The 57348-nt window shown below is 44.8% G+C and overlaps 2 long non-coding RNA genes across 2 annotated transcripts; one reads left to right on the top strand and one right to left on the bottom strand.

The window, feature by feature from the left end:
• Positions 1–17935: 17935 nt before the first annotated feature.
• Positions 17936–24478, bottom strand: LOC146172065 (uncharacterized). Its single transcript, XR_014702620.1, has 3 exons — positions 24328–24478; positions 22842–22967; positions 17936–18269 (listed from the first exon to the last, which is right to left on the bottom strand). It is a non-coding gene; the product is annotated as an uncharacterized LOC146172065 (long non-coding RNA).
• Positions 24479–27248: 2770 nt separating this feature from the next.
• Positions 27249–34227, top strand: LOC146172066 (uncharacterized). The gene is made up of 3 exons (XR_014702630.1): positions 27249–27454; positions 28788–28913; positions 33500–34227. It is a non-coding gene; the product is annotated as an uncharacterized LOC146172066 (long non-coding RNA).
• Positions 34228–57348: the final 23121 nt, after the last annotated feature.

Raw genomic sequence — 57348 nt, forward strand, 5'->3', positions numbered from 1 at the left:
TCATTGCAAATAAGCATTCCTTGTGTGTCGTGCTCTTTGGTCTCATTATTTTGAACTGTAGTAGCCATGACAATCGGAAAACATTTGGGTGAACAGCATTGCATCATGTCTACATTATATTCCTGTAGAAAAAGAGAACGGGCATTGCAGTTGATGTCGATGAGACTGAAATCGACATTTGTTTCAGCTAAACTGTTTCCTCGATTTCGAATCTGGTTTGGGCTACTGCATGTCTAAGGCCCCAGCCAAATATTGCCCACTGCCTCAATAACAGCACATGCTCAAGGACCTAAAGAAACTACAAGATGAAAGTTTATTTTTCAACCCTTTGTGATGAGAGCAACTTTACAACAGGTAGAGGTATTGACATAGCACACAGGGATCGGGAATGCCAAAACCTAATGCGGTCTATGAAAGACGGCAAGCATGGGAAAGAGTTAATTAATTTTGACTGCTTGGTGTCCTTTTTATATGCACTGACATTGTGTAGCCCACAGGTGTCTTTACATCTTGCCTCTGCCAAAATGTAGCCATGTATTTAATCTTGAAACCTTAGGATTAGCAGTCGAATGCATAGCCACAAAGTCACTGCTGCACATAGGTAGGAAGGTTTCGGACGTAGGAAGGGAGTAATGTTTTTAAGCCAGGTTGAATCTGAACCATGAGAAACATTTCCCCAAGAGCAAAAAGAGGTGAATGTAAATTGGGAAGGTGCTGTATATATAATGTAATAAAAGGCAGCTTGCTATCATGTGATCATTTGAAAGGCTGAAAAGTGGATATTAAAGCATTAGTTTAAAATACCTAAGCAAAGGACAGTGCAGCAGGTTATAGAAAGTAAAATAATTTGGAAAACTTTCCCAAACACAGATGTGGATTAAAGTACAGTTTCAAGGTAATCATAACAAGGAAGTAGTAATCAGCTATTATTGAAATGAGCAGGCCCTATTTGCCCTGGGCAGGTGGCGTCCTTGGTCCAAAAAGGTGAGGGCATAAGCAGGTCCTCATCTGATGGTTTGTGTGGGTGGTACTTCTATGCTGCCGCAACACCATACCATATGACACAGAGTGCTGGGCATCTTGCAGTAGAGTACCTGCAGTTGAGATTGCAGCACATGGTGCACATCTTTTAGTATGAAGATGCAGAAAACTGAAAAGAAGCATTAGAGAGGGACATGTGATCCAGGAAATAGGGCTTTTCAGCTAATCGATTAGGTTTCGAGGGAGTGAAACAAGTAAGAGATACCAGGCACTGGGATGAAGAGATAATGTCGGCAAATGAGCCAAGGTTAGCGGCTGCAGCTAACGCATGAAGCAGCGATGATTGCAGACCACTAATTCCCTTCAGCATACCTATTGCAGGCAGTGATGATGAATCAAAACTGTGTTGCCAATTTATGAAATAACTATAGATATGTAACTGCACTGTGGGAAGCCCACTTAGCCTCTTGATTTTTCTTCCAAGTTTTTGTTATGAATGGACAGAGTGAAAATGCGCAAAGGAAATAAATGCCAGACTAGGAATAAGTGTAGTCCTTCATTGAATGGCTCTAGTGTCGCATTGCTGAACTGTGGTTTAAAAGTTACTTGTGGCGAGATAAATGAGTCATACAGCCTCTGGGAGGCTTGCAGAGAGAGCTGAACTGAGAAGAGAGAACTCGAGAGAACAGCAGAGACTTGTGCGAGCACCGTACAACCAGCCGGTTCAAATGGCGCGCCGTTGCAACGGTTGAGTGACAGCGCTGCAGGTGGCGAAAACGTCCAATACCAACAAAAATTAATTCAGTAAAAGGAAACCTTTAGATAATTAAAATTGGCACTTGTAGTTTATGCGTCACTACCTCCTTTGTTTAACTGAAACTGTATAGTTTCATTTGCAACAATTTTAGATACGATGGTGCGTGCGCCATTATCATCATCATCGCCCCCTCCGCTAAATTATTTTGAGTTGCGGCGCGTTACATGAAACGTTTTAAAAAAATGTTTGACGCGTTATTGACTCTAGTTATTCTCCTTCCAGTGCTTTGCGGACCCTGTGTTGCGCTTTATCTATTTGTTGTTAATGCTAACGAACCATAAAATGGCTGTGTTCTGTGTTTATACAGCACAGGCGACGCACTTCGCACGGTGAGCATCACTTTGGTAAGTCGAATAGAAAGCCAGCTGATTGCTCTTTGGAAGGAAATGAGTTACATAATATATTGATTTGTGGAACATTAACGTACTCGAGTGCCATGTTGGTAAGCATGGTGCCTGCGCTAGAACCGCGATTCTTCCGCGAATCGCTGTGTGAAATTAGCTGGGAACGATTTGTTTCGGGACGTTTAACTGTGAACATTGCAGCAAGGTTACTTTCTTGCTGCACTTGAGGTTGTCTGAGAGAAGTGCTGAGCTTGCCTGCGCAGAACTAAATAAAGCGCTCCGCTGAAAGTGTTTAGGCATTGTGACTACAGAGACATCGAAGGCTTACGTTCGTGTCAGAAGTGCTTTGAATTAATTTTTAGTGTCAATGTGAGGCATGTAGCTTTCTCCTAGCAGTCGTAAGATGACCGAGGCCAACGTCAGTTTTGCACTTGCATCGGACGCGCCTTTTCAGCACATGCTGCATGTATGCGCCTGTTGTTGCTTTTATGTATGATGACTGTGGTAATAGTTTGCAGACTAGCTGAATATAGAACTGTGTCTCAAGTGTGTTGACCGCTTCTTAATAGTGTGTAATGTTGATTTACTAGAAATTAAGCTTCGCTTTTTTTTTTTTTTTTTGGCAAATAATAAGGGCCTAACACGCTGTCCGTCAGTCCCGAGACGAGTGGTACGCTGTACAGCAAAGTAAATGTACTGCATTACCGAACGGGGTCACGTACTCGTTAGCTATGATTTTTATTTTTATAACTGTAGTGCACAACGTAGATGTAATGTGCGATCGCTTGGTTCTTTCCTAGTGTATTCTTGTAAAACAAATAAACTGGTCAGAACAGCATAGAGATGTGGCTTTAGGGAATGCATCGAAACAGGCTTACCAAATGGCTTGCCTCTGTTCTCATTCTTGCTCAGATCCAAAGGCAGTACATTTCATTTATCAACTTAATTTTTTTGTAATTTCAGTGTTTGACTTTACAGTAGTTGTCTGCATGTTAGGTAATCTTCCCAAGTATAGATGACTTGCAGCACTGTCACATTCTTGGTGGACCAGAGCCATGAACGAACCCTGTTTGCCTGCCTAGCCTGCTACTAGCTACCTGCCCCATGGAAGATACATATACCTGATTTACTATCATGGAGTATGTGCGACAGCCACCTGATAGCTCGCAGCTGCAGCCATGTTTTTATGTTCTACACCTGTGCACTGCAGTGTAACGCTCTATCACGCATTTTAAAAAGGACAGTATTTAATGGCTACATTTTCATCTACAATAATCTGTCACGGTTCCATCCACCAAGGCTGCACGACATTCATAGGTGCCCTAGTGAGGCTCAGAGGAGTTTTGAAAATTCTTGTGCAGTATTGTTGAATTATTACTTACAAAATATTGTCCAGTGAACCAGTTTTAACTGTGAATGTATTTATTTTTTCTAAATTACTACCCACGCAATGTTGTTATTACGGCATTGTGAATGCACAAGATTGTTAGTCTGCTAGAGTTTCCAGTTTGTACAACCCATAGCCATTTAAACAAGAATTGCAATGGTGGCGCTGAAGGGCAGCACTTATCTGCGAGATGGCTGATGCATTGTGAGGGCACCAGACATTCCCCTCATCATCTGCGGCGACTGTCATCGATACTACGAAATCACAGTGGCTGCCAGTGTTCACGTGCGAACTGCTCGGGGTCGCAGTCAACAATTTCAAGCCACTACAAAAAGTGTTAATTGCATTGATTACATCTTTGCATGACAGCCGATGTATCCAGCATGAACTATGTCTTACTACAGGTACCATATGCCATTACTTGCTGTACTGTACGACAGCACAGAGCACATGTGTGATTAGTGGGGTAAATAAAATAAATAAATACTGTCTACACTGGGAATCAAACCTCCATCCCTTGTATTCCTCACATACTGTACTTTGTTTATGGCAATAGAGCATGAGTCAGCACAGATGCATTCTTGCAGTGGAATTATCTAGGCATAGCACTGCTAATTTTTGTTCTAATGTGGCACCTTTTATGGAGTTCACCGATTTTTTTTTTTTTTTGCATCGTTCATATAATAAACACATAAAAACCCTGCAGCACTATGAAAATTTGCCCGGAGCATTCAACTCGTGCTACAGTATGTGCAGTAAAGCTACCTTTGTCTTTGTGTGCAAAATGAAATTTTTTACGAAAGATTTACATTTTGCATGTTGATTTGATCAGAATATATTGGTTTTGAACATGATTGGAAGAGGCTTTTCAATACCCGAGCTGTTTCATGTGCATGGTTGTTAACTACCATGCTGAACTTTGTAGTCAAGTACAATATGTGCATAGTGCCTATATGCATACAATATATGCATAGAGGCAGGTAGAGTGATTGTTTAAGTGTACTGTAATTATCAGGCTGTGCTAGTATCGTTACAGCTATGATATAAAAATTCGCATCAGGTTTGTAGAACTTGTATTGTGAACAGTGGTTATATGGTGTCTGTGTATTTTATTTTAGCATAGCAGTGATATTGGTGCAAGTTCTGTCAAGTTTGGTTTTGTTTTGATTTTAACTTTGCTTATTGCCACTTATGGACAGCCTTATCACACAGCGCTATTCAGGTTCTACTAGTGTCGAAGATCATTGATTTCACTTTCTTTAATAGACACTGAGGGTTCACTGACACATACGCCACCAAATTTTTTTGTTTCGACTGCTTCAATTGTTTTCCTTCCCAGTGGTGTTGTACATTTTCACAAAAATTTGCTTTCAAAGTGAAGTTGTCGACTTTCTTCCAAGTTGTGTGATATGCTGTGAAAAATGGCGTGCGTGTCATGAAACTTGTTCCAGATTTTTTGATCGCATTCTGCATGTACGAGTTTTTTCAACCTTCTATGAATGCTTTGTCTCAAAAATATTAAGTATGCAGGCTAACATAGGATTAGGTTGCATTCTGGGTTCTGTTGTGCCGGGTAGCAGCTCAGCAGTCAGATTCTTTTACTGGACTTGCCTGAGAGTACGAGTTGTGTGAAGCCTGCACACAGACCCATATCATGCCATTTGACGCAATTTTTACGCTCGACCGCCGTCAGTTTAGAAAAGGACTGTATTGGGTTACTACGACAAACATTACCCCAGCTTGTTTTAGGCGAAAAAAAAAAATGTTTGTGCCATGGTCGCCATCTTGCATGTTCTCATACACTTTAATTTCAAATTTGTAAAATTTGCTGTTCTCATCGTAGTTGTTCCAACAATACCCCAAGTTTTCCAGAAGTAAAGGAACCCAAGAAAACTGTTTTGGAGATTAGAGAATATAAGCCATGCCAGAATAAAATTCTCATGTTTAGAAAATTTGCCTTTTGCAGCATTTACAGCTGTAAAATACAGGGTAAGGTGGTTCTAGTAAATATATGACGTGTATTAAGAAAAAAGTACCACTCGGTGGCATTTATTTTGGGAAGTTAAATCACAGCACTCAGTTCCTTGCTCGCATACAGCCGCCCAAATCTTCAACTAGACTGCACAACGCCCACTTTCAACAGTGATGCTGTTTAAGCTGGAGGTTGTTTCATCTATTGTGCGCAGCTTAATGTGTTCGCAGTAATGTCACCATGACCAGATGTGACATCATCATGATGTCACATCCAGTCATGTCTAATAACCAGAACTGAGGTCACCACATGACATCATGTCCGGTCATGACCGATGACTTCACCGTGCGATTCACGCATATATGAAGCTAACGTTGCCAGGCATCCAATCCAGGCATCCGTGCTGCGCCTTTCATTTGTCGCTTCCTCAAACGCCGTACCACACAGGAATCAGCGGTGTTTTAAATTGGTTTACAGGAAAGAAAAGGCATAATATCTGTTGCACTTGTCCGCTGACAACAGATAGCCACGATGAGTCTCGAAGTATAATCACGGATAACTTGAGGCAAACAGAAACAGCATCATTGTGTCATCAGTCTTGTACATGACTGCAATCTGCCTTAATTTTTTTCTGTACCCCTGTGCCTTGCAGGGATCGAACTTGCAGAGAGGTAAAAATAAGGCAAGGCCTTATTTTAGCTTGTATCCTAAGGTCAACATGAATTCCTAGAGGATCACAACTTGTTGAGAAGTGAGGACTGCAGCTTGCCTTTACTACTTTGCACAGATTTACAGTTTCAGAAGTGGTACGAATTATCTGCTACTTTGCTGAAAAGCGGAGCACGCAGCCTGGTTATTTTTGGCAATGGTGGTACTTCCATTATCTTATACATACTCTTTAGCATAGAGTCATGAACTACCACATTATGTGAAAGACTGCCTGACACAAATATAAAGCCTCCCTTAACCTAGCCGTATGAAGTGCCTTTGTGGTCTACGGGTAGCATGTCTGACTTGAAATGCAAGAGTCCTGGAGGGTTCGATTCATTTCACCTACCCATCTGATTCGAGAAGCTTGAGTTGGCAGCTCCTGCCAAATCTGCCATATCATATGATCAAGTGACTTTGCACAACCCTGCCACCAATCAATTCCCGGCTATCACCCACAATTTTTCTTTCACAACCCTGATACCAAATTTTATGGTGAATGGCAGCCTTTAACGCTGTCATATCAACATGTAACCAAAATTTGGTTTCCTTCAAGTGGTGGCTTTAGACAGCTTGTGTTGTTCGTCCCTTTGAGACCTTGATTGGCAGGTGGCAAAGTAGAGACAAGAGGGATGATGAAGAGAAGGTAGGAGGCAGAGGGTGGAGAACGGGTACAATGTGTCGCACTGTGATTTGTAGATTAGGTGGCACAACCCGCTTGCATGGTCGTAACCCATCAGCTGCATTGAGAACAGCAATGCTAACTCCTAGCTCTTACTCCCCTGCACAGATCGTATTCATTGTCTATACTTTTTCTTGGACAAGTTTTTCTGAATATCTCTTAGGAGGTATGGCCCCTGAAGGCTAGGTATTGCTGCAAAGCACCTTCTCCAGAAAACTGAAACATAGAATGACCAGCTTGTTCAGCTTGTTTCTGCAATGGGCACAAAACTGGACTTCATTCCACTCGTGAAATATGGAGGAGCCTCTATGACCGGTTATCATTGTACAGTAGAACCCTGCTATAGTAATGTGAAACTGAAGTCCCATCATAGTAGTGCTTTTGGTAAAACTAGGTTATACTAAACAACGTCTGGCCGTGGCGTCGACTTCTCACGAAATGGCATTGCTGCACACGCATTACATGGAATCGCGAGGAAATTTTTTCTTAAAAAAAAAATAAGTAGTGCTTTTTTTTTATGGTTTTACCGCTAGGCTCATCAGCACTGAGAAGAAGCCAACTTTAAGGCCTTGGAGCCGTGAGGGAAAACATGCAGCGCGTAGCGGGAAAAATGTAAAGCTGACCAAACACAAAAAGAAGACGGCCGGTCACTTAAAAATAGAGTAAAAGTGCAGCAAGAAAAAGGGAAGCGAAGAAACGGCCGAACATTCACACAACACTGTTCAGCACGAAGGAGTAGTGGCAAGAATTGGAGGCGTGGCTTGTGAGGTTTTGCAGTGCTGGACTGTCGCGCATTTTTCATCTATTGCCTCTTAAAAGATGGAAACAGCGGAAGATGATGCTGCGCTCACGCAATGCTTTGGTTCTCAGCTGGAATCAAGCTCGGCTGTATTCGTATCCATGTTGCATTCATGCTAAACAGGTACTTCTACAAGCTGTAAAATAAAAAAAAAATGAAAAAGGAAATGGCACAGAGATGATAAGAGAGAGATGGAAGGCATTTTAGAGCGTTCTTTTCATAAAGCAACAAGATGTGCTTAGTAAGCAGACTTTAATTACGAGATAGTATCTTCAGGACCGTGTCATCACTAACAACTGATATAGTAAGATTTTGGCCGGTCCCGGTGACTTTACTGTAATGGGGTTCTACTGTACTTATCAGTTCGCAAAGAGCACTTCCTGGCAGAAGGGCAGCTCAACACTGTTAATGTGGAAAAGCACTCACCACTCTGCTTGTGCTCAAACTGAAACCCACATCTGAATTTGATTATGCTTCCTGCAGGAACGACCTTTAGTCTGCATCTCAAGTGAGCATGCGGGGTATCTTGATGCTTATTTTTATTTTTTGTAACCGCAACCTCGAGCAGACTAATTCGCCAAAGCTGGCAGCGCTGGTTATGTATACGTTTGCCGCTGGCTCAAGCCTGCACTGCAGTGAAGTGCAGGCACAGAGCAACGCTAGAGAAGAGCACGGGCGTTCAAATTGCGAAACTTTTCTGCCCCAGTCAAAAAGAATTCCATTTAAGCTTCCGGGAAAAAAAAAAATGCTAGAGTGGCCCTGCGCAATATAATACCAGCTAGTACCACATCACTACTCTCTACAGCGACTTTCTGTTAGCTAGTGCCAAGTTACTGTATATCTGGCAGAACCACATGGAATGGTTGGTGGGGTTTAATGTCCCAAAGTGACTCGGGCTATGAGAGACGGTGTAGTGGAGGACTCCGGAAATTTCGACCACCTGGGGTTCTTTAACGTACACTGACATTCCACAGCACACGGTCGCCTTGCCTTTCGCCTCCATTCGAAAAGCAGTCGCCGAGGCCAGGATTCGATCCCGCATCCTTAGGAAGCGCCCTAACCACTGCGCCATCCCGGCGGGGTAACATAAAAGGAACAGCCAAGGTCGCAATGAGCGACTGCAGGTGACAAATGCATCGGTCCCTGGTACTCGTGCTTTTTTAACATCACACTATGCAGCACTGAACTGAATGCTCATACGAGCAAAAAGTAAAAACTCTAAGGGCACTTTGGACCACTAAAGAGCAATGAGGTGAAAGCCTTTATTGCATGGTGGTCTGATGCCCTCCACTATGGCACCTCCTTCCTCGTTTTCCTTATGGCTCGATTCAGGTGTTCGCGGAGAAGTGTGAGATACGCCTTTTCTTTCCTGTAAACCAATTTGAAATGCTGCTGATGCTTGCTGTACTGCGTCTGCTTTTGTATGCTGTGTCATGTGGCGTTAGAGCAAATGGCAAATGAAAGGCGCTGCACTGACGACTGGATCAGGTTAACCTTCACATGTGCTTGAGTCGCCTGGTAACGTCATGACATCATAGTAATCTCTGTCATTATCATTATCAATCAGTATCTATCACTAAGTTCTTCACTGACAGATTTAAAGGTAAACAGCACAACCATGCAACTGCTCGCAAGATTCCAATGACAGCTCTCACATGTTGGAATGGGGACGCAGGAAAGCAGTGGCAATGTGAGTGGCAAGTATGTATTTCCTGGGGCGGCTGTGCTGGGCAGATATCGTGCTAGAAAAACTGGCTACCCTGTATACGCAGTGCCTGGTGTCATCGACAGTACCGGAACTATGGAAGAACGCAAACATTATCCTCATTCATAAGAAAGGGGATGCTAAGAACCTTAAAAATTAGACCAATCAGCTTACTGTCTGTTACGTATAAGGTGTTTACTAAGGTAATCGCTAATAAAATCAGGGCAACCTTAGACTGCAATCAAGCAAAGGATCAAGCAGGGCTTCAGAAACGGTACTCTACTATTGATCATATCCATACCATCAATCAGGTGATAGAAAAATGCTCGGAATATAACCAGCCCTAATACATAGCATTCATTGATTACGAAAAAGCATTTGACTCAGTTGAAACCTCGGCGGTGATGCAGGCATTGCGAAATCAGGGGGTAGACGAGCCGTACGTTGAAGTGCTGGAAGATATATATAGTGGCTGCACAGCAACCATAGTTCTGCATAAAGAAAGTAACAAAATTCCGATAAAGAAAGGTGTTAGGCAAGGAGACACAATCTCCCCAGTACTATTCACAGCTTGCTTAGAGGAAGTATTCAGAGACTTGGAATGGGAGCAGTGAGGGATAAGGGTAGATGGAGAATACCTCAGTAATCTGCGATTTGCTGATGACATTGCCTTGCTAAGCAACTCGGGGGATGAACTGCAAATAATGATTGATGACCGAGACAGGAAAAGTAGAAAGGTAGGCTTGAAAATCAATATGGAGAAGACTAAGGTAATGTTCAACAGCCTCAGAAAGGAACAGCAGTCTACATTAGGTAGCGAAGTACTGGAAGTAGTAGGCGAATATGTCTACTTTGGACAGGCAGTACCCGCAGATCCGGACCATGAAAAGGAAATAACAAGAAGAACAGGATTGGGATGGAGCGCATTTCGCAAGCACTCGCAGATTATGACTAGCAGCTTATCGTTATCGCTCAAGAGGAAAGTATACAACAGTTGCATCTTACCTGTACTCACCTATGGGGCTGAAACGTGGAGGCTAACCAAGAGAGTTCTACTTAGGTTGAGAACAACCCAGAGGGCTATGGAACGAAAAATGGTAGAGGTAACATTGAGAGAGGAAGCGTGCACAGTGGGTCAGAGAAATAACTCAAGTTACCGACATTCTAGTGGAAATTAAGAAGAAATGGACATGGGCTGGACATGTGCGAAGAGAGGATAACCGATGGTCGCTGAGGGTAACAAACTGGATTCCAAGGGAAGGAAAGCGTAGCAGGGGGCGGCAGAAAGTTAGATGGGCGGATTAAGAAGTTTGCAGGGGTGAAGCGGATGCAACTAGCACAGAACCGGGTTAAGTGGAGAAATATGGGAGAGTGCAATGGGTATAGTCAGGCTGATGATGATGAATCCCAGACTTTCGGTAGAAGCAATGTTAGGTAACCCAAGGGCCGCCTTATACGCCAGCCTAATCATAGCGTCCACCTTGTTTTCCTCCGTCACGTCCATATTCATACAAGGCGTCGCATAAACTGTTCTACTGATCACGAATGCCTGTACCAAATGACTTGACTCCTTTTCCTGCAATCCTCTCTTTAGATTGGCGATTCTTTCAGTGAGCCTCATAGCGGCGTTTACCGTATTCTTTAGCTTTCCTAAGGCCTCCTTATTTTTCCTGTTAGTCTGCAAGTACATGTCCTGTTGTAGCGTATCATCCTCCTCCAATTGTCTGTCTCTACCCCTGGTGACACAGAGTAACATCGCACCAAGTGGTGACACTCAAGCGATCTGTATCTGAAGAATGGTGGCAGCTTAGATGAAGAAATGTTCATGTCAGGCCGCACAACAAAAAACACTGAAATTGTGTGATTCAGCAACTTCAGCTACAGATTTTTTTTTATCGCACTAGCAGCAAAGAAGCCAGAAGAGTCTGTCAGAAGAAGCTCTGATTTCAGCTTTTAGCGATTCAGGTACTACAACCACCTGTAATGCCAACTAGTGGCCAAAGGTGCACATAGTTTCCGTACCCACTTGCTTTTGAGTATGTACACATGATCGCTGCATGTCCTCAGTTTTATCTCTGTTTAGGAGGGTTTCCACAATTGTTAGCAACGATCTGCTGACACTGGCACACAAGCGTGTAGTTTTCACGTAGATAGGAACCTAGTGTATACTTGAGTGAAGGCTCTCCAGCTTATGATACAAACTATTTGTAAAAATAGAAATAAATATGATTGTACAGGGATTTTGGGGAAACCAACAGGTTGCTTGTTTTGACGGATGTTTGGAAGAAATGACTAAGTGAAATGCTCAAGTTCATAGGCCTCTTGTTCGTCCAACACAGGCATTGTGAAACTTCACTGGCTGAAGCTGCACTGGAATGAGGACATCTACAGTGGTTTGCCTCCACCAGGAACAATGCTGTGAATCTGCTTCATAGCAGTGCTGGTGCTCCTCAAAGTGGCAGTCCTGTACAATGTAGACCAGCTGCCACAAGTAAAGCGCCGGTACATCAATCAAGTGCGAAGCCCTCACAGCCACATTAGGCAGGATTTTGCATGTAGCTTTCCGAGAAGAGTTCAATAAACAGATATTTAACCTTCGAGGCACACCAGCTCAAATTTTGTCACCCTCTGCAAAATGTGCCAACCATAAACCACAAAAAGTTGACAAATGCACGAAATGAGTTGTGCTATGAGCAAAAGAAGACCGGGCTTAAAAATAATGTTTCTAGCAATTTGGCAAAGTTACGAGAATGGCAAGCCTTCACAATGAACCACATAACACATTGGTTCCTGGTATTTGGCTTCACTGCATTTTATTGGTGTAGTCTGGAGAATAGGAATTTCCAACTCGCAACAACCACCCCATCTTGATACATCAAGGCAACTGCTGCAGACAGATCCGAAGGCATGTCGCCTAGCACACATTACAATAGATGCTGTCAAGAGAATGCAAGAAGTGGCCATTCCATGCCAAGTTACTTAAGACAATGCCGTGTTTCGGACACCATCACATACAGAGAACTTTTGCTCAGATAACCACAGCTGTGTTACCCCCGCAAGGGTCAAGTGTTGTTGTATATGACAAACTCTTTAATCCATGCCAGGCCTGTTCACATATCAATCTGTTGCTTTAATTCTAAAGGCTGAAAACTAGAGAGGCAAAAAATTGCAGTCACACATTTGTGTTTCTCGACCTCCCGCCACTGCAAATCATGCGTCCAAAATCACTCTGAATGCTTTCCAAATAATAACATATCAGCAAATGCAAGGGTGACAATATACCACAACAAGATTAAATACATTGCAAGCAAGATATTTTAAACTTAACTAGGAGCACGCTCTAAACCAGTAGAAGGAGTGAGTGTCCATTTGGTCACACCAGTCACAGCTCACTGCACTACTGAGGTAGCAGAGGAATCCAACTGGTGGAGGAAACTCGTACGTCGGCCCCGAGTATTCCTTGCCTCTGTAAATGTAAATAAATGAGAGTAATACAGCAATTACATTTAGTTTGCATAAATTCAGCAAACTCACTCACAGTAGAATTTGATTTGAGTAAAGCAAGTGAGAGTGCCTGCCGCAGAAGTAAAAAGGCAGTAACGAGACTAGCAGTCAATGCTAGCACAAATACAAATATTTAGCACACTTGCAAAACACTGAAATAGCAACAAAGAGACTAAGGTAAATCATGTGTGCAGTAAGTGCGGAATATGCTGCGGCTTGCATGGAATTGTAATGAAGAGTGCTTATAGCAGCAACTGCCAAGCTCTTTGACAGGATTACGAGGTACAGTCTTTGTCAAAAGTGTAGAGCCCAGGGGGTCTGCTTCTGGGCCAGTTCCTGCGGCTTGTAATGAATTTCCGGTATTCCAACTTTGTTGATGGCAAGAAGATTTTTTGTCCTACCCCCTTCAGTGGCCTCAACTAATTCTACATCAGTGCCACTATTCGGCTCAGAAGCGGACCCCCCGGGCTCTACACTTTTGACAAAGGCTGTACACGCAACGGTGCCTCACTCCCCTCAACAAAACGTACCACCTCAGGTTAATTATTGCTTTCTTTTCAAATAAGCTGTCCATGGCCTTGACAGCAGCTTGAAGCCAAGCACTGCCCACTATTTATGGAGGCATTGTTTCTGCTATCATTCCCAGTTTTCTCAAAGTGATGACGCTGTTGGAGCAGGCAAAAGATATATATTAGGGAACTCTGCGGTAGCGACATGCATCTGAAGTGTTAAATCTATATAAATAAGCTCAGCGAGTTCTACCAATGCAGTTATTTTCGTAGTAAAAGGGCAGATACTCTCATGGGCAAGAACCTATGATAGCCGAAGAGTCACCCTCATTGCTGCATGCACCGATGTGAGTACTCGACAGTGGAACGTGTGAGCATACAAGCACAATAAATTCGTGCGGGTATACGCCCGTATCTTGTAGCAATTTTATGCTGAGCAGTAGGCTCGTTTCACTCCGGGGCTCATTTCGCACTGGGCCAGTTTACATTTATACTATCTCTCAGCTAGCCAGCAACTCCCCTTCTTTAGCACTTCGTCGACACTGTAAAGAAGCTGACCTCTTGCACTGCAGCACCACGTATGGGCCGCATAGATAAATACCTTACGACAGTTTTTTGACAGAAGCACGACCGTTTCTATGGGCCCAGCCACTCTGCTGTAGCTGCGAGGAAGGCAATAAAACCTCCTGATCATAAACCAGCGCGTTCACGCTGGCGCACCACACCAAAATGCCTGCTACTGCCCAAACAAACTAGACCACAAACGAAGAATCTTATAAAAAAAAAAAAAAAAAAAAAAAAAGCAAATTACAAACTTCCGTGACTCCCGACATCATCTGTAAGTCGCCGCGTACGTCCCAATACCCCAGTGCACCCCGAAGACAACAGCAACCGGCGACTGATCGGTGCACAGCAGCAGGTATGCAACGGTTGTTTCAAGCGCGAAGAAACGGGATCGACGCCACTATGCAGTCTCCACATGCCTTCGCCCGGAGACTGTCGCGTGATTACGCCGCGTCAGTAATTGTGACTACCGCATAGCTGCACTGCCGTGTAAAAACTCGTTAAAAAAGCTGCAAGACGGTAGCAGAACGCCGACAAATGCTTTACCTAGAGCTCGCGGGCATGTACGAAACACCATCATTCGCGTACGACTCACCGTAGTCGGAGGCTGCAGACAGGCCAGGGACAGGACCGAAGGCTACGCTGTTGAATTTAGGGCGACAATCCACAAACTGAATCAGATTTTCATCGAATTTGCATCTATCGGGATGATGCCCCGCAAACTAAAACAAGCCGACGCATGAAAAGCGACCTAGGGCTCGCAAGGCGCGAGCACCCGTTGCCCGAAAAGCGCGCCAGCTTTTGCTCGGGTGCGGTGCAGTGTTGCCAAATGTCGGTGAGCAAAAGTAGCTAAATGGCAGCGTGAAAGTAGCTAAAAGTAGCTAAAAAATCTAGCAAGGAGCTAAAAGTAGCTAAATTTTTTTTCCAAGAATTTTTAAATTATATTTTGGATATATAACGCATTTATTGGCAGCAGTATTATTGTAAAAATGAAACGCAGCTATCAAGACATGGTCGACATGGTTTCCTGCACGCGACTACGCATGACAAGCTTGTGACAAGTGCTAAATAACGAATAACGAATGATAAATGTGCTCAGGTTTCGATTCCGATAATTTAGGCAGACATAGTTTTCGCAAAGCGTTAAGACTTGCGCGCTAAGAAAAGACGAGCTGCGAATGCATCACTGCTCTGTAAACATGTAAAAAATGAACTTTTATCTACTTTTTGCGCGTACACAGTGGCCTATGAACGGAGAGTTATGAAAGGTTTAATGACTGTCCAGACTATATCTTCAGTCCACTACTCGGCGTAACTCGGACCGGTGGGCCTCTTGACCTTTTCATCTGCTCGGCGATGACCGCGCATGATCCGCAAAGAGAGTCGAATCTGACAGTTGATTCCAGCCTTAATAGTTTAAGTAATAGGAATGCGTACACACATGCACAATAGTGTACTGCGAGCACGACGTCAATGCTTATCGGAACCCCAGCGCTGCTCGATAGGCGACACCCGTCAGAAGCTGTGCCGCCGCATCATCAGTCGCATGGCCGCATCGCTTCGCCTCTCTGCTTTGTGAGCTATTTTTTTCTTTTTCCAGCTCCATAGAGGCAGAGGCGAGGCATACGGCATACCAACACCCTTAAGGTGCCGCATTGTATTGCATCCTCCTCTCTCTTTTCAAGTGTTTCCTTCTTTCTCGCAAGTACTCGCAAGTTTGTCTGGTTTGCGTCTTCTTTAAAAACTACAAGATGGCGCTATGTGCCTGACGTCAGTTTCATGTGTAGCGTTTGTGGAAAAGTTTTTCGCGCCAGAATCGTAATTTTCCAAAATGTAGCCAAATTTAGGCTAGATTTCACCAAAATAGCTAGATTTGTAGCTAGATTTTGAAGAAAGGAGCTAAAACAGCTACTCGTAGCTTAACTACCTTTCTTGGTAGCTGGTTGAGTCCAAAAGTAGCTAAATCTAGCTACAAAGTAGCTAAATTGGCAACACTGGTGCGGTGGTTCGAAACGGGGTAATTGGCATCTGGGTTTGAGGCTTATTTCCAGAAAAAAGCAAATACTAAAAGTTGTTTGACGTCACATCCGTCGAGAGAATCAACGCGTCCTCCTTTCCACTTTGGTTTTGTGCGCGCATGCGCAGTTCACGGAGCCGGCTCTGCAAGTTCAGGTCTTTTCTCCTTGAGTCACGCTCTCCGCCGCCGCAAGGGGCGCGACCTGCTCACTGTTCGCTCCGCATCTGCTTCAGTGGCGGCGGGTGGCTTTTGCCTGGTTTCGCGCTGTCGCCCGCGGGTTTCGTGGTGAGTGCAGCCCCTAAATGAAAAATTACAGAAGGTAGATGCTGCAGCGGCATCTTGTCAGCGTGCTACGCACGTGAATGGAGTCTTTATATTAAAAAACACTGTCGCTCAGCAAACGCTCGACAAGCATATGACATGTATTGCGGCATGGTATCTACTTTTGTTCATTTTAATCTAAATTGTTTCCCAAGCTTGTACAAGAAGATGAATAAAAAAAGTGAATGAGCAGTGATCACATCGAAGCTTCTTCAAGGCAAACATAACAGCAACAATGGCAAAACCGTCTTTCAGCGCTAGATGAGAAACCATCGAGGTAACACCGAAGATGAAAATAATTTTATAAAAATGTAATGTAAGTTGCACAATGCTTACATGACATAAAGTATTAGTATAACGTCAGAGTAAACGCTTTTAAGTTTTGTTTTCAATTTTGCTACAATTTATAGACCAGCAAATGTTTTATGTTGTATTATAAACATTTTAATTTTGCAAATAAACGTTGGTTTAATGAAATGTTTACACGATATGATTATTTCATGAAAACAACAGGAAATCTATTTCAAGCACTAATTCCTAGCAATATTTTCATTCTTTTTCTAGTATGTTTTTGAACTAATAGTTCCTTGTAACTATCTGTGCAGTAATGCCTGCCTTAGAGAGCAATCGCTGCCCCATTATTTTGGTAGAATGCTTTGCTTATTACACATGCGCCACTGTTACTCAAGGGACACTCCTCAATAATGGATATAAAAGCTTTTCTCTGTGCTATTTATTCAGATGTGACTATAGGAGTTGTATGTCGCGCTGTATTGCGCGCACCTAGTGTCGACACCGACGAAATCATTTCAGCTCTGCCGCAATCAGTAACCGAGGAACTGAAAGAAGTGATGATATCTCCTGTCATCCCATTACCCACTGTCACGTATTCTGGTTTAGCTTACGTCGCTGGATACATTGTGAAGTTAATCAGTGACTTCGGGTGTGACGCTTGTGCTATCCTTCTTGAAACCAGCGAAAGAAGCAGCCCCATGTACACTATTCAGCGAGGACAAGATTCTAGCAGACCGCATTATCCAAAACCAGTTTGTAGCCCTCTTGGACAAGGTTGTGTCTTTTTTTTGAAAAAGCTGTCGTGCACCTACCCCAGACGGCCATAGACGTCCGACGGTCGACCGACGGACGTCCGTTTTCGGACATCCGACGGAAGTCCGGTTATGTTCGATATACGTACAGCGGACGTCCGTCGGACTATCGTTCGTGGATCCGGATCGCGTCCCACGGACGTCCGACGGGCAGCCGGAGGCGGACATTCGGACGTTTCCCGGAACATGCTTGCAGGGCCCGCTATTGGTGTAAAAACTTGCCAATAACATTCGTGTAAAGCTCAGCAAGCATGTGCCATGCAAATTTCAGTCACATACTAGTGCTCAATGCCTTTGTCGTGAGAGTAAAGCAGACAATAGAATATGCAACAGGTTCAAGTTTCCTGCTGTCTGCTTTACTTTCACACACAAAGCACTGAACAGTAGTGTGCAATTAAAACTTCCATCAAAGAGGCACATATGCTAGCTGAGCTTTACACAAATGCACCATTCCTGAAAACATGCTAAGTGCATAGGCATACCAGCATGCGAGGTTGTAAAAAAACAATTTTTTTGGCTTTATTGCAAAAACTGCATGCATAAATAGTCTACACTAAAAAAATATCGATGTTAAGGAATGGCATGGTAAAATGCAGGCCAACTGGAGTATTAAGAATCTACTTGAATAATTTTAATTATCCTTGACCGTGACAGCTCCTCCCTTGGGGAGGTGGTGGAGGAGGAGGTATTTATTGAAACCTAACATTTCGGAATTAGCGAGGAGATGAGCGAGTTCTCTGTGGGTGGCCTCTGCAGGCCGGGATTCCAGGAGCAGTTACTATCCTGTGCATTTGCTCGATCAGCTGTTGCTGGTCTTTCAGGCCTAAGATGAAAACAGCAGGCTGGGCTCCTCCTGCAATAGAAGGGAAAATGAAATTCAAGTTATCTGTGCTGAACTTTGATTACACATCTCCAAGGGCAACTGCCAGTTTCTCTCAATTGCTTTTTCCAGATGGCACTGTACGCATGCATCTCCATTCAGAACTGTCACATACTATATAGAAAGGTCATATAACTGCAGCAAAACCCATGCAGAACAACAAAAGATACAAACGTAGTTTGACCAGAACCTCGCGTTCAGTATTTTAATGTTTTTATGTCATCTTTTTGAACATGCCACTCTGACCAAACATGGCATGTTATGCTTGCTGCTATGCGCCCTCAGCAATGCCCAAGACATGGAGTGCACATGCAGAGAAACTAAGCATAAAGGATGCTGTATATGAACATAAAGCACAGCCAGAGCATTGCAGTATTACACAGGTACGCATTGGCGGCATAAACCTGCATTTTGAGCGGTTTAACAGGCAGATTTCTAAAGTCATTGTTCCTGCTCTGAAAAGAAGTGATCAATAATAACATCATTTAAAATTGTTACCTTTTTATTCTGTAAACTGCACATTTCGCTGGTTTCCATGTACCCTCTACCGAAGACATTCATTGGGCGTGTTGGGGGTATATCGACATCAACATCTAGGCTACAAGCGTCTAGAAAGTGTCTCCTTAGAGCAACTGCGACGAAGTAATTTATCTGATAACATGCAAGCTGCTGCAGCAGAATAAAGATAGACATTTGACATGTGGCTAAAGCCCAATGTGGAAGCATAGCCCGCCGCAGTGATTGCGCAGTATTCATGCTTCTACAAGAGTTAAAAGTAAAGTTGTTTACCCACAGCGCTATATGTGACATTACAATAGCAAGGCTTATAGTTACACAAAACACAAAAAGCTGACAACCACAAGCTCTTGATGTATTACCGGCAGCATGCAGCATGGATGTTAGTTACTGAAATATGGTTGCATAATTCTGGCAACCAGCTGTGCATGTATGTCATGGATTTCTCAACTACGCACAACAAATTACAAAAAGAATAATGGTATTTATAAATGCAGCCAGCTGTTCACAAGAAACATTGTAGCTTTTTTATGGGGAAGGTAGTGGGCGCCAAAGAAACTGCCCCTGTAAAGGCGCCTAATTTGCCCCTATGTAATATCGGGGACAAGTGTGTGGACTACACAAACTGAAATCAAAGCACATAACTTTCACATCGACCAGGAAACTCTGACCATACTTGTCGATGTGAAAGTTGAACGTTAGTTCTTTCATGTGTGCAAAAGAAATAAGGTCACAATTCGTTTACATCGCGATTCTAGTCCAAAATCTAGACATACTGTCCAGAGACTTTCGCCCCCACAGTATAAGCCACCATTTGGGTAAGAGATTAGTAAAAGAAGTGTATAAAAGACATTAGTGCTGTTGGACAGCCATAGCCATAAAAATGGTATTGACATTGGAGTACTGCCTTAAGGCGGGGCCTAGGGCATTACAAAAGCAAGAGTTAGTGTCCGCTGGTCCTCATTCGAAAGAACAAAAAGAGGGGGGGGGGGGGGGGAAAGAAATCTACCTCAACTACATGTTTTGAGTGACACCAAGCCGCAGTTAGTATTAAAGATATCACACACTTTTGTGGAAGATTTGGGAGCGCTTTGCTGCTTTTTTACAGGATTGGACAAAAGAGCTCACCATCTTCAGAAAGGCACGTTATATAGAAATGAAAATAGTGAATTTACTGCATCTGGCCACAACAACTTGCACACGGAGAGGAAGATGAACTGAAAATTTTATACATGAATGTACGTATTTACAACAGGTGAAACAATGACCATGATCTATGCCGAAGAGGAAAGAGATCAAAATCTAGCCAAGAACGAGTTCTCCAGGCCGCGGGGCCATTTCATTAACTTCGGGACTCCGCCCACATTTCTCATCCCCAATGACAACGAACTCACACATGACTGGCTAACAAACATTTTGGCATGTCTTTCCACTTTCATAAGGTTCTTCACCCTCTCCCTAATACAAACAATGCAAAAGGGACAACAAATTCGTTTCACAACAAACAGAATTTAGAGAATGGACCTCGAAATGATTGGCTCACTAGGTCACATGCCAAACTCTCTCCCATAGGAAAAAAAAAGAAAGAAAAAATTAAAACCCATCAAAACAGAGTCCCACGTGCGCAACCATTGTTGCCCAGAGCTTGCATCCTTGGCGGCTCCTTTTACAGGGCAATTATTGCAATTTTTGGCGTCCGAGTCAGCACCATTGCGGACCACATCAGAAGAGCCAACCCACATCCTCCCGCTCCGCATCATACCGTCACTGTTACACACTTGCCCTTTTTCAACGCCGCCATCTCCCACCATTGTTGACATCCAGGGTTGGAATCCTCAACGAGACCCCACTCAGCGCGCCTGCACCGAATAATTGTCAATTTTATGGGCTCCCCAACAAGGAAGAGGGCCTTACACACTTCAAGCTGACAGTGTTTTTTCTTTGAACGATAAGCAGTTCTTCCAAAAGAGGTGCTCGTTTCAAAGCTGTGCTGCCTCCGGGTGATGGGTCCAGTCAGCGTACTAAGGACCCCTTAGTTGTATACTGTTCGTAAAGCTCCTTAAATAAAAATGAGCCCCCTACATGACACAGCAACGAGAACAAACTGCCTGTCCCCGCGTCTTCGAGTGCGACAGCAAAGTCCTCGGAAGAAGGGACTTCTTTCCCTCTCTGCCTATGTTTCCGTTAAGCACTGTAGCTGCTGTAGCTGCCTCTCTGTGCGAGTCTCTCCGCCTCCTGTCCGAGGGCAAGTGGGAGACGGCCGCAGCTAGGCATTGAACAGGTGACCCAAAAAGAGCAGACTAATAATGGTGCCTAGCATACCCACCGATCCCTTACAGAAATCATTAAAGAAATGAAAGCAACACATCAGATAACGCTACAATGTTTCTAAGTGCAAAGTCGACAACTCCAAGTCATATAAATATATGTACATCTCCGCACATTAACTACACAGAAACAGTGCAGAGTGAACTAATAATTCAGTGTCTAGCAACACTATTAAAAGGGGATAAAGGCCACGGGGGGCTGCGATTATTAGTACCATTTTGCCTTTAAACTACAATAACATACTTGTTGCAAGCTTAAAATCAAAGATTCACACCTGTCCCACCCACAACAATGGAACACACATCTGACTCAAGTCTGCAGAGAAAGAACAAGCTAGACTATTGCAGATGCACCCTTGGTTATTTTTCTGGCATTTCTGAGGGTGAAGAATCTGACTTGTCAGTAGCATGCATATGAATAAGAATCCTATGACAGTAAATACATCAGATTTTCTGGAGTGGCTTTTCTTTGCTGACCACATATGAGGTGAGCTATAATTTATCCAACTTGGCCTAGGTTTATTCTATGAATAACAAAGCTATAGCAGGTACACAGTCGTCCACTCAGGCTGAACATGCGAGTGCGTGGCATGCACTTTTTGAGATGCCACTGCATCCATCACAGCTGCACACCGTAGCGAAGAGGCAGACAGCGTGAAGTACCAGCCTCTAGTCCCTCTACCACCACTGGGGTCCCAAACTAGGGACCCCTTGTTTTTGTCAGGACAGGCCCCCTCAGGGTCAGCTAGTGAGTAACCTCCTGTATTTGTATCTGATGGCAATGTTTTCCACCACCACCCACAATACGCAGCTGCGCATCATAGCAGATGTGCAGCAACAGCTCCTGGTCCTTCTATGCATAAGCCACTTTGCCTTGATGCATGCCTGCGCACCATAGTAAAGAGGCAGACGACATGACGCAGCAGCTCATGGTACCTTTACACATGAGCCCCCCCATTGTACTTCGATATGCACCATAGCAAATATACAGACTACGCCACACAGCAGCTCCTGGTCCCTCTATGCGTAAGCCATTTTGCCTCAATACGCACCTGCGTACCTGAGCGAAGAGGAAGACGTGAAGCTGCAGCTCCTAGGCCCTCCATGCACAAGCCACTTAGCATCAATGCACAGCTGTGCACTGTAGTAAAGAGTAGAAGGACGTTAAGCAGCAGCTCCTGGTCCCTCTACACATCAGCCATTCTGCCTCGATGCGCATCTGCACACCGTAACAAACAGCCAGATGTGACAAAGAAGCTCCTGGTTTCTCTACACATAAACCACTTTGCCTCAATGCACGTCTGCACACCGGAGCAAAGAGGCAGATGACGTGAAGCTGGAGCGGCTGGTCCCTCTACGCGCAAGCCACTTAGCCTTGATGCATGGCTGTGACGGATGCATTGCTATTTTGCAAACTGCATGCCACACATTCCCATTCAAGCTAAGAGTGGACGACTGTGTAAACGTAAAATACCGGTTATTTACTTCAATGGACAATGACAAAAAGTAACATGGTGGACAATGTAAAAAGAATTTGATGCATAAAGTTTGTTGAAACAAGCTCTACATCCTACATGTAACCAAGCTAAAACCTTAATGTCAAAGGGATGTCCTGTGTGTTTAAAATCATCACGCTCAAACAACTTCAACACTGACAATCATGATTCAATATTAATAATATAGATAATGATACAATACTCACTTTTAGCCATACCAAAGAAATGAGAATGCAAAGGGATGTTGCTGTTTTTCCCCCGTGGATGACAGTTTTCCATGTTCAAAGTGCTGCTTCCTGTTGGCCTACGAAATCGGCTACAGCAAATGGCATCTGAAAAATTTTTGGAAGCCTCATGCTAGTCTTCAACGAGAAAAGCATTGCCATACAGAATCGGAACACAAATACTTTTACAACACACTAAAAGCACTAACTGCGGTGCTGTTTTTAGGATGACTAGGTAGAGGTTTTGCTGTAGCAAGCCAAATGTTAGCCTTCAATAAGGAAAGCATTCCCATACAGAAACAGAACACAAAAACTTTTACAACACATTAAAAGCATCAATTGCACAAATGCTTGTAAGATGACCAGGTACAGGTTTCTGCTATAGCTCACATCATGTGACCAGCGGTTATCAGAAGCCTTGTATGTGAGCATGATGCCCTAGATTCAATTTATGGCTATCACTGTATTAACAAGCATGGGTTTAAAGCTACTTTAACATGATAATCTAAGAACATGGTAAGAGCTTTCAGTGCGAGACATAAGCTCAGTATCATGCACTATAAGGTGCAGCATGGCTCTAGTGTAGCTTTGGCATTATCTCGCTGTCAATAATGCAGTGAAGTTCTGAGGAGCCTTTGAATATCTGTAAGGACAAAGCAACAACAATTTTGTTTTCATCTCACTTTTGCCCAACTCGTGCTCTTTTTTTTTTTTTTTGAGCCCGCGGCTTGCATGGCCTCCCAGTATGCCTGTTTTGCATAAAAGAAGGCGTTGCAGGCACTAGAGCTCACAGCCCAACTGTATCGCGGCGGCGGTATGTCAAATTCGTGCCAGAACAGCGCAGAACAACGGGTCAAGAAAGACAAGTGCTGACTTTTTTTTTCTCTTATCTCCTTGTCCGGATGTTCTGCGCGGTTCGGTCCCACATGCATAACCAACATGCGCAAGGTGCTGTCCTGGTTTGTCAAAGCTGAAGGAGAGTACTAAACCTTTAGTTATTTAGTAGCTACTGCCGTTCCTTCTAGAAACTGTAGTTGCCGTAAAGCTCGAGAGAGAAAGATCAGCGGCTGTCCATTAAAAAAAAAAAAAAAATCTCGCGCCGTTTGCACAAGTGTAGGCATGTCGCACGATAGGCTCGAGTGCTAAAGTTTTCTCGTGTAGTTTTTACAACTCAGTACGTTGCGCATGGTTAACAAATTAACTCCTTTAAAGCTCGGGCAGGCACTCCTTTATCAGAGACAGAGAAGTTGCGCGGCTTACTGGCGCAGCGTCCAGTAATGCCGAGAAAGATGGCCCTCAGACTTGAGGCTGCACTTTAGTTAGTCGGCGCGGAGCCATCCTGTCAGTCTCGCCTAAAACACTCGACCGTTCGGCTGCTGTACAGAGCTGTTTCCTTACCCAAAAGCTCACCACTATCGGTGCATCGAAAAGTTCCACTAAAGAAACAAAAGTTCGGTGAAATACTTACTTTGGAATCGGCGGGTGAACAAAGTATGCCAGCCGCACCAAGCCACAGCAAAAACAATGCTAGCAGTGCATTACAGCCGTAGGTATTTGTAACTGCGCAGAAAATGCAGAACACGGAAACGTGAAGCCATCTTCCATGACTAAACTTCAACTTGTCAGGTGGATTGGATTGGCTCATTTCAGATTTTTTTGAGAATAGGTTCGGTTTCGTTCTTTTTGAGCTTGCTGCTTGCTGCGTCTATTCAGCTATTGATTAAAATTTCACCGAAGCATCATGATAGAAAAATGTTTAATGGTCATTTAACTTTTAATAAAAAATGTCTGATGGAAGAATTCAACGATGAAACATGCGGAAAATAAAAAAAAAAACTGTTTAATGGAAAAGCTTTCTAACGCATCGATTCGCTCTGGCATCATATAATGCAGACTTGACGGTATTACTGATTTATACGCAGTTCAGACGAGCACGACGACTACAAACTATATCATAGCTGTGTAAAAGCAAATCCAGTGGCGGACGTACGGCGGCTGTCCGCTGGGCGAACGGATTCGACCATCCGCTTTCGTACGTACGCCGGAATTCCGGCGGACGTCCGAAATCGGCCGCCGAGTTGCGGCCGAGTTCGGTTGTCCGTCGGACGTCAGTGGCCGTCTGGGACCATACACAAATGTCCTTGAAGTCCTACAAATCTTAATCCAGCCAGCACTTGAGGACTCACCTTGGCTGAGTTGTCCGGAAGGCATTGACAATAGCCATGCTATAAGGTCCGCTTCTTTAATATGTGAGAAATTTCTCAGAATAAAGCTTCTTGTCAATTATGCTAAGAAGGTGACAGACAGGAACGAAAGGCCAGCTCCTTATGTTCACAAACCGTCCAGAAAGATTTTGAGACTTTAATTTTCTAGCCGCATGTACCGTTTTGATGAATGAGTGCAATGTGTTAACTTTGAAGGACATTTTTTTTTATTGCTTGCTGCTCTTTTCAATTATGCATATCTGCTTACGCCCATTTCCTTGATTAAATGTCGTTTTTTTTTTTCATCACTGTGTTAAACTATGACTGTTTACGTGTGCGTCATTCGCGAGACTACGTATACATCTGCTGTCTTTCAACCTCCTGATTTGTTTTAAACGAAGCTAGAACAGCCCACTTCACTAGACAACTGAAATTTTAACTGTATGCGTAAATGTTTGATCCTTACTCTGAATCTGAGACGTGCTATGAATTTTCGTCAGTGCCTCTTTTGCTCTAAACGAAAACGGCAGCGGTTGACAGAATTTCCACCGAACAGTTTGCCATGCACTAGCGTCAGGTCGCGTTATACCAGCTTACCAGCTTTCAAAGGCACACTGCATAAAATGGTACATATAGTTTTGTGAAAAATTTAGGGGCAAAAAGTGTTGATGTAAGTGCACCCGAAACTTCATTCGACCGTGCGCGACAGCACTGACGAAGGCGCGCGCGCTCTCGCGCGCACGCGCATTATTGACTATTTTGTTGCTCATACACGAAAAATCAGACGCTGATTACGGCTTCTTCCTATAAGCCTTTAAGGCTGGTTCACATGCAAGCGATTGAGCGAACTGAGCGGCGAGCGGCAGCGACAAGAGCGAAAAATTTCCAACGAGTTGGAACTACGTCGCTCTCGCCGCTCGAGCCGCCGCGACAGCTCAGAACAGGTTTTTGCGTCGCCGCGGCAGAAATCGCTAGCGTTTTCGCTTGCATGTGAACCAGGGGTGAAATATCAGAACCTGCCGGTTGCAACCGATGCGGGCGGAGCGAAGAGCGAGCGCCCGTTTCCCTTGCGCGTGAACGGCTGTAGCGGAGGAGCAGCAGTGGGGCGGTGGCGACCCCACCGAGGCGCGGCGGGCGGTGGAAACAGACCCCATTGGAGAGGCCGTAAGAGAAGAGAGAAACGCGCTCTCCCTCGAGACCGGCCATGGTTTGACAATGCTTCCAAGGAGCTGGCAGCAGAAGAGCCGAGCGAGAACTCATGCCCGCAGCAGCAGACGTGCAGCTTTGAGCCTCGGGATCCGTTTGACTCAATTTACATACCTGCAACTTGGACCAAATTAACTGAAGCACCTGCGCTGGATCTATAGCCTACGCGCGTTATCGAGCCTAAAAAAAAAAAAAAAAAAAAAAAAAAAAAAAAAAAAAAAAAAAAACAAAAAACCTTTGTCACTTTGTACATAGAAAAAGTGATAACTTTTGGAAGCCTGAATGCAGTTCTGTGGACACTACAGTGTATATTCTCGGAAAAGAAAAAAACAAGCGCGTACAATACAACAATATCTATAAAGCTCGAATGTGGCCTGCAACCAGCTGATTCAGGAAGCACATATCATTCATGGGAATATATTTTGCAGAAAAAGTGTCGCTTGACCGTCAACTCTGAAGGGGTTAGCTGCGCTTAATGCAAATACCAGCGGAGGCTTACACAAGATGCGCAGAAAGAAGGAAAAAGCATGCACCCAGACGGCCACTGACGTCCGACGGACAACCGAACTCGGCCGCAACTCGGCGGCCGATTTCGGACGTCCGCCGGAATTCCGGCGTACGTACGAAAGCGGATGGTCGAATCCGTTCGCCCAGCGGACAGCCGCCATACGTCCGCCACTGGATTTGCTTTTACACAGCTATGATATAGTTTGTAGTCGTTGTGCTCGTCTGAACTGCGTATAAATCAGTAATGCCGTCAAGTCTGCACTATATGATGCCAGAGCGAATCGATGCGATAGAAAGCGTTTCCATTAAACAGTTTTTTTTATTTTCCGCATGTTTCATCGTTGAATTCTTCCATCAAAAATTTTTGATAAAAAGTTAAATGACCATTAAACATTTTTCTATCATGATGCTTCGGTGAAATTTTAATCAGTGGCTAAATAGACGCAGCAAGCAGCAAGCTCAAAAAGAACGAAACCGAACCTATCCTCAAAAAAATCTGAAATGAGCCAATCCAATCCACCTGACAAGTTGAAGTTTAGTCATGGAAGATGGCTTCACGTTTCCGTGTTCTGCATTTTCTGCGCAGTTACAAATACCTACGGCTGTAATGCACTGCTAGCATTGTTTTTGCTGTGGCTTGGTGCGGCTGGCACACTTTGTTCACCCGCCGATTCCAAAGTAAGTATTTCACCGAACTTTTGTTTCTTTCGATGCACCGATAGTGGTGAGCTTCTGGGTAAGGACAGCAGCCGAACGGTGGAGTGTTTTAGGCGAGACTGACAGGATAGCTCCGCGCCGACTAACTAAAGTGCAGCCTCAATTCTGAGGGCCATCTTTCTCGGCATTACTGGACGCTGCGCCAGTAAGCCGCGCAACTTCTCTGTCTCTGATAAAGGAGTGCCTGCCCGAGCTTTAAATGAGTTAATTTGTTAACCATGCGCAACGTGCTGAGTTGTAAAGACTATACGAGAAAACTTTTGCACTCCTCGAGCCTATCGTGCGACATGCCTGCACTTGTGAAAACGTCGCGAGTTTTTTAATGGACAGCCGCTGATCTTTCTCTCTCGAGCTTTACGGCAACTACAGTTTCTAGAAGGAACGGCTGTAGCTACTAAATAACTAAAGGTTTAGTACTCTCCTTCAGCTTTGACAAACCAGGACAGCACCTTGCGCATGTTGGTTATGCATGTCGGACCGAACCGCGCAGAACAACCGGACAAGGAGATGAGAGAAAAAAAAAAGTCAGCACTTGTCTTTTTCTTGACCCGTTGTTCTGCGCTGTTCTGGCACGAATTTGACATACTGCCGCCGCGATACAGTTGGGCTGTGAGCTCTGGTGCCTGCAACGCCTGCTTTTATGCAAAACAGGCATACTGGGAAGCCATGCAAGCCGCGGGCTCAAAAAAAAAAACAAAAAAAAAAAGAAAAAAAAAAAAACGAGCTGAGCAAAAGTGAGATAAAAACAAAATTGTTGTTGCTTTGTCCTTACAGATATTTAAAGGCTCCTCAGAACTTCACTGCATAATGCCAAAGCTACACTAGAGCCATGCAGCACCTTATAGTGCATGATACTGAGCTTATGTCTCACACTGAAAGCTCTTACCTTGTTCTTAGATTATCATATTAAAGTAGCTTTAAACCCATGCTTGTTAATACAGTGATAGCCATAAATTGAATCTAGGGCATCATGGTCACATACAAGGCTTCTGATAACCGCTGGTCACATGATGTGGGCTATAGCAGAAACCTGTACCTGGTCATCTTACAAGCATTTGTGCAATTGATGCTTTTAATGTGTTGTAAAAGTTCTTGTGTTCTGTTTCTGTATGGGAATGCTTTCCTTATTGAAGGCTAACATTTGGCTTGCTACAGCAAAACCTCTACCTAGTCATCCTAAAAACAGCACCGCAGTTGGTGCTTTTAGTGTGTTGTAAAAGTATTTGTGTTCTGCTTCTGTATGGCAATGCTTTTCTCGTTGAAGACTAGCATGAGGCTTCCAAAAATTTTTCAGATGCCAATTGCTGTAGCCGATTTCGTAGGCCAACAGGAAGCAGCACTTTGAACATGGAAAACTGTCATCCACGGGGGAAAAACAGCAACATCCCTTTGCATTCTCATTTCTTTGGTATGGCTAAAAGTGAGTATTGTATCATTATCTATATCATTAATATTGAATCATGATTGTCAGTGTTGAGGTTGTTTGAGCGTGATGATTTTAAACACACAGGACATCCCTTCGACATTAAGGTTTTAGCTTGTTTACATGTAGGATGTAGAACTGGTTTCAACAAACTTTATGCAGCAAATTCTTTTTACATTGTTCACCATGTTACTTTTTGTCATTGTCCATTGAAGTAAATAACCAGTATTTTACGTTTACACAGTCGTCCACTCTTAGCTTGAATGGGAATGTGTGGCATGCAGTTTGCAAAATAGCAATGCATCCGTCACAGCCATGCATCACGGCTAAGTGGCTTGTGCGTAGAGGGACCAGCCGCTCCAGCTTCACGTCATCTGCCTCTTTGCTTCGGTGTGCAGACGTGCATTGAGGCAAAGGGGATTATGTGTAGAGAAACCAGGAGCTTCTTTGTCACATCTGGCTGTTTGTTACGGTGTGCAGATGCGCATCGAGGCAAAATGGCTGATGTGTAGAGGGACCAGGAGCTGCTGCTTAACGTCCTTCGCCTCTTTACAGTGCACAGCCATGCATTGATGCTAAGTGGCTTGTGCATGGAGGGCCCAGGAGCTGCAGCTTCACTTCTGCCTCTCCGCTCAGGTACGCAGGTGCGTATTGAGGCAAAATGGCTTATGCATAGAGGGACCAGGAGCTGCTGTGTGGCGTAATCTGTATATTTGCTATGGTGCGTATCGAAGTACAATGGGGGGCTCATGTGTAAAGGTACCATGAGCTGCTGTGTCATGTCGTCTGCCTCTTTACTATGGTGCGCAAGCATGCATCAAGGCAAAGTGGCTTATGCATAGAAGGACCAGGAGCTGTTGCTTCACATCTGCTATGATGCGCAGCTGCGTATTGTGGGTGGTGGTGGAAAACATTTCCATCAGATACAAATACAGGAGGTTACTCACTAGCTGACCCTGAGGGGGCCTGTCCTGACAAAAACAAGGGGTCCCTAGTCTGGGACCCCAGTGGTGGTAGAGGGACTATAGGCTGGTACTTCACGCTGTCTGCCTCTTCGCTACGGTGTGCAGCTGCGATGGATGCAGTGGCATCTCAAAAAGTGCATGCCGCGCACTCGCATGTTCAGCCTGAGTGGACGACTGTGTACCTGCTATAGCTTTGTTATTCATAGAATAAACCTAGGCCAAGTTGGATAAATTATAGCTCACCTCATATGTGGTCAGCAAAGAAAAGCCACTCCAGAAAATCTGATGCATTTACTGTCATAGGATTCTTATTCATATACATGCTACTGACAAGTCAGATTCTTCACCCTCAGAAATGCCAGAAAAATAACCAAGGGTGCGTCTGTAATAGTCTAGCTTGCTCTTTCTCTGCAGACTTGAGTCAGATGTGTGTTCCATTGCTGTGGGTGGGACAGGTGTGAATCTTTGATTTTAAGCTTGCAACAAGTATGTTATTGTAGTTTAAAGGCAAAACGGTACTAATAATCGTAGCCCCCCGTGGCCTTTATCCCCTTTTAATAGTGTTGCTAGACACTGAATTATTAGTTTACTCTGCACTGTTTCTGTCTAGTTAATGTGCGGAGATGTACATATATTTATATGACTTGGAGTTGTCGACTTTGCACTTAGAAACATTGTAGCGTTATCTGATGTGTTGCTTTCATTTCTTTAATGATTTCTGTAAGGGATCGGTGGGTATGCTAAGCACCATTATTAGTCTGCTCTTTTTGGGTCACCTGTTCAATGCCCAGCTGCGGCCGTCTCCCACTTGCCCTCGGACAGGAGGCGGAGAGACGCGCACAGAGAGGCAGCTACAGCAGCTACAGTGCTTAACGGAAACGTAGCCGGAGAGGGAAAGAAGTCCCCTCTTCCAAGGACTTTGCTGTCGCACTCGAAGACGCGGGGACAGGCAGTTTGTTCTCATTGCTGTGTCATGTAGGGGGCTCATTTTTATTTAAGGAGCTTTACGAACAGTATACAACTAAGGGGCCCTTAGTACTAAGCGTACTAAGGGGCCCTTTGTACGCTGACTGGACCCATCACCCGGAGGCAGCACAGCTTTGAAACGAGCACCTCTTTTGGAAGAACTGCTTATCGTTCTAAGAAAAAACACTGTCAGGTTGAAGGGTGTAAGGCCCTCTTCTTTGTTGGGGAGCCCATAAAAGTGACAATTATTCAGTGCAGGCACGCTGAGTGGGGTCTCGTTGAGGATTCCAACCCTGGATGTCAACAATGGTGGGAGATGGCGGTGTTGAAAAAGGGCAAGTGTGTAACAGTGACGGTATGATGCGGAGCGGGAGGATGTGGGTTGGCTCTTCTGATGTGGTCCGCAATGGTGCTGACTCGAATGCCAATAATTGCAATAATTGCCCTGTAAAAGGAGCCACCAAGGGTGCAAGCTTTGGGCAATGGTTGCACACGTGGGACACCGTTTTGATGGGTTCTAATTTTTTTTTCTTTTTTTATTTCTTAGGGGAGAGAGTTCGGCATGTGACCTAATGAGCCAATCATTTCGAGGTCCATTCTCTAAATTCCGTTTGTTGTGAAACGAATTTGTTGTCCCTTTTGCATTGCTTGTATTAGGGAGAGGGTGAAGAACCTTATGAAAGTGGAAAGACATGCCAAAATGTTTGTTAGCCAGTCATGCGTGAGTTCGTTGTCATTGGGGATGAGAAATGTGGGCGGAGTCCCGAAGTTAATGAAACGGCCCCGCGGCCTGGAGAACTCATTCTGAGCTAGATTTTGGTCTCTTTCCTCTTCGGCATAGATCATGGTCATTGTTTCACCTGTTGTAAATACATACATTCATGTATAAAGTTTTCAGTTCATCTTCCTCTCTGTGTGCAAGTTGTTGTGGCCAGATGCAGTAAATTCACTAGTTTCATTTCTATATAACATGCCTTTCTGAAGATGGTGAGCTCTTTTGTCCAATCCTGTAAGAAAGCAGCAAAGCGCTCCCAAATCTTCCACAAAACTGTGTGATATCTTTAATGCTAACTGCGGCTTGGTGTCACTCAAAACATATAGTTGAGGTAGATTTCTTCCCCCTCCCCTCTTTTTGTTCGTTCAAATGAGGACCAGCGGACACTAACTCTTGCTTTTGTAATGCCCTAGGCCCCGCCTTAAGGCAGTACTCTAATGTCAATACCATTTTTATGGCTATGGCTGTCCAACAGCACTAATGTCTTTTATACACTTCTTTTACTAATCTCTTACCCAAGTGGTGGCTTATACGGCGGGGGCGAAAGTCTCTGGACAGTATGTCTGGATATTTTGGACTAGAATCTCGATGTAAACGAATTGTGACCTTATTTCTCTTGCACACATGAAAGAACTAACGTTCAACTTTCACATCGACAGTATGGTCCAAGTTTCCTGGTCGATGTGAAAGTTATGTGCTTTGACTGCAGTTTGTGTAGTCCACACACTTTTGTCCCCGATATTACATAGGGGCAAATTAGGCGCCTTTACAGGGGCAGTTTCTTTGGCGCCCACTACCTTCCCCATAAAAAAGCTACAGTGTTTCTTGTGAACAGCTGGCTGCGTTTATAAAGACTATTATTTTTTTGTAATTTGTTGTGCGTAGTTGAGAAATCCATGACATACATGCACAGCTGGTTGCCAGAATTATGCAACCATATTTCAGTAACTAACATCCATGCTGCATGCTGCCGGTAATACATCAGGAGCTTGTGGTTGTCAGCTTTTTGTGTTTTGTGTAACTATAAGCCTTGCTATTGTAATGTCACATATAGCGCTGTGGGTAAACAAATTACTTTTAACTCTTGTAGAAGCATGAACACTGCGCAATCACTGCGGCGGGCTATGCTTACACATTGGGCTTTAGCCACATGTCAAATGTCTATCTTTATTCTGCTGCAGCAGCTTGCATGTTATCAGATAAGTTACTTCGTCGCAGCTGCTCTAAGGAGACGCTTTCTAGACGCTTGTAGCCTAGATGTTTATGTCGATATACCCCTGACACGCCCAGGGAATGTCTTCGGTAGGGGATACATGGGAACCAACGAAATGTGCAGTTTACAGAACAGAAAGGTAACAATTTTAAATGATGTTATTATTGATCACTTCTTTTCAGAGCAGGAACAATTACTTTAGAAATCTGCCTGGTAAACCGCTCAAAATGCAGGTTTCTGCCGCCAATGCGTACCTGTGTAATACTGCAATGCTCTGGCTGTGCTTTATGTTCATATACAGCATCCTTTATGCTTAGTTTCTCTGCATGTGCACTCCATGTCTTGGGCATTGCTGAGGGTGCATAGCAGCAAGCATAACATGCCATGTTTGGTCTGAGTGGCATGATCAAAGAGACGACATAAAAACGTTAAAATACTGAATGCCAGGTTCTGGTCAAATTACGTTTGTATCTTTTGTTATTCTGCATGGGTTTTGCTGCAGTTATATGACCTTTCTATATAGTATGTGACAGTTCTCAATGGAGATGCATGCGTACAGTGCCATCTGGAAAAAGCAATTGAGAGAAACTGGCAGTTGCCCTTGGAGATGTGTAATCAAAGTTCAGCACAGATAACTTGAATTTCATTTTCCCTTCTATTGCAGGAGGAGCCCAACCTGCTCTTTCCATCTAAGGCCTGAAAGACCAGCAACAGCTGATCGAGCAAATGCACAGGATAGTAACTGCTCCTGGAATCCCGGCCTGCGGAGGCCGCCCACAGAGAACTCGATCATCTCCTCGCTAATTCCGAATGTTAGGTTTCAATAAACACCCTTTCCTCCGCCACCTCCCCAAGGGAAGAGCTGTCACGGCCAAGGATAATTAAAAAAAATTATTCAAGTAGATTCTTAATACTCCAGTTGGCCTGCATTTTACCATGCCATTCCTTAACATAGATATTTTTTTAGTGTAGACTATTTATGCATGCAGTTTTTGCAATAAAGCAAAAAAATGCCTTTTTTACAACCTCGCATGCTGGTATGCCTATGTTCTTAGCATGTTTTCAGGAATGGTGCATTTGTGTAAAGCTCAGCTAGCATATGTGCCTCTTTGATGGAAGTTTTAATTGCACACTACTGTTCGGTGCTTTGTGTGTGAAAGTAAAGCAGACAACAGGAAACTTGAACCTGTTGCATATTCTATTGTCTGCTTTACTCTCACGACAAAGGCATTGAGCACTAGTATGTGACTGAAATTTCCATAGCACATGCTTGCTGAGCTTTACACGAATGTTATTGGCAAGTTTTTACACCAATAGCGGGCCCTGCAAGCATGTTCCGGGAAACGTCCGAATGTCCGCCTCCGGCTGCCCGTCGGACGTCCGTGGGACGCGATCCGGATCCACGAACGATAGTCCGACGGACGTCCGCTGTACCTATATCGAACGTAACCGGACTTCCGTCGGATGTCCGAAGGTCCGAAAACGGACGTCCGTCGGTCGACCGTCGGACGTCTATGGCCGTCTGGGCAACTAGCCAAATATAAATGCTGCAACATTTCTCGCGCTCTGAGAAGAGCTAAGAGAAAACTGGCATGGAGCGCAGAACAAGTGGCCCTATTGAAAGCGCAAAATGAGGAGCTAATTAAGTGAGTCTGTGGTTAAAGCTTTTTTTTTTTTTTTAAATCCCGCGCGTGACCTAGACAATTGTGACCGTACAACAACCGCTCGGCTGCTGAAACCGCGAAGCCGAAACTGGTGAAGAAAGTAAAATTAATTATAAATTACTTAGCGGTGGTAAGCGAGAAACCACGTGGATAATTATACAGGAATATCTAGCGCATCATTAGCAAGTGAAAAAAAAAAAAAAATACCACCGAAAATTGGTATCAGACTACTTTAAAATTATTGCGGTGTCATATGTGCGGCCTTTCTCCAAAACCTTTAGCGGTGCATTTCTATATTTTTACTTGTTTATTGTTGCTGCGCTTTTTTGCTCAAATTTTACTATATTGTAGACTGTAAAAAAAAAAAAAAAGAATCAGTGATACAATCACCACTTTTGTTTCTTGCCTTTCCTTCTGTTACAAAAGAAAGCACACCGCATAATAATCATTTATGTATGAAGCAACAATTAAGTGACTTCCTAATAAAACAAATGAATAAAGAGTAAGAACAAAAACTGAAGTCAGATTCAGACTGCTTGTGTTTATTGTCGCATGCGATCTTTGAATTAACATGCGCGCGTGCAATATATGTTACGAAAAAAGCAAGATCGCCCTTCTTTTCTGTAGCATATATGTGACGCTATAAAACATCACTAACCTGATATATATCACCTTAGCAATAAGCATGACTGAATTGCAGAAGCGTCGACGTAACCTATCCGAAAGCATGAGGCCCGTATACGTATTGACGTTCGTAGCACTTGACTGCGGCATCGCGATATACCATGGACCATAAGAAAAGACCGAAGAGTAAATAAAATTCAAAGTTAGATTAATGAACAGTGTAAAATATTGAGGGTATTTTCGGATACCTGTGTCACACGGACAATAACAGTCGTCGTCGACCCGTTCCGGGTTAGATCGCGATTGAGAATTATAGTTCCCATAATTCGGGACAACCACCTGGGCTGACTGAGCGCTCACTCAGAAGGAAGATGCATACGATACCTTACATCCGCAATCGCGATGCGTGGATCGCAATCGAGTGGCTCTAGATCAAATAAAATCGTCATCGGAATATTTCATAGCAATATATTGAATCCGGCCCGGACTCGATCGTTTAATCAAAGATTAACAAACTATTGCAACCAACGTGTCTACTTTAGGTGGTTTTCTCAAATTTCTTCTCTCGCTGGATATCAGGAAGTCAATATGTGTTCTGCTTCAGACCTTATCCGGTTCAGCTGAATAAATAAAACAGATATATAGCATGACATGGACCAGACAGTATTTGTTAAACGCTTCCTCGAGCGCTATTTGAGCGTATGATTTTCTCCGCACAGTACTAGGACGGTATGAATGTCTTCCACCAAGACTGTTTTTAGACACAAGGTGCGCTTAAACCGTCAAGAGACAGGTTTCGCAGTGAAAAGCGCAGCGCGCTATCCGGACCTATATGCCGCCTATGCTGCCGAGGCCGCGAACGCGGAGCGATAGCACCTTAGCTATTGGTAGCGCCGCCCCGCGGTGGCGGCGGGAAGGCATCACCGCGGCGGACACGCAAGCGCGCGCCATCGGCACACTAGCAAGTATGTTTACAGCGAGGAGTTCAACTCTTCCCTAACAGGTGGCGCCACTAGGACGGCCGTCATTGCTGGCCTTCGGAACGCATCGGCGCGCAGTGCTAACTGCTGCTGTGTATCTTGTGTAAGAATACCAGCTGACTTTTAAACAGCGCTGCTTTGATGCAGGTGTCATCTGTATTATCGAAGTATTCTGCGAGGAAGTAGAGCTAATGACCCTGTTGTTTATTGGCGGAAGAACAGAAGACGATAAGGTGCACATTATGGCCTAGGCAACCGTTATTCTGGGAGATGTATCACGAGTTCATGTTCCTTTCTGGGACAAGAAAGCGCCTGTGAATTGAAGAGAATGGCTATACCTCACGCCCCAGCTCGTTTTAGCACCGGCAGTAGCCATGACAATGCGAGAACGACCCTGACGTTTTCTCAGGAATTGGATATTGAGTCTTTGCACTGCTGCCGAGTTTTTTTCGCAGGGCGTTAAGAGGTACCTTGACGTTGCTATTAATGTCTATGCAATTATACGAATTGATTGCGCAAAGAAGGAAAGTTAGTGTGGGCATGTAAGTTAATCTGTTTACTTTAATTAGGTACTATTCCCTAGGATATGCGGAATCGAATCTCGGCCTCGGCGGCTGCTTTTCGCTGGAGCCAAAAACACAGGCGCCCGTGTTTTGTGCGATATCAGTGCACATTAAAGAACCCCAAGGGGATGGGAATTTTCGCAGTCCTCCACTCATAGCCTGAGTCGCTTTGGGACGTAACACCGCACAAACAAAACCAAACTTTAATTAGACAGGTATACTGCTGAAATACATGTAATAACTGCTGCTTTTATGAAACTAATGCACGGGCCAATGATGAAATTTACCATGATAAGATTTTTTTATATCCCCGCTTGCTTGGGCTGCGTACTGTGCGTTCTGAATTCCGGTGCAGTTTCTAGTCACCTTCGCCCGAGCGCAGGTGAACGCCGCTGAGCGCCTGATGCGGCCTTCAAGCAGCGTAATAGTTTTTTGAAGCCAGGACGTTTACAGGAGATAAAATTATATCTTATCAATTGTCGGGGATTACACGCGCGTCCATATTGAGCAGTAAGTATTGTGCACAATGTTAAATGAACATTCATAATGCGTCTCAGCCAGCATAGTCTGAGCATGCGTTCGCCCTTTGCGCAAGAAAATTAAAAAAAAAAAAATAAGTTTGAGGGAATAATAAGTTTGTAATCTATTCAGTTTTACAGTAAGTCACGTTTTCCACAAAGAGCACTAGAGAGGGAATTGATAAAAAAAGCAAAAAAAAAAAAAAAAGAGTCGACGGCTGACGGGTTTGTCGAAACGTTCTAGCCAATGCAGACATTTAGGAGGACGCAATAAATGAACTACGTGGTTAAATTAAACATTTTTTAGCACCTACACATACTATAGGCATTCACATGAAGTTTATTGCCTGTCTACAAGCTCGTTGCCCCCAGCGATAGCGGGTACGCCGCACCGTGCAGCCGAATACTAGCGCGCCGAAAGCCGTCAAACCAGAAGGCTCGAAGGCCAGCGATGGCGGAAGAGTCACATGATCAAATATGGCAGCGCCCATGCGCTCGCGCTGTAAAGGGTCTATAGACATCCTTCACTCCGACTACGTCACGAAGATGCGGTGGCGCTGTCGTCGTCAGTGACTTTCGCGTGGTAGGCAAAACAACATTTCAGTCGCTTTCGCCTACCGTGAATGCGGAATGGGTTGCTGCTGCCGGAAATAAAATAACCCCATGCCGACTAGTTGCGTCACCGTGGCATGTGCCGAAAGGCACAGAAAGAGAAGTTTAATGAGCTTGCACAGATTTCTTGGCGACGAAGGTAGCCGTAAACAGTGGGTCGCCGCGGTGAAGCGCCAAGGCTGGATACCGACGCCAGCTTATCGGATATGCGGCAAACACTTTGCCATGGTTAAGCTAGAGCTTATTCACTTTTACGCCAGAGCTGTACAGCTGCTTAAAGGCCAGTATATTGTAATGCGTAGGCCTGTTTCTTTGTTAGAGCATGCATAGTTGTGCTTACCTATATGTAAACAATTCCTCAATTACGTTTTTTTTTTTTTTTTCACATTGGTAATTGTACGTATGCGATAGTGAGCTGCTGCGCGAGTGATCAGTGTTGAACTCCTTCTTGGTTATGCTGCATGGCTAGCCTTCGCCGTGTTCACCTCAGATTATTTTAGTCTCATCAGTGATGAAGATAGCCACCGCGCGTTGACAGCCGCTAATTTTCTCGATTGGAGCTGCATTTGTTTTTTTTTTGCACCCAGCGGTTTTAGTTGTATTCAATGCGGTTGATTCTGATTGCGAGTTGGGGGGTTCAGCATGGCCGAGTGATATATGGGCTCGTGATTCAAACTCTCTGAGGATTTTTATACGTACTGCATCGTGGTGCATGGCACGTTGTGGCATTCTGAGCTTATCATGCATGTTCACGCGGCCATGGTAGCCGGGACTGAACTGAGTCGCCCTAGCTACGGAACCACCACGACTGCTGCAGCTGGTAATTGTAATGCAAGCTAAAAACCTGAATACCCGGGATGAAATTGCGAAAGTTAACGCTGACAGTCACCTACGAAAAGAACAGATACAACAGACGTGCGGCGTGGCGATTTCAACGAATAACGCACGGATAAGAAAATCCGTGCGGTGCCAAGGCGCAATACCTTTTTGCTACTGTTGCCATGCTTAACTAAAGCTGCTCGAAGCTAGCGAGGGGCTTCGTGCTTAGCAACAACGTCGTTTGCCGCTCGATGGGAAGGTTCATCCGAGAGTGCAATAATATTGTAACGCGCCTTCGTAGAACGTCGACGGAAGATGAAGAAGAGCGGTCGGGTAGATCGGTGAAGAAAAAGAAAGAGCAAGGGCAGAGGAACGTTTGTACGCTTCGCCGCAGTCCTGTTTGTACCGATCCCTGTAAATAAACCCCCCGTGCGTACAAAGCACGTAACATCTTGGTGAGAGGTGCTTGGGTAGCGACCACGGAGCGTTTCATCTACCGAAGAAGCCGTAGACTTGCTGGCCTACCACCAATGCCATCAGACATGGCTGAAGACAGCAGTACCGAGCAGCCAGGAACATCCACGGCGAACAACTGGCCCCATTATCGAGAGCCACGTACCTTTTCCGGAAAACCTGAGGAGGACGTTGATGAGTGGCTGAAGCACTACGAAAGAGTGAGTAAATACAACCACTGGACCGCCGCTACTAAGCTGGCTAATGTGGTGTTCTTTCTTGCCGCCACTGCCTTTGATTGGTTCGATAATCACGAGGATTCATTAAGTACATGGGCTATCTTTACAAGCGAAATCAAGAAAAATTTTGGAGATGAACCTGCAAAGAAGAAACGCGCCGAACAAACTTTGTTTCACCGGGCGCAAGTACCCGGAGAAACTTGTACTGCATATATCGAAGCCATCTTAAAGCTATGCAGACTCGTCAACCCCACTATGCTTGAAGAAGACAAAGTCGGTCACCTCTTGAAAGGAATAGCGGAAGACGTTTATAATTTTCTTATTAGCAAAGAGAACCTGAGCACCACCGCTGATGTTATAAAGCATTGCAGAACATTTGAGGCTCTGAAGCTGCGACGAATTACACCTAAATTCGGAAGACTGGCCAATGTCACCTCTGTAGCCAGTGTTGAAGCCTGTCCTTCAGTTTCCATGGCCGATATGATACGAGAGATTGTACGCGAGGAATTGTCAAGATCTAGGGACGCCATCTGTAGTGAAGAATATGTGCGGCAGAGTTGTGCACCACCGCAGGCAAATATTGCCGCCCTGTCCACTCCGTGGGTTCAACCTAGCGGCGCTTCGCATATGGACGATCAACGCAGCTGTACTCAACGTTATGACCCCCAGCCGATGGAAAAGAGGCCCGCCTACTCTGAAAATGTGGTTCGTCAGCAGCGAGAGCCTCGCTACAACCAACGTCGCGACTTTGTTAGTGAGGACTCTTATGCTGATCGCTGGCGCCCTCAACCTGTGTGCTACAGGTGTGGCATTGCGGGGCATATCGCTAGATACTGCCGCCGTCGTTTTCCAACTGTCCAAGATTACCGACCCCACGCGAACATTCACGGACGGCTGCACACCGAGCAACAGCGATCCCCGACTATGCCTACTGGGGACTCACACCATTCGACATATTTGCGGAATTCATCTCCTGCATCTGATCGTAGTGTGACGCCGCCACCCCAGCGCCCGCGAAGGTCACCTTCCCCTCGACGTCGTTCTACCCCTCCGCCTCCGGGAAACTAGGGGGCGCGGCCGATGGAGGTGAGGCCGCCGGCGAGTCGATGACGTCCATACCTCTGCCCGTGTTTATGTTAAAGAACAAATTGGAAATGTTGGTTGATGGTGTGAAAACAATGGCTCTTGTGGACACTGGTGCTACAGTATCTGTTATGAGTTTGAGTTTTAAGAACCGTTTAGGCAGAAAAGTAATGTTCAGTGGTGACCGTGCAGTGTTATTCCGTGGTGTCGGTGGTGAACCTCTAGTTCCTCTTGGTGTGTGTGCTTCGGATGTTGTTATTGGCGGCCTCAAGTTTAGAGTAGAATTTGCAGTACTGCCTCGGTCTACGCATGATGTGATTCTTGGGATTGATTTTCTGCAAGAGTGTGGTGCAACTTTAGACTGTGGTACGGGAGAGATTGCTTTGAATCCTTCACTACTTTCGGTTCCTGTGGATGACTCGACACCTGAATTTGGAGTATTTGCTGTGGAAGAAGACACAATTGTGCCAGCGTTATCTGCAGCATTCGTGCGGGTTTTCTCTATTCGGAACCAATGCGAATCTTTTGAGGCTGTAGTAGAACCTACGAGATTCGCCTGCTCTAAGAAGAGTATCCTTGTGCCTCGTTGCGTCATTCCCGTGACTAAAGGCCGCACTGAGCTATGGACAGTGAACCACTCCGAAGAGCCAACTGTGTTGCCTCGGGGCCTAAAACTCGCCCGTTTCGAGGAAGGCATATCCGGTTCCGTCGCGGCGTTAAACAGCTCGGTCACTGAGCAGCAGGTGCGACCAGGCATGGAGACCCAAGTTACGGCTATGATTAGTAAGTCTCTTTCTACAACTGAGCGTCGTATTCTAGTGGAACTACTACTGAAACACGTGACAGTGTTCGACTTTGCCAAGGATGACTCAATGCCACTGCCTACCAGTCGTATTCATCACACGATCAACACAGGGTCCGCCCCTCCAATACGTCAGAAGCCCTATCGAGTCTCAGCAACTGAACGTAAGGTAATAGATGAGCAAGTTCAAGACATGCTAAAGCGCGGCATTATTCAAGAGTCCTGTAGTCCTTGGGCAGCTCCAGTTATCCTTGTTAAAAAGAAAGATGGCACATGGAGGTTTTGTGTTGACTACCGCCGTTTAAATTCAGTCACGAAGAAAGATGTCTACCCGCTTCCACGTATAGATGACGCAATTGACTGTCTGCACTCAGCTTCATACTTTTCTTCTATTGACTTGAGATCCGGGTACTGGCAAATCCCCATGCACATTGCAGATAAAGAAAAAACGGCATTCGTAACACCAGACGGACTTTACGAATTTAACGTTATGCCTTTTGGATTATGTAATGCACCTGCCACATTCGAGCGGTTCATGGATACAATTCTACGTGGACTAAAGTGGCAAATTTGTTTGTTATTTGGACGACGTAGTAATTTTTGGCAAAACATTTAGTGAGCACAACAGCCGTCTGGATATCGTACTTAATTGCATGGAACGAGCTGGTCTTGTACTGAATGCAAAGAAATGTCATTTTGGCGATCGTGAAACAATTGTCCTCGGTCACTTAGTTGACAAAGAAGGTGTTCGACCAGATCCCAAGAAAATTGAAGCCGTCAAAAGTTTTACCGTGCCCAAATCAGTAAAAGAGCTGCAGAGCTTTTTGGGGCTATGCTCGTACTTTCGACGCTTTATACCAAGGTTTGCAGACATCGCTTACCCACTTACGAGGCTACTGCATAAAGATACACCATTCAATTGGACCAGCGAATGTGACTCAGCTTTCCGTCATCTGAAGTTTCTTTTGACCTCGGGCCCAATCCTCCGCCACTTCTGCCCATCAGCTCCAATTGAAGTACACACTGACGCAAGTGGTATCGGTATCGGCGCTGTATACTTATACAACGCCATGGACGCGATCAGCACGTGATAGCGTATGCCAGCCGCTCGTTGAGTAAATGTGAAAGAAATTACACGGTTACGGAGCAAGAATGTCTAGCCGTTGTTTTCGCTGTACAGCGCTTTCGTTCCTATCTGTACGGGAATGTTTTCACGATTGTGACCGACCACCATTCCCTTTGCTGGCTCGTGAGTCTTCGTGACCCCTGTGGGCGGCTCGCTCGATGGGCTTTACGCCTACAAGAGTTTAATTTTACTGTGGTGCATAAAAGCGGCCATAAACACTCAGATGCTGACTGTCTTTCGCGCTTGCCGCTTCAAACGACTGATAATGACTCAGACAATTTCGATGAATATTTGGCTCCAATTTCACAAACCTTCCCCGATCTCCGAGTTTTCCGAACCGAGCAACGCAAGGACAAAACATTAACTTCACTGTTTGATTCCGCCAACGATCCTATGAAGAACACATTTAGCATTCGCGAAGGGGTGCTTTACAAGAAAAATTTCGCCTCTGGGGGAGCACGTATGCTTCTTGTCGTTCCGGAAAGCCTACGTATCACAGTTTTAGAAATGACGCATGATGACGCCACGTCTGGTCACCTGGGAGTGGCCCGAACACTCCACCGCACACAGCAGCGATTTTACTGGCCGAAGATGCGTTCAACGATCAAGCGATATGTAGCCAGCTGTGTGCAATGCCAGCGCTTTAAGCTATCGACTTCAAGCCCACATGGAAAACTGCAGCCAGTCAGACCTCCAACAGCCCCGTTTGAGCAAGTTGGCATTGACCTTCTTGGACCTTTCCCACGATCCTCTAAAGGAAACCGATGGATTCTTGTGTGCGTTGATTATTTAACCCGCTACTGTGAGACAGCCGCGTTACCATCCGCTACTGCGTCTGAAGTATCAAATTTCTTACTTCGACTCGTCATTCTTCGGCACGGCCCTCCTGCAGTCATCATTAGTGACCGTGGACGCCAATTCACAGCGGACATTGTCGAAGAACTGCTTCGCCTCAGCGCCTGCAGTTTTCGCCACTCCACGCCATATCATCCCCAAACGAACGGTGTGGTAGAACGAACTAATAGGACGCTTACCACCATGTTGGCTATGTACGTCGCTGCAGACCATAAGGACTGGGATGGCGTTCTACCGTTCATTACGCATGCATATAACACAGCGCAACATGAGACAACAGGCTACAGTCCCTTCTACCTTCTCTATGCTCGCACGCCTCGCTGTGCCCTCGACACCATACTGCCATTTTTCATTCATGACGAACCCTCTCTTGCTACGACACTCTGCAGCCCGCCAGCTGGCCAGAGTTCGAATTTTATCGTCACAAGAACGTTCTAAGACCCGCTACGACGCCCGACACCAACAAGTTTCCTATGCTCCTGGTGACTATGTGTGGTTGTGGACACCTCTCCGTAAGCGTGGTCTTTGTCAAAAACTGTTGTCACACTACACCGGACCGTTTGTTGTGTTAGAACGCATCAATGACCTGAATTACGTCATAGCACGCATAACGGCGAATGGTCGACGGTCGCGGCAGTCGCAGGTGGTGCATGTAGCCATGTAGCCCGCCTCAAGCGATTTCATACCAGAGGTTCTCTATAACTCGCCCGACGGGCTTCGTCTGCGAGGAGGGAAATGTAACGCGCCTTCGTAGAACGTCGACGGAAGATGAAGAAGAGCGGTCGGGTAGATCGGTGAAGAAAAAGAAAGAGCAAGGGCAGAGGAACGTTTGTACGCTTCGCCGCAGTCCTGTTTGTACCGATCCCTGTAAATAAACCCCCCGTGCGTACAAAGCACGTAACAATATGTTCCGAGCGGAATATTTCGTACGTGGTTTGCGCTCGCTGTTTACGAGCGAGAAAAATCACTGTCTAGTGACTCGACTGAAAGCAGTTGTAAGAACTCAAGGTTTTGAAATTCTCGACGCATTCCGCGGTTGTTTGCATGGGCGAAAACAGCAAATATATAATAACGTTGCTCATTTTCCCTGGCGGGCAGCAAAGCTTCGCTTGTGCGTCTTGAACCCACGCTCCGTCTTGTACGACGTACGGGGCCGGGCGCCGCGTGCCGTGTACGTGATATATATGTATATTGTATCACTTTTGTCTGCACCGCTGAGGCTCAAGAAATTATCTTATTTCTCCTGCCAAAATTTTGGGAGCCTGCACCTCCCAAAACACGCTATTGACAAGCTTGGCCACGGTGCCGCTCCCGTGCTTTTTGCCTACCGTGGGAACGCAGACGACTGCAGCGCCACCTGGATTGCCTTGTTTGTTTGTAAACATGGAGGAGGTCTATAGCACAAGTACAGTGCACAAGCGTTTAGGGGACCTGAACTTGCAGAGAGCCGGCTCCGTAAACTGCGCATGCGCGCATGCGCGCCAAAGTGGAAAGGAGGATGCGTTAATTCTCTCGACAGATGTGACGTCAAACAACTTTTAGTATTTGCTTTTTTCTGGAAATAAGCCTCAAACCCAGATGCCAATACCCCGTTTCGAGCCACGGCACGGCGCCACCGCACCCGAGCAAAAGCTGGCGCGCTTTTCGGCCAACGGGTGCTCGCGCCAGGGTTGCCAGATTTGGCTACTTTACGCCAAATTGGCTACTTTCTGAGCCGCCTGGCGACAAAAAATTTAGGTTGGCTACTTGGCTACTTTCTGGCTACTTTTGAAAAATTTTCGCCTATTCCAACGAGCCCGTTTGCGCGCTGTTCAGGATGCTCGTTTTTATGGACAGACAGATAGCAAATCTATCAACGGTAGCGCGGCAATACAACCAACTGTGCATGGTGACGACTGTCTCCACCCTGTTTCAAAGGGGATGCTCTTAACATCCATCCACCAAAACCCCTTGATAATTTGAAAGTAGCGACACTCTCCTCCGCGCCGCGCTTTCCTCCTCAATTCTCCTCGCGCGGCTAAGATGGTGCGGCGGCTGTGAGCTCTGCGCACGACACGCTTTTTCTCCCTGGCGCCCGCCGGCCGGCCACAGCAATCAGTGAAGCGCGCGTTTTTGGGCCAGGTCTGCGCTCCAGGATCTAGTACTGCCTCTGACTTTGTACTTTTTTTTTTGAGCGTGAACTCCATCACCGCTTTAAAACTTCGCAAAACGAGAAAACGACCCAGGCTGGTGCTTTAAACTTTAAGATCAGAGAAAGCCAAAGCGGCCGCTTAGTCTATTTCGCTACTTTCAAGCTAGCTTGGCTAAGCATAGTATATGTCACGTGATAAACCTTGAGTTTGGATCATTGGTTAATTATACACTTATTTTGACCAACTACGGACCAAATTAAATATTTAGTAAATCACACTTGAAACCCAAATTTGCGCTGCAGCATCGAGTCGTATCCCGTTGGGAAGCTTAGGTCAAGTGTAAGGGCACTGTGGTAGTTAGCGATCCTCATTAATCTGCGTTAATTAGTTAATTTTGTATAAAACCAAACTTCGAGCTAGACGATCAAGTCATATACCGTTGAAAAGCTTGGGATGAATCCAAATGCTCTCAATTAGCGATCCATATTTGCATTAGTGAGCTATATGCAATCAAAACCACAATTGGAATTATAGCATCGAGTCATATACCTTTCGAAAGCTTAGGTTGAATGCAAATGAGTTGTGCTAGTTATCAAACCGAATTAATTAGTGCTAATTATTTAACTGCACTTAAAGCGGAACTTCGCATTATAGATGGCCAACTAAGGGGCAAGTGTAAACGCATTATGCTAGCTAGCCAAACTTAGATAAACATCACAACAACCGAGCTAACACACTAGCTAGGCTTACCACGAACTGCTTCGAAATGTTTTTCTTTGCCCGTGCATATTTGCGCGCAGTAGGTCTTATTTAGCGTGCACCCGCTGACAATAAATTTGTCATGAGTGCATCTTCCGTCCATAGGTTTGTCTCATCAGTGTGAAAGTGGCTTTTGCACTCTAGTTTGTTCACTGAATAAAACAGTTGCGCACTTTCAATGCGATCAATGAGCGGGGACAACCATTCATTGACCGCAATTCGCCGAACATTATTAGGCACTGGTGTCAAGGAACTTACGAATATACTCGGTATACCTATGAAAGAATGATTTCTATATCTCTAGGCAAGGTAAACGCCTCTCGATAATGTAATATTATACTTGAAAAACCGAAGGTTCCCGTCCAACGTCTAGTAGTCATGATCAAAAAGAAGTGTGTGTGATCATGTGAACACCCCCTGCACATTGGCCGTATCCTTGATAAACCCAAACCATGGTTGAGAAGGTCAACTCAACTATTTACGACAGGCCTGAACATCGTACCTGAGTGGTTGCAGTTTCGTTTCATCGTATTCTCCTTTTGTAGCCATTGTTTGAGACGTCCAACTCCACTAACATTTTATACTTACCTTTTCGTGGACATAATTTTGTGCATTTTATACTGTTTCTAATCATCACAGAGAAGTTTTTAATAACACTTGTGTTTATCTGGTCAGTTTAGTTTTATGTCTGTTTATATAATATCGCCGTGTTACGCAGCCAGCTTTTTTTTTTTCAGAAAACTTTTCTACGTGATTTGGTTGCTATAAGACGCAACTGGCATTTGTTTCTTCACGAGCGTTGCAATAAAACAACTATTAAACGAATTTTTTTGGTTGTCTTTTTGCAGTGAGCGCTCTATTTACTGCCGCATGCATGGCCCCATGGCTCCTTTTTGGCTACTTTTTATTGCTCTTCCTCTGGTTGGCTACTTTCTGGCTACTTTTCCCATTTTTGTGGCTACTTTTCGTTTTTTGGACCTGGCAACCCTGGCTCGCGCCTTGCGAGCCCTAGGTCGCTTTTCATGCGTCGGCTTGTTGTAGTTTGCGGGGCATCATCCCGATAGATGCAAATTCGGTGAAAATCTGATTCAGTTTGTGGATTGTTGCTCTAAATTCAACAGCGTAGCCTTCGGTCCTGTCCCTGGCCTGTCTGCAGCCTCCGACTACGGTGACTCGTACGCGAATGATGGTGTTTCGTACATGCCCGCGAGCTCTAGGTAAAGCATTTGTCAGCGCTCTGCTACAGTCTTGCAGTTTTTTTTAACGAGTTTTTACACGGCAGTGCAGCTATGCGGTAGTCACAATTACTGACGCGGCGTAATCACGCGACAGTCTCCGGGCGAAGGCATGTGGAGTCTGCATAATGGCGTCGATCCCGTTTCTTCGCGCTTGAAACAATCGTTGCATACCTGCTGCATACCTGCTCTTCGTTTGTGGCCTAGTTTGTTTGGGCAGTAGCAGGCATTTTGGTGTGCGCCAGCGTGAACGCGCTGATTTATGATCAGGAGGTTTTATTGCCCATAGAAACGGTCGTGCTTCTGTCAAAAAACTCGTACGGTATTAATCCATGCGGCCCATACGTGGTGCTGCAGTGCAAGAGGTCAGCTTCTTTGCAGTGTCGACGCAGTGCTAAAGAAGGGGAGTTGCTGGCTAGCTGAGAGATAGTATAAATGTAGACTGGCCCAGTGCGAAATGAGCCCCGGAGTGAAACGAGCCTACTGCTCAGCACGAAGTGGCTACAAGATACGGGCGTATACCCGCACGAATTTATTGTGCTTATATGCTCACACGTTCCACTGTCGAGTACTCACATCGGTGCATGCAGGAATGAGGGTGACTCTTCGGCTATCATAGGTTCTTGCCCATGAGAGTATCTGCCCTTTTACTACCAAAATAACTGCATTGGTAGAACTCGCTGAGCTTGTTTATATAGACTTAACACTTCGAATGCATGTCGCTACCGCCGAGTTCCCTAATATATATCTTTTGCCTGCTCCAAGAGAAAACTGGGAATGATAGCAGAAATAATGCCCCCATAATTAGTGGGAAGTGCTTCGCTTCAAGCTGCTGTCAAGGCCATTGACAGCTTATTTGAAAAGAAAGCAATAATTAACCTGAGGTGGTACGTTTTGTTGAGGGGAGTGAGGCACCGTTGCATGTACAGCCTTTGTCAAAAGTGTAGAGCCCGGGGGGGTCCGCTTCTGAGCCGAATAGTGGCACTGATGTAGAATTAGTTGAGGCAACTGAAGGGGGTAGGACAAAAAATCTTCTTGCCATCAACAAAGTTGGAATACCGGCAATTCATTACAAGCTGCAGGAACTGGCCCAGAAGCAGACCCCCTGGGCTCTACACTTTTGACAAAGACTGTACCTCGTAATCCTGTCAAAGAGCTTGGCAGTTGCTGCTATAAGCACTCTTGATTACGATTCCATGCAAGCCGCAGCATATTCCGCACTTACTGCACACGTGATTTAACTTAGTCTCTTTGTTTGCTATTTCAGTGTTTTGCAAGTGTGCTAAATATTTGTATTTGTGCTAGCATTGACTGCCAGTCTCGTTACTGCCTTTTTCCTTCTGCGGCAGGCACTCTCACTTGCTTTACTCAAATCAAATTCTACTGTGAGTGAGTTTGCTGAATTTATTGCAAACTAAATGTCATTGCTGTATTACTCTCATTTATTTACATTTACAGAGGCAAGGAATACTCGGGGCCGACGTACGAGTTTCCTCCACCAGTTGGATTCCGCCGCTACCTCAGTAGTGCAGTGAGCTGTAACTGGTGTGACCAAATGGACACTCTCACTCCTTCTACTGGTTTAGAGCGTGCTCCTAGTTAAGTTTAAAATATCTTGCTTGCAATGTATTTACTCTTGTTGTGGAATATTGTCACCCTTGCATTTGCTGATATGTTATTATTTGGAAAGCATTGAGAGTGATTTTGGACGCATGATTTGCAGTGGCGGGAGGTGGAGAAGCACAAATGTGTGAATGCAATTTTTTGCCTCTCTAGTTTTCAGCCTTTAGAATTAAAGCAACAGATTGATATGTGAACAGGCCTGGCATGGATTAAAGAGTTTGTCATATACAACAACACTTGACCCTTGCGGGGGTAACACAGCTGTGGTTATCTGAGCAAAAGTTCTCTGTATGTGATGGTGTCCGAAACATGGCATTGTCTTAAGTAACTTGGCATGGAATCGGCCACTTCTCGCACTCTCTTGACAGCATCTATTGTAATGTGTGCTAGGCGACATGCCTTCGGATCTGATGTATGTCTGCAGCAGTTGCCTTGATGTATCAAGATGGGGTGGTTGTTGCGAGTTGTAAATTCCTATTCTCCCGACTACACCAATAAAATGCAGTGAAGCCAAATACCAGGAACCAATGTGTTATGTGGTTCATTGTGAAGGCTTGCCATTCTCGTAACTTTGCCAAATTGCTAGAAACATTATTTTTAAGCCCGGTCTTCTTTTGCTCATAGCACAACTCATTTCGTGCATTTGTCAACTTTTTGTGGTTTATGGTTGGCACATTTTGCAGAGGGTGACAAAATTTGAGCTGGTGTGCCTCGAAGGTTAAATATCTGTTTATTGAACTCTTCTCGGAAAGCTACATGCAAAATCCTGCCTAATGTGGCTGTGAGGGCTTCGCACTTGATTGATGTACCGGCGCTTTACTTGTGGCAGCTGGTCTACATTGTACAGGACTGCCACTTTGAGCAGCACCAGCACTGCTATGAAGCAGATTCACAGCATTGTTCCTGGTGGAGGCAAACCACTGCAGATGTTGCCCTCATTCCAATGCAGCTTCAGCCAGTGAAGTTTCACAATGCCCGTGTTGGACGAACAAGAGGCCTATGAACTTGAGCATTTCACTTAGTCATTTCTTCCAAACATTCGTAAAAACAAGCAACCTGTTGGTTTCCCCAAAATCCTTGTACAAACATATTTATTTTTATTTTTACAAATAGTTTGTATCATAAGCTGGAGAGCCTTCACTCAAGTATACACTAGGTTCCTATCTATGTGAAAACTACACGCTTGTGTGCCAGTGTCAGCAGATCGTTGCTAACGATTGTGGAAACCCTCCTAAACAGAGATAAAGCTGAGAACATGCAGCGATCATGTGTACATACTCAAAAGCAAGTGGGTACGGAAACTATGTGCACCTTTGGCCACTAGTTGGCATTACAGGTGGTTGTAGTACCTGAATCGCTAAAAGCTGAAATCAGAGCTTCTTCTGACAGACTCTTCTGGCTTCTTTGCTGCTAGTGCGATAAAAAAAATCTGTAGCTGAAGTTGCTGAATCACACAATTTCAGTGTTTTTTTGTTGTGGGGCCTGACATGAACATTTCTCCATCTAAGCTGCCACCATTCTTCAGATACAGATCGCTTGTGTGTCACCACTTGGTGCGATATTACTCTGTGTCACCAGGGGTAGAGACAGAAAATTGGAGGAGGAGGATACGCTACAACAGGACATGTATTTGCAGACTAACAGGAAAAATAAGGAGGCCTTAGGAAAGCTAAAGAATACGGTAAACACCGCCATGAGGCTCGCTGAAAGAACCGCCAATCTAAAGAGAGGATTGCAGGAAAGGGAGTCAAGTCATTTGGTACAGGCATTCGTGATCAGTAGAACAGTTTATGCGACGCCTTGTATGAATATGGACGTGACTAAGGAAAACAAGGTGGACGCTATGATTAGGCTGGCGTATAAGGCGGCCCTTGGGTTACCTAACATTTCTTCTACCGAAAGTCTGTGGGATTCACCATCATCAGCCTGACTATACCCATTGCAGGGCGAAGGCCTCTCCCATATTTCTCCACTTAACCCGGTTCTGTGCTAGTTGCATCCGCTTCACCCCTGCGAACTTCTTAATCCGCCCATCTAACTTTCTGCCGCCCCCGGCTACGCTTTCCTTCCCTTGGAATCCAGTTTGTTACCCTCAGCGACCATCGGTTATCCTCTCTTCGCACTACATGTCCGGCCCATGTCCATTTCTTCTTCTTAATTTCCACTAGAATGTCGGTAACTTGAGTTATTTCTCTGACCCACTGTGCACGCTTCCTGTCTCTTAATGTTACCTCTACCATTTTTCGTTCCATAGCCCTCTGGGTTGTCCTCAACTTAAGTTAAACTCTCTTGGTTAGCCTCCACGTTTCAGCCCTATAGGTGAGTACAGGTAAGATGCAACTGTTGTATACTTTCCTCTTGAGCGATACCGGTAAGCTGCTAGTCATAATCTGCGAGTGCTTGCCAAATGCGCTCCATCCAAATCCTGCTCTTGTTATTTCCTTTTCGTGGTCCGGATCTGCGGTTACTACCTGTCCTAAGTAGACATATTCGCCTACTACTTCCAGTACTTCGCTACCTAATGTAAACTACTGTTCCTTTCTGAGGCTGTTGAACATTACCTTAGTCTTCTGCATATTGATTTCAAAGCCTACCTTTCTACTTTTCCTGTCTAGGTCATCAATCATTATCTGCAGTTCATCCCCCGAGTTGCTTAGCAAGGCAATGTCATCAGCAAATCGCAGATTACTGAGGTATTCTCCATCTACCCTTATCCCTAACTGCTCCCATTCCAAGTCTCTGAATACTTCCTCTAAACAAGCTGTGAATAGTACTGGGGAGATTGTGTCTCCTTGCCTAACACTTTTCTTTATGGGAATTTTGTTACTTTCTTTATGCAGAACTATGGTTGCTGTGCAGCCACTATATATATCTTCCAGCACTTTCACGTACGGCTCGTCTACCCCCTGATTTCGCAATGCCTGCATCACCGCCGAGGTTCAACTGAGTAAAATGCTTTTTTGTAATCAGTGAATGCTATGTATAAGGGCTGATTATATTCCGAGCATTTTTCTATCGCCTGATTGATGGTATGGATATGATCGATAGTAGAGTACCGCTTCCGAAGCCCTGCTTGATTGCAGTCTAAGGTTGCCCTGATTCTATTAGCGATTACCTTAGTAAACACCTTATACGTAACAGACAGTAAGCTGATTGGTCTGTAATTTTTAAGGTCCTTAGCATCCCCTTTCTTATGAATGAGGATAATGTTTGCGTTCTTCCATAGTTCCAGTACTGTCGATGACACCAGGCACTGCGTATATAGGGTAGCCAGTTTTTCTAGCACGATATCCTGCCCGTCCTCCAACAAATCTATAGTTATTTGATCCTCTCCAGCTGCTTTCCCCCTTTGCATAGTTTCTATTGCTTTCTTCACCTTGTCCTTCGTCACTGGTGGAACGTTTGACTGTTTTCCCCTGCCGCCAATCTCGTTACGGACCCGACTACTTTGGCTACTGTAGGAATCGGTATGGAACGCCTCGGCTACTTTGACTGTCTTGTCCATATGACGTTGCCCGCCTTGTCCCTTAGCACATACATCGGATTTTTGCCTATGCCTAATTTCTTTTCCACTGTTGTAAGGCTTCCTCCATTCTTTACAGCATGCTTAATTTTCTCCATGTTATACTTCCTTATATCGGCCACCTTGCGCTTATTGATTAGCTTTGATATCTCAGCCAATTCGATCTGGTCTGTTGGATTGGAAGCTTTCATACTCTGGCGTTTCTTAATCAAATCTTTCGTCTCCTTAGACAGCTTACTGGTATCCTCTCTAACTATCCTACCGCCTAATTCTACCGCGCACTCAGTAATGATATCTCTGAAATTATTTTTCCTTGCTTCTAGGGTAATGTCGCCATCCTCGGTTAGAGCTGAATACCTATTCTGTAACGAAATCCTGAACTCTTCTGCCCTCCCCCTCACCGCTAAATTGTGGGATTAGGGGTACACAAAACACAGGATGAACCATGGGGGGTGGGGGGAACTGATCAGGGTTAGCTTTTTCTGCAGAAGGCTTGTGGCTGCTGTGCGGTTTCCATGCACTATTAACAGCGTTTCTACATATGCCTTTCCTATGCCATGGTTATGTAATGCATGCATGATTGATGCTTAGACTGAATCAAATGCTTGTAATATGCTTGTAATATAAGCAGGTTGTATGTAGGGGTTGCTTACCGTATTCAGATATGTGGCGCAAACAAACACAAACACAGGAGAAGATACACTACACACACGTGTTTGTGTTTGTTTGCGCCACATATCTGAATATGATGATGCACCAACTCGCCCCTCAAGCCGTTATTTTGAGATACCTTTGTTGCTTACCGTATTTATATGATTATAGCACGAGTTACTGTTTTAGAAATTGCATCACTGAAACAGCACTTCATGTTATGTTCAGAAGCAATATCTGAATTTAACACTTTTCTTTTTTTGCTGGTCATCAAGATAGCTTTACCACCAGGCAAGCCAGTTGCGAGGAGAAGGCAAATTTCTGGCAACTTCGAGGCTGTAAAATGAGGCAAGGTTAAAAAAAAGGTAACCATGGAGAGAGACAGAAGGTGGAAGTGAAAAAGAAAATAATAAAAAGGTGTAGTTATTGAGGGTTCGAACTCTCCTGTTTAATATCATTAGATCATGGCCAATGGGCAAAACATGCAGGGAGCGATGGGGGATTCTAAGCGAGAGAAGAAAGCATGTAGTGCTTAGCAAATCGTGTCTAATCAAGAGGGGGGAAACGAGTGGGGGCATGTTCATGAACAGCGATAAGGAACTGAGTAGTGACAGTGAATAAACCACTCGGATACTTTTCTTTTGGATTTTTAAATGCAGTCTCCTTTATTGTCACATCCCCAGCTATGGTTGCCCTTAATGTTATGATTTCATGTTATAATCGTGAGCTTGTGTTGGAATCGTGACAGAATTGTTTTCTTTTTATTCTCGACACAAACTCTTCCCTCGCATCATATATTCATTACGGAATTGTTCACCTGTAAATGCGGTATATTCTGTGGTTCCTCTTTCATCTGATTGATGCCGTGAACATCGGCTGTGGTCAAGTGGTGTGCCTGAAATCCAGCCTGGCCTTTTTGTTCACTAAAGTCTAGGTTTCCTCTTAATCTATCGGTGATTACCTCATTGAATACATTTAAACCCAGTTATAACCTAAGACAGGTCTGCAGTTTTATTTCTTGGTTCTGTGAAATTTTTTCATGAAGAAGAGTGGAAACCAAAATAAGGAGTACATATAAGTGAAATCACCGTGGGAATGTTTACAGTAAGCCCCCATTTCCCGTAGTCATAAACTTGGGAAAAAACATTTTGCAATTGCACTGATAGGGCAACTGTGGCAGCAGCCTCCACCATCTCCGCTGCAGTTCGCGCAACATGGTTATGAGAGGTGTGAGGAAGGTGGCCAGAGACACCTCGCCTGGGAAATTGTGAAGTCATGCCACCACTGCTTGAGCTTGACTGGCCGTGAAGGCACCTGTGTCTTCACGTATGTTCCCGTTCATTCTGCCCAGCACAGCCGCCCCAGGAAATACATACTTGCCACTCACATTGCCACTGCTTTCCTCCGTCCCCATTCCAACATGCGAGAGCTGTCATTGGAATCTTGCGAGCAGTTGCATGGTTGTGCTGTTTACCTTTAAATCTGTCAGTGAAGAACTTAGTGATAGATACTGATTGATAATGATAATGACAGAGATTACTATGATGTCATGACGTTACCAGGCGACTCAAGCACATGTGAAGGTTAACCCGATCCAGTCGTCAGTGCAGCGCCTTTCATTTGGCGTTTGCTCAAACGCCACATGACACAGCATACAAAAGCAGACGCAGTACAGCAAGCATCAGCAGCATTTCAAATTGGTTTACAGGAAAGAAAAGGCGTAGTATCTCACACTTCTCCGCGAACACCTGAATCGAGCCATAAGGAAAACGAGGAAGGAGGTGCCATAGTGGAGGGCATCAGACCACCGTGCAATAAAGGCTTTCACCTCATTGCTCTTTAGTGGTCCAAAGTGCCCCTAGAGTTTTTACTTTTGCTCGTATGAGCATTCAGTTCAGTGCTGCATAGTGTGATATTAAAAAAGCACGAGTACGAGGGACCGATGCATTTGTCACCTGCAGTCGCTCATTGCAACCTTGGCTGTTCCTTTTATGTTATTTTGTGTTTGTCATGACACATTCATGTGTTACCCCGCCGGGGTGGCGCAGTGGTTAGGGCGCGGGATCGAATCCTGGCCTCGGCGACCGCTTTTCGAATGGAGGCGAAAGGCAAGACGACCGTGTGCTGTGGAATGTCAGTGTACGTTAAAGAACCCCAGGTAGTCGAAATTTCCGGAGTCCTCCACTACAGCGCCTCTCATAGCCAGAGTCGCTTTGGGACATTAAACCCCACAAACCATTCCATGTGGTTCTGGCAGATATACAGTAACTTGGCACTAGCTAACAGAAAGTCGCTGTAGAGAGTAGTGATGTGGTACTAGCTGGTATTATATTGCGCAGGGCCACTCTAGCATTTTTATTTTTTTTTCCCAGAAGCTTAAATGGAATTCTTTTTGACTCTGGCAGAAAAGTTTCGCAATTTGAACGCCCATGCTCTTCTCTAGCGTTGCTCTGTGCCTGCACTTCACTGCAGTGCAGGCTTGAGCCAGCGGCAAACGTATACATAACCAGCGCTGCCAGCTTTGGCGAATTAGTCTGCTCGAGGTTGCGGTTACAAAAAATAAAAATAAGCATCAAGATACCCCGCATGCTCACTTGAGATGCAGACTAAAGGTCGTTCCTGCAGGAAGCATAATCAAATTCAGATGTGGGTTTCAGTTTGAGCACAAGCAGAGTGGTGAGTGCTTTTCCACATTAACAGTGTTGAGCTGCCCTTCTGCCAAGAAGTGCTCTTTGCAAACTGATAAGTACAGTAGAACCCCATTATAGTAAAGTCACCGGGACCGGCCAAAATCTTACTATATCAGTTGTTAGTGATGACACGGTCCTGAAGATACTATCTCGTAATTAAAGTCTGCTTACTAGGCACATCTTGTTGCTTTACGAAAAGAACACTCTAAAATGCCTTCCATCTCTCTCTTATCATCTCTGTGCCATTTCCTTTTTTTTTTTTTTTTTTTTTACAGTTTGTAGAAGTACCTGTTTAGCATGAATGCAACATGGATACGAATACAGCTGAGCTTGATTTCAGCTGAAAACCAAAGCATTGCGTGAGCGCGGCATCATCTTCCGCTGTTTCCATCTTTAGGCAATAGATGAAAAATGCGCGACAGTCCAGCACTGCAAAACCACACAAGCCACGCCTCCAATTCTTGCCACTACTCCTTCGTGCTGAACAGTGTTGTGTGAATGTTCGGCCGTCTCTTCGCTTCCCTTTTTCTTGCTGCACTTTTACTCTATATTTAAGTGACCGGCCGTCTTCTCTTTGTGTTTGTAGTCAGCTTTACATTTTTCCCCCTACGCGCTGCATGCTATCCCTCACGGCTCCAAGGCCTTAAAGTTGGCTTCTTCTCAGTGCTGATGAGCCTAGCGGTAAAACCATAAAAAAAAAGCACCACCTATTTTTTTTTTTTTTTTCAGAAAAAAATTTCCTCGCGATTCTAAGTAATGCGTGTGCAGCAATGCCATTTCGTGAGAAGTCGACGCCACGGCCAGACGTTGTTTAGTATAACCTTGTTTTACCAAAAGCACTACTATGATGGGACTTCAGTTTCACTTTACTATAGCAGGGTTCTACTGTACAATGATAACCGGTCATAGAGACTCCTCCATATTTCACGAGTGGAATGAAGTCCAGTTTTGTGCCCATTGCAGAAACAAGCTGAACAAGCTGGTCATTCTATGTTTCAGTTTTCTGGAGAAGGTGCTTTGCAGCAATACCTAGCCTTCAGGGGCCATACCTCCTAAGAGATATTCAGAAAAACTTGTCCAAGAAAAAGTATAGACAATGAATACGATCTGTGCAGGGGAGTAAGAGCTAGGAGTTAGCACTGCTGTTCTCAATGCAGCTGATGGGTCACGACCATGCAAGCGGGTTGTGCCACCTAATCTACAAATCACAGTGTGACACATTGTACCCGTTCTCCACCCTCTGCCTCCTACCTTCTCTTCATCATCCCTCTTGTCTCTACTTTGCCACCTGCCAATCAAGGTCTCAAAGGGACGAACAACACAAGCTGTCTAAAGCCACCACTTGAAGGAAACCAAATTTTGGTTACATGTTGATATGACAGCGTTAAAGGCTGCCATTCACCATAAAATTTGGTATCAGGGTTGTGAATGAAAAATTGTGGGTGATAGCTGGGAATTGATTGGTGGCAGAGTTGTGCAAAGTCACTTGATCATATGATATGGCAGATTTGGCAGGAGCTGCCAAATCAAGCTTCTCGAATCAGGTGGGTAGGTGAAATGAA

The sequence above is a fragment of the Amblyomma maculatum genome, unplaced genomic scaffold, assembly GCF_055883805.1.
Source record: "Amblyomma maculatum isolate TAMU_Amacu unplaced genomic scaffold, ASM5588380v1 scaffold_14, whole genome shotgun sequence".
Classification (NCBI taxonomy): domain Eukaryota; kingdom Metazoa; phylum Arthropoda; class Arachnida; order Ixodida; family Ixodidae; genus Amblyomma; species Amblyomma maculatum.